The sequence below is a fragment of the Mesocricetus auratus genome, unplaced genomic scaffold, assembly GCF_017639785.1.
Source record: "Mesocricetus auratus isolate SY011 unplaced genomic scaffold, BCM_Maur_2.0 Super-Scaffold_100691, whole genome shotgun sequence".
Lineage (NCBI taxonomy): Eukaryota > Metazoa > Chordata > Mammalia > Rodentia > Cricetidae > Mesocricetus > Mesocricetus auratus.
Genome location: NW_024429267.1, coordinates 48,751,044 through 48,823,132, shown reverse-complemented (window position 1 = coordinate 48,823,132; position 72,089 = coordinate 48,751,044). Strand labels below are relative to the sequence as shown.

Genomic DNA, 72,089 nt, shown 5'->3' with positions numbered 1-72,089 from the left:
TAAATCGCTGGATTTATGACAGGACAAAGAGATGGCTGGCTTCTCAGAGAAGCTGGGTGGCCAGCAAATGACTCTTCCATGTCATCATCAGTGAAGGGCAAGCTAAAACAACAGTGAGATTCCAGATCTTTATATGGGTGTGTGTATAGATAATATAATATAATAATATATACCCATCCCTTTGTGATATAAGGTCAGGTACAACCCTAAAAATACCAGACCCATATGCTATTTCCCGTGGATATATTTGTTTTCTTCCCATAGAAAACAAAAATCCAGTATTTATTTGAACCAAAACATTTTATCAGAATCCTGTAGAAGGATTGAAGTGATCGTTATGTTTCTAAATTTTTCTAACCCTGTCTTGAAAACCCAGGGTGGGGGGACTACACACCACAACCTGGTATCTCCCCCAAATAATTAACTTGAGGAAAACTCAGTGTAGGTAGAGGAAGGCTAGCATGTTTCTATTTATTTTTATGTATTTATTTATTATGTTAACATTATTCAGCATACATAAGATTTCTTTTTAAATTTTGTATTTACTTACTTTGTGTGTGGGAATATGTGCGTACACACACACACACACACACACACACACACACACACAGAGGGAGGCATCACAAGACACTTGTGGAGGCCAGAGGATTACTTGTAGGAATCCGTTCTCTCCTTCTACTGCATGGGTCCTGGGAACTGAACTCTAGACCCTGGCCTTGGTAGAAAGCACCCCCTGAGCTAGGTACCAGCCCACTTGTAAAACTGTATTCTACCTGACTACTACACAAGACAGATGCCTATGGCTTTGATCCACCACACCATGTTTGTTATCCTCATCACCCAACACATATTTGTGTCTTTATCCTGCTCCTAAACCGTCTGTCCTGGGTACTCTGACTTGCGACTCTCCAGCTCTTGGAGAACTCTCCTCTGCCCTGCTCCGGGCTGCAGAGGGCTCTTTATGGAGCTGTTTGGCCTGTGGTTTCTGCTTGGTGTTGGCAGATGACGTCACTGGTGTAACACCAAAGGGAAGTGGAAAGGCGGGGAGACATGTTCATTCCCTGGTTCCCTACCTGCCACCCAAGGCCACATTTGGATGAGGACAGCCACTCCCCAACAGCTATAGCTCTTGGCCCATTCTCACAGCCACTGTCACCTCTGAGCTATTCTGGGAGGCAGAAGCCATCGTGTCTATTGATTTTGGTACCTGTCATGTCTCACTACTCCTTGTAGGAGCTCTTCATCTGCCTACATCTTTGCCCAGCCAACTCTTTAACTGAACCGACGCCGTCATTTGCATACTCACTGCTTCCTGACAAGCTCACCCAAGAGCTGTATATGGGTGGCATGAGGTCTATTTTAACTACAAAACCAGGATCTGCACTGCAAAATGAACTTTCCCATTGGTCTAGCACTTTATTTGCCGTTTGCATCATGGAGGCCAGAAGAAAAGAATGGCTTGTGCTGTGAGGTGCTGCCAAAATGCAGAGTCGATGGGGAGGAGGTAGCTGGGAGTCAAGCAGAATGCAGAATGAAGCAGGCACTGTCAGAGCCGGCCAGAACCACACGTAAGAGGTTAATGTGGGCCTCTCTGAAAGGCTGGCCCCAAGAACATAGGCAGGCACTGTTAGAGCAATTGGCAGAAGAGAGGCTCTCGTGGTGATCAATGGGTCTTAACCTCTGATGCTCACAAACTCCCAAGGAAAATTAAAATTCCCAACAGATCTTTCCTAAGCCTAAGACCAAAGAGATACTGTTGCTCAGCCTTTGGGGGATGCAGGTTAAAGAGGTGTCCCTAAAAGTAGTAGTAGTGATGATCATGATGATGGTGATGATGATGATGATGGTGATGATGGTGGTGGTGATGGTGATGATGATGATGGTTATGCTGGTGGTGGTGGTGGTGGTGGTGGTGGTGGTGGTGGTGGTGCACTCACTGGGGGCCTGAAGAGATAGCCCTGGGGTTAAGAGCACCAGTGGCCTACTCCTGCAAAGGATCTGGGTTCAATTCCCAGTACTTATATTGTGGCACACAAATGTCTGTAACTCCAGTTTCAGGAAATCCAGTGCCTTTCTCGGGCAATAGACACTCGTGTGATACACAGACATACACAAAGCCAAAACACACACAACATGACATGACATAACGTAACATAACTGTTTTTAAAGACCATGTGCTGGGGAAGTAGTTCAAACAGTAGGGTACTTGTCTGGAATGCACAAAGTCCCAGCATAGCAGAAGACAAGCATTGCTGGTGCTTGGAATCCCAGCACTAGGAAGGTTTGGGATCAAGTTTAGGATTATTATTGGAGTTCAAGCCTTCCTCAGCTATATAGCAAGTTCTGGATCAGATAGACAGACAGACAGACAGAGGTAAAGAAAAGAAAAACTGCAATCACCTAGGTTTCCAGGGCTACCTCATCCTTCTCCAACTGCCCACCCACAGAGGAGGCAAAGGGAAAGATCCCATCCGCCCTGAGCCTCCTGCCGCATGCCTTTGTGCCCTAGGAGAAGGCCCCACTTTCCTGAGAGTACTACAGTACTACTGTGGGATGCTCCGTAGTTGTGTCTGGTGTCTGAACCACTGAGGGAGAACCACACAGGTGCATGTCAGTACCCATCCAGCAGAAGAAGGAAAGGGTCCAGGACTCACAGTGGACTCTGGTGGCTCCTTGGCCTGAGAGCTGCCCTTGGCGCTCAGCCCTCTACTCCCTTGGACTGTGTTTACATGAGGCCTAGTGACCTTATACAGATTCAAAGGACTCTAGGGACAGCAGAGCAGAGGGATTGCTTGAGTGGTGCTCTGGGGAGCAAACTTCGGTTATCTGGGTACCAAGACAACTGCCATTTCAAAGGTGCAGAAGCAGAAGCTCAATAAGGCCAGGGGTGTCGGCCTTCAGTCACCTTGAGAATTCTCGGGGTTAAAAAAGAAAAAAATGCCGGGAGTTTTCTTCCAGGTGTGTTTCCGTGGTTTGGGAAACAAGAAGGAATGTGGGTTTATTATATTTTTGTTTTACTATGGTTGTGTGTGCACATGGCATGGGGGAGGGGATAAGTGTGTGCTATGGTGAATGTGTGGAGGTCAGAGGGTGCCTTATAGCAGTCGCTTCCCTCCTTCTATCATTGGAGTCCTGAGGTTTGATCTCGGGTCATCAGGCTTGGCAGCAATTGTCTCTACCCACTAAGCCATCTTGCTAGTTTGGGAAGGAATGTGGTAAGCCCTACCTCCTCACCCTGCCACAGAGCAGAAAGGGGTGTGCGAATTACCTGTAGTTACAGACCATTTTAAAGGCTGTGCAGAAACTCATAGAGAGATGCTTTGCAGACTAATTTTTGGTAGTGAAATCTTATGGGAACACAGAGGAGAGACATCAGTTCGAGAGCTCAAATGGGGCCTTGGTCCACTCAGAAGCTCTTCTCCACAGCACAGGAGCAAGTCCCTCACTAAAGAAAGACGGTCAGATGCCATGGTGTCTGCACCAGACTGACATCTGTCAGCTTGTCACACTGAGTGAGCCATGTCACCTGGCGGCGTCTCATGGGCTCCTCTCGGACCTATGATTCCTCTGGCTCTGGTTTTACAGTTTCTCTCACACAGGGGCAGCCGTTCCCTTTGCTGACGTGCAGCTGAGGTTGAAGGGGACTGTAATGCAACCTCACCTGTTCTTGTTCATCCTCCAAGTGCAAGCCCCACCATCTGGGCCCACACCATGTGTCAGTGTGGTAGCACACTCCTTTATTGTTGATTTGCTGGCACACTTCATGCTATGCCTCCTGATCTGTCACAATAGCTATTAGCTGAACATGGGGACAAGGCTCAACAAACCTCTTATCACTTGTTTGCAATTTCCCTGGAGAAACAAAGGGAAAACATGGCGGTAAAAAACAAAAACCATGATTAGATGCCCAATGTACTGAACAGAAACCAGAGAACAGCCCCAGAGACTCGGGATGCTGGAGAACACTGGTCAGAACATCTGTCAATTGTCTGAGTATTCAAGAGTGAAAGAGCCTGGCGTATGTGATTTCTTTTAAAATTGACAAGCATCTGGGAAGATGGCTCAGCACTGGAGATCAGAGCTCCGCTCCCCAGATCCTATGCATATGTCTAATTCCAGCCTCAGAAGGCAGAGACAGGGATCACCACAAGCAAGATGGCTAACAGGGCTTGCCATATCAGTGAGATCCGGTTCTGATTGAGAGGCCTTGCCTTGATGACTAAGGTAGAAGAGTAAAGGAGGATGGTTCCAGACATCAACGTGAAGCCTCACATGCAGGTGTGGACATGTACATATGTATGTATCTATATTTGCATGTACTCACACACATGCAAAAACATGTATGTATACACATGGGCACACCAAATGCATACACACACATGAAAAAAACAGGAATCTGGGCGTTGGTGGAGCATGCCTTTAATCCCAGCACTCGGGAGGCAGAGGCAGGTGGATCTCTGTGAGTTCGAGACCAGCCTGGTCTACCAAGAGAGTTCCAGGACAGGCTCCAAAACAATACAGAGAAACCCTGTCTCAAAAAAATAGGAAATGGAATATAATAATAAAAATTAAATTTGCCCAACAAAATAAAAGGTAGGAGGAACAATAAGACAAGAAATGGGAAATGTTAGCAACTGTCAGCTCTAGGTGGATACAGGGATGCTTACTGCTCTATTTGGAGTGCGTCTGAAGTGTTCCATTACTGAAGGCTGTCTGTTGTCAGTGCACATGTATGAAACCCACCTTAGACCCTTGGCATATTCCCCCATTTAAGCTTTTTATTAAAGCTAAGGGTCATAGCAACTGTCAGTTACCAAAGGGTGATGGAGACGGCTCTCATCCCTGACTCTGAGAAAGGCCTGTGGAGAGGTGGGGTTAGAACAGGGTCTGACTTCTCCCGGGCACCTGAAAGCTCTCCAGGGGTGAGAGCCGCAGGTGACAACACCCCGAGAGAGGCCACTCTGAGGGGGCAGACTCTTGACTCATAAACACACATTTCATTATCCAGTTACTACGAACCAATTATCGTGCCTTTTAATCAGCTCTGGCTAAAGCAATAAGAGGGAGATCGATGGGGCTTGGAATCAGGTATTGACCAGAGCCACGAGGCAAACGAGGAGCAGGGCTGCGACCCAGGACTTGGGAACCTCCAGTGACTTGCTCCTCAGGGAGGTCCAGACATGAGCAGGAGAATGCCGAGGACAGGACGGGCTGTGCGGTGATGAAGGACCTGGAGCTCTGGCTCCCCAGCTCTGTGTCCCCAGAGCCACCGCCCTTTCCTTCCGCTTCTCTCGGTTCCTGGGCACAAAGAGTGCTTGCTGGGCATTGACTGGCGAGCTAGCTGCTGGGCCAGAGCCTGGGGTTCAAAGCTGCCCTAGACTCGTAGAGTTCTCAGCGCTCTCAGCCAAGATGAGTGACCACAATAGATGATCAATATGCAATTTCAGAACTCTGCACCAAGTTGGGATGGCTCGGAGGAAGCAAGGGTAAGGTCCAGGCAACCAAGGGAGGGCTACCTGGAGAAAGGTGGGCACTGTAAGCTGCATCTGTCTAGAAGGCAGGGTGGAGGGCTTTTCTGGAAGAGAAGAAGGTTCTAGAAGATGGTAAAAGAGACTGACTTTAGGTGTGAGGGGCTGAGAATATCATAGGGAGTGATTTTCTGGTCTACGCACAGGGTCTCCTTCATACACACTAGTGTATTTTGGGAGCCAATTTTCTACCCTCTTTTCGCAGTCTTTGAAGTCCCTGCTAGGTGGGCAGCAGTAGAGTATATATTCCCTGCTCTGTGGCTTTGAGGCCAGCCAGAAACTTGCTTTGACCAGTGAGAGCTGGGCATACAGCTAAGGCTGGAGATGCGGGTTTGCATTGAGGCCTCACGTCTGTAAGTCATCACTGCCATGACAGAGGCTATGATCCATGGAGGATGCAGACCCTGCCCAAGAGACCCTGCGTCTTGATGAGAATTTGCTCCAGTCACAGCAACCAAGGCTGGACTGCACAGCCCTGCCCGGCTTTGATCAGCTAATCTCTAGCCACAACACATTCAGAGATTAATCTGTACATCCTGATGTCCTATCAATGCTTGAGCTCAATAAAGTTGCATGTATGCTCACATGTGAGGATATGTGTGTGTGTGTGCGCATATGCACATGAAGGCCAGAGGTCAATGTCAGGTGTTAATCAGGTCACATGCTAAGAGGACAAATGGATTCACAAAAGTTGTTGCCTAGCTTCTACATGTGTTGTGGCACACATATGTCCACAAGGTCATATACCCTTCCACATCACATACATGTAATAAATACAATTTAAAATTGTATTTTTGCAGCAAGATCTCTGTGACTTCAAGACCAACATGGTCTACAAAGTGAGTTCCAAGACAGCCAAGGCTGTTACACAGAATAACCCTGCCTCAAAAAAATTTTTTTAGAAAATAAATATTCTAAGTGCCCAAACTGTGTGACACCTTAGACAACACATGAACACAGCATCCAAATCTAAACATTTGGAGTTTTTGATTTTTATTTTATGTACAAGGGTGTTTGTCATGTATGTGTGTCTGTGCAGCATGCATGTGCAGTGCCTAAGGAGGCCAGGCTTCTGGAAGTTACAGACGGATGTGAGCAGACATTATCAAAATGCAAATCGTATTCTTGTACCTTTCTGTGAAGGTGTGCTCCTAAGCCCCTTCCACAGCGCCACTCCGGTCTGAAGCATCATTTCAACTATGAGCCTTTGCTCATGACAGCCCCCACCTCTAAAGTCCTGCCCTGAGTCCCTTAACCTCTAAAGTCCTGCCCTGCGTCCCTGACCCCAGCACAGCCCACCCTGGGCCTTGCTCCACCCACCCTTGCTTCCACCCTGCCCGAGGAGAGAATCAGACTACACCAGGGCTGAGCACCATAGAGACTTTTTATCGCCACAAGCAAGAACATCTTGTTCTGATGGCACAGTCCTTATCTGTCAGACGGAAATATTCCGGTTTGAGACGTTAAAGCCAGCAAGGCAGAAAATGAGAAAGATGCTAAGCCAGATTGCCAGAAAAGCATTTGTCAGAAACCAATATAGCTACAGTCCCTGGGGGGCAGGGTCAGGAGCAAGAGCAGCTAGGCATTGTTGTGCACAAGCAAAACTCCCGCCCTCCCTGACCTAAGCCACTTCCACAAGCCAGATACGTCTCAGCTACTCACCTGGGAAAGGCGGCCCGCAATGCTGCGTGCAGCGCCACCTGGTGGCTGTTAGTGATCTGCCAGGCCACCTAACCTGAAGTTCACAGCAGTCTGAAGCAAACTTATTCCTTCCCACACCCGCTCTCCCTTGCTCATTTGTCAAGATGTCACAGATCCTAGTAGTGAGGAAAAACAAAAAAAAACCTAATTCAATTTCAAGTAAAGCAATGTACTCACTTTCTTTGCCATGTGCAGGTCACAAGAACTCAAGTGAAAATAGGGCAAAAATAGCTAAGGACCCAATAATGCAAAAATGTCAGGGCTTCTGGCTTCACTGGATCCTGAGGTGCTCTAGAGACGGACAGTGGCGGGTCTCAGCAGTGACCTGTCCCTAGAGACAGAGGTGCCCACGGGTGAATACGCAATAGAGACGGAGGCCAGAGCCCCTGGAGTAAGGCACTGAAATCAAGCATCCAAGCTCCTCTTTGTCCTTTAGCTGGGACAGAACCCACCAGGTGTCTAAATACTACCAGGGAAACTGAGGTTCCCTTTGGGGGTTCTTAGTCTCATTAATAAAAGAATGTAGGTAGCACTGCCCTGGGGTCCCGGACTGAACCAAAAGGAGAATTCCTCCTAAGCACCACGTACCTCTCTGCTTCCTGACTAAGAAAGCAATATGGCAGCTGCCTCATGATCCTGCCACTGCTAAACTGGGAGCCAAAAGAAACCTTCCTTCCTTTAAGTTGATGTCTTCAGGTATTTAGTCACAGCGATGGAAATAGTGAGGGAGAAGGGGAGGGGCTGCCTGCTGGAGTACTCACAGTTTCCTCTCTCTCCTAGCTGTAACGGGTGGGCATAGCGATCCCTCCGCTTCCAGTTTTACAATTCTGTTTCATCTCTCCGGAAAAACACAGGGTGCTCGCCCTAAGCCACGCAGGGTTTTCGTCTCAAACCACGCAGCGTGCTTACCCTAAACCACACAGGGCGTTTGCCCTAAGCCATGCAGGACGCTCGCCCTGAACCGTACAAGCAGTTATGTCCTGTGAATGGATCTCTCAAAGAAGAAACTGCTGTCCCCGAGTCCTAAAGCAAAACCCAGTTGAGGCTGCACAGCCAACCCATGACCTCCCCGTCACTACACGGAAATGCTGGGATTCCCATACTTGCTCAGGCTGCAGTCACCACATGTCAAATTCACAGGGCCCTTCACCTGGCCACAGACCTCCTCAGCCTCACCCTGGCACCTGAGCTGCCCACCAGCCTCCAAATGGCAAGTCTGAGGTAGATTGGCATTAAAGCCCTGCCTGCTTGTATCCAGGAGGGTTTAAAGATCTCCCCCACTAAAGCACCCACCACCAGGCTGGATCCAGAACTACTTTACACTATAAAAAGAAAAAAATGCATAACATCGTCCAAAAGCGTAACAGCAGCCCAGATTCCTGCCTGGAACAAGTGTGGCTGACCCAATAAGCCAAGGGGACAGTGGTGGTACACCTATTACCCCAGGACTGGTGTGGTTGAGACTGGAGAATCACAAATTTGACACCGACCTGTCTACACAACAAGACGTTTCTCAAACAAGACGTGAAGTTAACAAATGCATTGCCTCCTGCCCACTGCAAGGCACCACCAGCAAACTGTATCCTCCACCGGCGAGCTCGACTGCTGTGCCAGTGTGATTCCAAATGCTAAGAGCGCCACCTGCTGCTCAGCACATGCAAAGTCTGGTTTGTCCTTTCTCCTCAAAACAATAAAATCGGGTTCTCTGCAACTTTTAAGTGGTTTGAGGGTGTTTGCTGTCATGGTAACCCAAAAGTAAGTTAACACAAATACACACCAGGTTATCAGACTGATAATGATATAGAACTAGACTCCACTATCAGGTTTATTATGCATTTCAGGGAGAGTCTGCCAGAGGTAAGATAACATCTTAAGGAAGCACTTACATCAACCAAAGTCCACTGTTAGAATGGAGCTAAAGTGTCCCACCCATGACACACAGATCTAATTTAGAAGAACCTGGGACAGGATAGTCAGGGGCATGCTCACCATGCAAGAGACAATCGGAAGAACACAAAACATCAACCCAGTCTGCTGAGCTGGCTCGATCACAGGAGTGGCTTTATGTGCAGCTAATTTGTGATTTTCTTTTGTCTGTGTGATGGCCCATGGTGACAGGGATAAGAAATGTGCACCTGATGCTAGGCTGTTGTGGCACACACCTTTAATCCCATCACTTGGGAGGCAGAGGCAAGTGAATCTCTGTGAGTTCAAGGTCAATCTGATCTACATAGTGAGTTCCAGGACAGCCAGTGCTATTCTATGAAACTGTCTCAAAACATTGAAATAAGGCAAAGAAATGTGCACCTGGTGTTGTCTGTAATATTTAATGCTGCAGTTTAACATGCATTTATGATGTATGAAATCATTTCATTCTTTCTAGCTTGTTCCCCTGTTTCTCTGGTTCTGAGTGTATCTGTGTTTCTGTCTCTCTGAGGGCTGTGCAGCCATTCCCTCTGCATTGAAACAATCCTCCCAGAGGTGGGTTCAAAATGAAGACTCAAACTAGTAAAACTTCCAAGGCTCAGAAAGTTACTAAAGTTAAAAGACTCCAGAGTGCAACTGTCTAAAATGTAAGATTATGTATACAGCGGTAGACAATAGAGGTTGGAGGTAAACTCTTCAGGGGAGCCGCCTGCAACTTTAGCAGGGAACTCCAGTCATACAGCTTATCGCTCATGCTGGGGTGGGCTCCTCAGTGATGCAGCAGCCCAAGCCACCCATGCTCTTGTAAATAACCCTTCATCCTTGTTCCTGTAAAGAGCCCCAACACGCTAACCGATCGCCAAGCTCACCTTGGATAGAGTCGTTTCTCTGGTTCACCATTGGTGCTGCTCATGTCTCTCTGGAAATCCTACAACATCTGTCTCTCCATTCCTTTGTCTCTGTCTCTCCCTCTATTTCTGTGTGTTTCACTCTCTCTGTCTCTCTGTCTCTCTGTCGCTCTCTCTCTCTCTCTCTCACACACACACACACACACACACACACATGCACTGCTATTTGGTGGGTAGATGGATAAATGAAGTACATATAGAGAAAGTCTTGGTTCCTTTTCCTGTTACGTCATAAAATAATTACCCTAACAAAAGCAACTTAAGTGGAAACAGGTTCTTTTTCACTACCATTTCAAGGCACAGGCCACTATGGAGGGAAAGTTAAATCAGCAGCAGCCCAAAGCACATGCTCACCCCACACCCACAGTCAGGACAGAGGGATGGGTGCCGCCTCTCAGGTCTCTTTTTCCCTCTTTTACATCCCAGGATCCCAACCAGGAAAGTAGTGCAGCCCACAGTGGACAGATCTATCCACTTCAATCAACATAGAGACAATCCACCCACAGAAACGCCCAGAGATCCGTCTCCAGATGAGTCCAGATTCTGGTCATCGGCAACCAACATTGATCATCATAAACAGGCCACGAGACCTTTCTTCCCCTAAAGGGAGTGCATACATGACTCACCATTGGTGTGGTTTGGGTTGGTTATGATGTGTCTCATGACAAACAACTCCCAAGTTTCCACAGCTCCCAATTACAACCATCTGTTGTTCTCCGTGGTTCGGAAGGTCAGACAGGGCCACTCTATTCCTGCGTATGGGCCAGCTTCCAGTCTCTTCCATGGGTCTGTCTTCTTTAACCAGGAATTCCCTGGGAATGCTCTTAGTGTGACAGGTCGCAGAAGCCCTGGGGCCAAGCTGAACAGACAAATAAACCCACAACCGTGGGTCACTGGCTTAGATACTCGAACGCCATCAGCTAAGGCAAATCACATGACTACCTAATTATGGCATGAAGGAGAGGTCTCCTCTCCCAGAAGCTAGAGGAATCTGGAGCAAGGATAGGAAGGTGGGCAGAGATGCAGATAAACCATACACTCTTCTACAGACTCAAATTGGTTGGTTGGTAGGTGGGTGGTAAGGGAGAAGTTCTGTGTATATGTCAATAAAGCACTGTTGACCAATAGGGAAGCAAGATAGGTGGGACTAGGAGTCCAGGAGGACTCTGGGTAGGAGAAACACAGGGAGTCAAGATGTAACCGCCATAGGGGTAAGGAGCCCAGACCCTTTTCTCCGGTAAGAGAAATACTTAGATTAACAATTATGGGATAAATACTTAAATCAGAGATAGACAGTAAGAAACAAGCAAGGCCAACAGCTTCATAATTAATACAGTGTCTTGTGTGCTATTTGGGTACTACAACACAGCAGAGCCCAGGTGACTGGCAGGGGGGAAAAAACCAAAGTGGCTGGCAAGGAAAAGGCTTCTCTCTACAAATGGTGATCAGGAGTGAGATCATTGAATTTCCACGTAGAACGACAAAAGCTTTAAAGGAGTTTTAGAAACAAAAGAACGGAGAAAAGCATGGGTACTTGGTGGCAGCATTATCTCAGGTGGGCTCTGTTTTGCTAGCAACAAGCAGAGACTCACGTGGTTTTGCTTAAGGGAGTCTTCCTGACTCAGCATAAGCAAAAAAAAAAAAAAAAGCAATGTTCTTTTAAGAGGCTCTGCTAACAATTAAAAGGTGTGTAAGTACAGCTGGAAATGGTAGAGACTACATCTCTAAGCTGGCAGCCTTTGCTGGATGTCACCATAGACTGAGACAGTGAGCTGGAATCACGCTTACGCCCGCCATCTTGGAAAAACTGCAGTTTAAACAGCCACGGTTTTATCAGATAAGACACACACATGGCCAGAAAAACATAAAGATTTACAGTAAAGTCAGACTTGGATGAAGAAAAGCCTCTAAAGGTTTACAGTGTGTTTAAAAATATACGCAAGATTGAGAGAGAAAAAGAAACGGCATAGTGGTAAATAAATAGAGAAGCCAGCTGTGGTGGCACAAGCTGGTAGTATTCACAGCAGAGGCCGAGGCAGGCAGATTTCCAGAGAAACCCTGTCTCAGAAAAATAAATAAAGAAATAAATGTAAAAGAAATAAAGTAATAATAATATATAAATAAGGCACATAAAGATGGAAAATATACAGAAAGTCTGGATACTGTATGCTATTGTGTTTTTCAGTTTTTTGATTGCTAAGGAAGAAACAACTACTAAAGTACACTTGATTATAAATGCCACTGAATTAATTCAACTTATATCTTTTGAAAATGCCTTGACTTCAAAATTTAAGTATAAGGATATGTTACTTGGGAAAAGAGTTTTTGTTTATGTTTCCACAGAAAATGAAAAGCTGAGGATTCCTTCCAGGCTTCTGTGGTTTGATGAACCAAGACCCCCAGAAGCAGTGGGCCAGGTGTTCCCACAATTGAGACAGCTAAGATGATACACCCTTACAGACCCCGAAAATAAGGACTTATAGTAGTTTCTGAGTCATGATCCCCATAGTATGAACAGTGCCCCCTTCCAGCACAAAGCAGTTTGGAATGAGCGACAGATGTCCAAATCCCCATATTGTTTATAAATCTTTGTTTTCGTTTGAATGGGGTTGCTTATAATTGGTTAATGATTACAACCAATCTCCTTTTAAAGGAAAAATGGGATTATGGTATGGAAATGAGTACTTTGTATTGGTACGGTTTTTCATTTATTGATACAAATTCAAGGTCAATTTTGTGATATGTATATTTCTCCTCTTGATTAAGTATTGTGCTTACACTGATCTTTTAAAAAATAATACATAATTAAATACAGACTATAGATAGTTACTTATAATAATCAGATCTTATAGTTAGGTAAGTTAGGTTTTCTAGATATACAAAGATATATTTGAGATAGATAGTCTTCAAACCTTTCAAAGACCTTCAGAAAATGGCATTTAAAAATTTCAGGGTTTTTCTTGACAATGAGATATGTCTGCTCCTGGCATCATCAATTACATCTGAGAGAAAGATGGGCATCGAAGAAACTCATTATGGAGTTTGCTTTCAACATGGCAAGATTAGCCATTTGGGCAAGAAACTGTTCTCGCCTAGACTGCTGGACTGTTGCTGTATAAACTGGATATACAGGACCCACAGGAAAGTGACTGCTGAACTCAAATAGTTCTTCAGGGTTCCTGCTTCATGGAAGAGTCTACGAGACTTTCTGCAGGACACAGAAAAATGACTGACAGACTGCCAATGCAAATGGACAGTTTGAGACTTCCTGCTTTGCTGAGAAGTCTTCCAGACACACTGTGGCCTATGGGCTGAAGATGGATGCCCCAACATTACAGAGAAACTTTGGGTGACTGTCCAGGCAGCAAGATGTCTCTGTCAATCCTAGTGTTTTTGTATTATCCATCTGTGGTCTTTGATGGAGTTGAAGACAGATAGTTATCATCATAGTTTTCCTTAGTTATGATAAAAGATAAGCTGCATATAGAACTTTGAACTCACAAGGATGGAATGGATGATAGTTTCTTTAAATCTTGCTAAATTTTGATAGACAAGTTATTGTAACTGTGTTCTTACTTGATAACTGTTCTGTTATATATAATTTGACTATGTTAAAGTTAAGACCTTTCTCTTTGTTTAGACAGAAAAGAGATGATGGAGAAGTTCTGTGTACATGTCAATAAAGCACTGTTGACCAATAGGGAAGCAAGATAGGTGGGACTAGGAGTCCAGGAGGACTCTGGGTAGGAGAAACACAGGGAGTCAAGATGTAACCGCCATAGGGGTAAGAAGCCCAGACCCTTTTCTCCGGTAAGAGAAATACTTAGATTGGCAGTTATGGGGTAAATACTTAAGTCAGAGATAGCCAGTAAGAAACAAGCAAGGCCAACAGCTTCATAATTAATACAGCGTCTTGTGTGTTATTTGGGGACTACAACACAGCAAAGCCCAGGTGACTGGCGAGGTTAAAAACCAAAGTGGCTGGCAAGGAGAAGTCTTCTCTCTACAGGTGGGTGGGTTGGTTGAGACTGAGTCATATGGATGTCCTTGAGCCACCAGTTCCAGGTTCCCCAATGTTTACGTGGTTTCCACAGAGATAGAGGCTAGGACCTCTGCTGATAAATTCTGGGAAAGAACCTTCACCTAGCTGGATATGTCAAATGCCCACCTTCAGTGCAGCTAGCCGGGTCTGGTGCGAACAGCAGTTCACAAGGCATGGACACTCTCCATCAGGGGAGGGAGATGGGGGGATGCGGTGGGAAGGAAATGACTGGTATTCCTACTTCCACACCCCAAATTTTACCCTGGTTTCTGTTACTCATTCTGGGTCACACCCTACAAACTGCCATTTCAAGGTGACACTCAAGTGAGGATGTCCTGGATGAAGTCTGTCCTGCGGTGTAAGGGGAGGGAGGGTTATGGGTGCCCACCCAAAGCAGTTGGCCACTAGGCTCAGAAAGCTGCTATTCCCAGAGAGAAGCAGCATACCTGGACACATGGTCAGACAAGCACCTTGAAAAGCAAGTATGGGGGGATGCGTGTCCAAGAGGATACCTGCAGGTCCTGCTTTTGCGAGGAGAGGACCCGGTGCCTGTAATCCCAGCATGGAGAAACTGAGACACTAGGGTCATCGTGTGTGGTAGGCCAGCCTGGGCTATATAGTAAGTTCCAAGCCAGCATGGGATACAGAGTAGGGACCTTGTCTCTAAAGGACAGGAAGAAAGACAGAGACACTGAAGGAAGAAAGGTGACAAGAAAAGGGGAGGAAGAGGAGGAGATATGAAGAGAAAGGCGGCAGGAGAGAAAGAAAAGAGGGGAGAAGGAAGAGGAGGAGGTAGAGGAAGAGGAGAGGAAAGGAGGGGAGAGGAGGGGAAGAAAGAGAAGAGAAGGAGGGGAGAGGTGAGGAGGGGAGAGGAGACAAGGAGAGGGGAGGGGAGAGGAGGGGAAGGGAGAGGAGAGCAGAGGAGAGAAGGGGAGGAGAGGGGGAGGGGAAAGGAGGGAAGGCCTGAAGCCAGGGACACAGCAACAAGAATCCCCCTCTTGAGGCCGAGGTTTGGCTTTGGTGTCTGCTAATAGAACCAGGCTCACTGATCAATTCGAGGGAAGGATGCTCCTCTAGTTTTGTATTGTTTTTAAAAAAATTTTTTTGCTTCTCGTCTTCATGAGTACAAGAGTGGGGACCAGCCAGGGGCCACAGCTGGAAAGTGAAGAACGGAGCCCCACAGAGCTACAGAAACAATAGTGCAAGATATCTGTGCTGTATGCCAGTGGTAATTCTGTTGTGGTTTTTCAAGTCTTTTGACCATGCCTCCTTCACCACAGAGTTCAATGTATTTCCTACGGAGGGCCTAAGATGATTTGGTCTGTAAAGCTCTTACCTTACAAGCATGAGATCCTAAATACAAAGCCCAGAGCCCATGCAGAAGCTGGGCATGATGGAGTGTTGTAATCCCCGTGCTAGGGAGGCAGTGACAGGTGGATATCTGGGGCTCACTAACTAGCCAGCCTAGGCTATTTGGTGACATCCACATCAGTGGCTCAAAACACGGGATGGATGGTGCCTAAGGGACAGCACCCAAGGGTGTCCTCAGGCCCCCACATACCTGTGCACCTGTGCGTACACAGGAATACATACCACCTGCTACATTTGACTGTGGTGAGCAAGAGAACAATTATCTTCCTCTACATGCATCTGCCCATGTCACAGACCACAGCCCAGCCATCTCCATGACATAAGAAGCATGGGTACTAGAACTATCAAAAGCCCTTCAGTGGGAGCCCGCACCTCTTGGTAATGGGACAGTACCTCTCTCAATTTCTCGCTTCTCTACCTAGCGGGAATCAATGCTTCAACTCCACAGTGAAAGTATTGCAACAAGAACAGAAGCTAGGAACAAGAACAGCTCAGATTTTTTGTGAACGAAATAATGTTGAACAAATCAGGCCCCTCCTAAATTTTTTCATCTGTCAAGTGGGATGAGAATTGACAAACAAAACACACAGCTCTTGCTCCAAAAAGAATAATAAATTATTTATTCTAAGCCAGTGTGAGTGATCATGGCCTGGCAACATGCATTCATGTTGTCCTAAATGACACATCCCATCCTGGAAATGGTTACATGATTTTTTATTATTATCACCAAATAAAACAAGTCACAAATCAATGAATTTACCAACTATCCTGGCGATGGAATTAGGTAGGTGGCTTATGGCAAAGCAGGGACATCTTTCTGTAGGCTCTGAATGCTTAGCTTTAGGGTTAGTAGAAGCTAGCAGCTGGCTGAGTTAATGCATTCTAACAGCTGTATCTGTTAGGTTGGATACACAATTTGGTGATACATGACTATTAAGAGGACTAAAGATAACCCAAGATAATTTTTTGGCTTTCAATCTATACATTCCAATTCTCCATAATCATGAAGTTCTAACCAGTCAGCTGCAGACACTTCCCCCCAAAAAAGTGGTTTTTTTCATGGAATTTCAGCTCATAGAAGCATACTTATTGGTCTCTTTGCTGTTCTGAGATGAAACAAGATTTTACCACAACTGTCAAAGGTTAAAACACAGCTGTGTTGAACTGTGCTCACCATCTCTCCCCACCCCTGAACAGGGCAACTCTTCCTCTGTTGCTCACAGTATGTTTGGTGAGCAAGAAAAGCCAGGATTCACCCCATTCATTGTACGGGAAGCTCAAGCAAGGGAGAGCATATATGCGTGCAGCCCACTGTGAACTTGACTACCAGGAGGAAACGGAATTCCTTGTTATTATCAAAATTCCTCATTCATGGAAATTCTTACCCAAAAAGTATTAAAGACTTTAAATATACAAATCTAAAAAATATCATAGAGCATTTAGCATTAGTGCTTGTTTTTCAAACACTCTTTAAAATGTTCCAGGTGTCTCTTCTCTTCCTCTGGTCATGGAGAAGCGCCTTGCATGGTCTTCCTGCAGACTCCCACCTTTTCTGTGTCCTCGGGGAAAGCAGGCTGGCTAGATCACCCAGAGAGATTATGACACCTGCTCTGCAACCTTCTTGTGCTGGCTCTGGGATCGACTGTCGCTGCTGGAGGATCCATCCTTCTGTGAGTTCACCGTGCTGGGATGCCCAGCCATCTCAATCCAGGGATGCTGAAGGACCTGGTGGGCTGTGTACCGTTTCTTGGGGTCCACCACCAGCAAATGTCTCACCAGATCTTTGGCAGCTGTGGGAGGGGAGAAATTGGGGAGAGAGTGGTGAATCCAGGTGGCTTTACAGTGTTCTTTCCTTCTGAGCCATGAAGTGGCAGCCCGCAATCCACATCAGTGTGTGGGAATGCTAACAAGCTTTCCTTGTTCAGAACAGAAAGACAGGAGATGGAAACATCCCAGACCTGTTCCAACCACACATAACCTCGAGCATTAGAGACCAGGTTAAGCTAAAGCAGGAGGGTTATTTTAACCTCTTAGCCAGACTCAATGCTGCCACTTCATTTTCAAACCCGGTGAGTGACAATGGCAGTGAGTGACACAGCCTGACAATGGCAGCCTTGTGACTGTGTCCAGTTTGGGCTCCTTATCTTATCAATACACAGTCTACTTACATTTCTATCTGCCGCTTCTGGAACCTCTTGAAATTCTGCTGCAACCCTTTTTAACCTTTTGTATGTATTCGGTAGAATGTGTGTATGCATGCATGTGTGTGTGTGTGTGTGTACATGTGTGTGTACATGTGTGTATGTATGTTTATCCTGTAATATATGATATGAGAGTTAATATTAGTAATCAAAACTGGAATAAAAGAACCTGTGTTAACCTTGGCCCAAATACCAATCTGGCAAATTGCTACCATTAAAATTGTTTTGTGAGTTTCTTGTTACTCAGTAAATTCTGCCTTTGTGGAAGGAGACAGCATGCTCAGGACAACATCTTTCCCAGGAAAAGTTAACATAACACACCCCTTCCAGATCCCAGGAGGATCCACACACTGGAAGGTCACATCTAAACTGAGAATCCTCTGAGTCTCATCTGTGTATGCAGACAGTTAACACACCACTCCATGTTTCACCAACACCTCTGAGCACCACTCCAGGCCACTCTCTGAAAGAGCAGGAAGAGGCCCACAACCATCCTTCCCATCACAGGGAACCCCAAATCTCACCATCAGAGATGTTGTCCCAGTAAGGGGCAAGGAACTCGAACTGGCCCAGTTGGATGATGTTGAAGAGCTCATCCTGGTCCCTCTCGGGGCTTCTGAAAGGGGGGAAGCCACACAGGAGGATGTAGAGAATCACGCCTGCAGCCCACATGTCCACCTCCAGGCCGTAACCTGCCAGAACACACAGACAGGAAACCCAGTCAGGCAGGTCAAACGTGATAAACTCTCTCTCTTGAGCTGTGCAACCACAACAACAACAAACCCTGCTGCCCTTAAGTGGCCTTTGTCGTATATTTTGTCATAGCAAAAAGAAAAATAACAAATATGGTAGTTGATTATTGTTAAGAGAAGCTTTTTCTTTTGCTAGCCGCTTTGGTTTATCCCCCGCCAGTCGCCTGGGCTCTGCAGCGCCAGCCTGGTTCTAGATCCACATGAGTCCCAAATAAGCACACAGGAGGCTATATTAATTATGAAGCTGTTGGCCTTGCTTGTCCCTTACTGGCTAGCTCTGCCTTAAGTAATTACCCCATAATTGTTAATCTAATGTTTCTTACCGGAGAATAGTTCCCGGCGTCCTACCCCCATGGCGTCACATGTTGACTCTCTTGTGTTTCCCCTTCCCAGAATCCTCCTCGACTCCTAGTCCCTCCTATCTAGGTTTTCTATTGGCCAGACAGTACTTTATTGACAAATGCACAGGCAAATAACAGGATTTCCCCAACAGATTATAATGTAAGGTAACTTACTGGAAACAAGATATACAAAGTAATTGTCCTAGTTAGCACTAACTGTCAACTTTTACATAGCCTTGAATCCCCTGGGAAGGGAGTCCCGGCTGAATGGGAGCCTGTGAGTAATAGAGAATGGTCTTGTTTATTAGTTGATGTAGGTAAAAGGGCCGCTATGGGCAGCACCATCCCTATGCTTGAGCTGAATAAGAAAGCTAGTTAAACGTGAGCCTGTGAACAAGCCATCAAGCGTCATTCTTCCTTTGTTTCTACTGTATTCCCTGATTGGAATATGATCCCTGGTTGGAATAGCAAGAAGCCTGCCTTCAGGTTCCTGCCATGTGGGCCCACCCCGACTTCCCTAAGTGACTGACTGTGACCTGGAAGTGCAAGATGAAATAAGCCTGCTCCTTGCCTAAGTGGCTTCTTTGGTCATGGTGTTTGTCACAGGAACAGAATGGAACTAGAACAGCTGAGGCTTTTATGCCCCTCACCTAGCATCCTCCCACAAATGGGCGTGTACATATTTTTCAAGCACTTTCTGACTTCTCACCTTTAGGAAATGAACACAACTGGTAGCTTTAAATGGACATTAGAAGTTCATTACTAGGCCTCAGAGTAGGCTTAACAAGACACAAATCAATAAGGAACTAAAGTGAATAAAAAGTCCCTGATGCCCCTTTGGGGCGAGCTCAACGATGTTCAGTTCTCAAGCACTATTAATGATCCAGAACGGATTCTTCTACCCCACGCTCTCTTCAAACTTCCCCTTGCCTCTCAAACTTGTTTTATCGTAATCCGGTTCCATCTTTCATGTATCCCGGCCTTCTACTGACTGTGTTCCCTCCTGCAAGCAGGACCCACAGCTTGTCTGAGATTACCTGTCCTTGTCCTGGGCATTGCTGCAGAGCCACCAGATCACCAGTTCAGCCATCAGATTAAAGAGTCCCAACGTGACACATTTATCTAGGACTTCCCATCCTTGCCAATGGGACAACAGTATGGGTCTATACTGATATCTCTATATATACTAATGTCTCTACACCGATGTCTCTATGCTGATATCTCTATACTAATGTGTCTACGTTGATGTCTCCATTCTGACATCTCTATACTAATGTCTCATTCTGATGTCTCTACACTAATGTCTCTATTTTGATGTCTCTATACTGATAGCTCTATTCTGATGTCTCTACACTGATGTCTCTATTATGGTATCTCTATACTGAAGTAGTCTATACTGATGTCTCTACACTGATGTCTCTATACTGAAGTAGTCTATACTGATGTATCTACACTGATGTCTCTATACTGATGTAGTCTATACTGATGTCTCTACACTGATGTCTCTATACTGATGTATCTACACTGATGTGTCTACACTGATGTGGATCTATGTTGGTATGCTTTCCCCATAAGCTTATGATAATTTGCTTTGTCTCCCATCTGATTCGTCTTTTCCTCCATTAAAATGTCCTGTGTCTTTTGGTGCTCTCTTGTACCACTGTAATCACAGTACAGTGGCCATGACACCTGTCATTTAACTCTCTGTATTCCATAAGACTAGTCTTCTCAAGTATCCACCCACTAGCCTCACACATGCTCTGTCTCCTCATCACAGCTTCCAGGTGCCTGTGTTGATGAGGAACTACCCATGCCTTCCACTCTGTCTCCTCATCACAGCTTCCGGTGCCTGTGTTGATGAGGAACTACCCATGCCTTCCACCTATGGCCAAGCTGTCAGCCCTCCCAGAGCCTCTCTCAGGCAGCAGGTACATTCACCACAGTGCAGCAACTGCTGAGCTATCTTCCATATATTTTCTGTTTATATGCTTTATAAAGCACGTTGCCAAAGTAGTTCCTCTGATCCTCACAAATGAGGAATAAATATTCATGAAGTTTGAAATGAGATCTCTTTCGCCTTTACATGGAAGCTAGCCAAGAAATTTTTAAACTTTCAGCACAAGAAATGTTTCCATTTTCTCCCCTAGCGGTAGACCTGGGTATAAATGGCCTTCTCTGGGCAGATTTCCTTTCCTCTCCCAGTTCTCTGTCTTTTATCTCAATGTCCTGCCTACACACACACACACACACACGCACGCACGCACGCACACACACACGCACATGCACACACACACCACACACGCACACACACACGCACACGCACACACACCACACACGCACACACACACACATACACACACACACCACACACATACCACACACACACACACACACACACGCACATGCACACACACACCACACACACACACACATGCACACACACATGCACACACACACCACACACACACACACACGCACATGCACACACACACACACACACACACACACAGTTTTTTTAGCAAGGATGAGTTCCAGTCAACTTCCTGAGATTTTTTTTAAGCAAGGCATTTGTTGGTTGCTGAGCTTGAGTACCAAAGAGCAAAGGGAAACATTTACCTTTCTCAGAAAGAATTTCAGGAGCTACATATGTGGGCGTCCCACACACAGTAAATATAGGCCTCACCACATGTTTGGCCAGGCCAAAATCAGCCAGCTTCAAGGTGGTAGACTTGTCTTCATTTCGCTGAACCTAGAAGGAATCAAAACATCCAAACCATCAAAACTATGATAGAAACAAAGAAGGGATATTGAGACTGTGTGTATGTGCAGCCAGGTCAAAGCAGCCACAACCCAAAGAAACTTCCAGGGTATCCCGGTACAGCCACACCCAGGCGAACCTCAGTGCAACCGCTCACAACCATTTGTTTATTTAAAGTGGGGCGGAGTGTGTGCCACATCATATGTGTAGGCTGGAGTCCAGCACTCTCCATGTGTGTCCTGGGAATTGAACTCAGGTTATTGGTTTGCATGGCAAGCACCTTTACCCACTGAGCCATCTCATTATCCCTCAAGACATTTTCTTGTTCTTATATGTTAGTTTATGCTCAAAGCACCACTGATCCTTGTTATAATGCAGAGGTGCCCAATAGAAATAGTTTCCATCTGTACTGTCCAGCATGGTGCCCAACTCACAGGGGCCTACTGGACACATCTGTGCTACATGGCACAAATGATGAGTGTTCAAACCCAGTACTATCTTCCTACAAGTTTAAGATGCATGGTACTCCCATACAATAGAAGCTGATTCCGTTTGGGGGAAATTTAAGGTAACCAGACACAAAATCAAACTCTGGCCTCCTTCAATATTAGTAAGCATACACCTATGTAAAACCAAAGGTCAACTGTTGTAGAATATTATTTTAACTAGGCAAAGGTGTGTTACATTTGCTTATGCTGCAGAATATTACTTTAACTGTGTAAAGGTGTGTAGCTTTTTTGTTTATGATGCATTTGTTTAACTATGTAAAGCCTGTTGCATTCATTTCACCTTGACTGCCTAAGGCACCTGATTGGTCTAATAAAGAGCTGAACAGCCAATCGCTGGGCAGAGAGATGATTAGGCGTGACTGCCAAGCAGAAAGAATAAACAGGAGGAGAAATCTAGGCCCAAGAGAAGAACAAGAAGAATGAGGTAAGGAGGAGAGCAGGAGGGCCACATCTAGGACAAGAAGCCAGGCATGCACCAACCAGACAGACACAGAGAAGCAGTGAAAGACACACAGAAAAAAGGTAATAAGCCCTGAGGCAAAGGTAGATAAAGAGAAACAGGTTAAGTTTATAAGAGCTAGCAAGAAAAGAGCTAAGGCTGAGCATTCAAAACTAGTAAGTCTCTGTGCCATGATTTGAGAGCTGGTTGGTGGCCCAAAAGGAAAAGTCTGGCACAATCAACTGCCCATAGCACACCACAGAAGCCAGTGGACAAGGTCAGATGACAAGCATAACTGTTATTCAAGCCATGGATAAAAATCTTACTGGGTAAAACACGGTAGTTTTATCCAAGAAACTCACTGTTGCTACCACATCCACAAGAACGCCCAGTTTATCTGCAGCTCACACTCACCCCTCCCTTGTAGAAACTCCCGTTAGACGTGAAACTAAAATAGCAGAATTGTGACTACAGATGGAAAGAATGGACTCTGAGTGCACTCTCTAGCCTCAGGTAGAGGCATGACTTTCTGGACTACCCAGAAGATTGTAAAATCACTGTCTAGATGCAAGCTTCCTGATAAAGGATAAGAAAATACTATTATGACCTCCCAGAATTCATCCATGGGCCTGTCAATCACCTGGACAGGAAAACCCTCCATGGAAAGCTGCCTACTCTAGAGAATTTAGAAACAGGATAAAGCCTGCCTAAGATGTAGGTAACACAGGTCCTCACAGTAGTCTGTTTGGCCATTGTCTGTCTACTCTGCTCACTTGGAAGTGTCTAACACAGAGCGCTCCCTTTGTGCACTGTCCCCTGAAAGTGTTCCACCCTCACTGTAATACACACTACCATCTCCACACTGTACTCTGAATAGTGTAACAGAACAATAAAAGCCCAGAGACAAACATCGGGGTTCAAGCTGAAGATCAGAGAAGCAAAGCAGCCAGCCACTAGAGAGTTCTCACCTCTACCGATGTTCAGACCAAAGGGGCGATTCACTGAACCTCAGATTGTGTCTCCAGGCTGCACTGCTCTCCACCAGTCTCAGAATCCTAGACTGCCCTCTGAGACTGCACCCAGCTCCTTATATACTCTCTAGTGCTGGGATTAAAGCCGTGAGCTCTGTTAATCTTTCAGACTGATTCACTCTTGTGTAGCCCTGGGTGGCCTTGAACTCATTGAGATCCATCTGCCTCTGTCTCCTGAGTCCTGGGATTAAAGCTGTGTGCCACCACTGGCTAGCTTCCATGGCTGTGGCTGGCTTTGCATTGTGATCCTTCAGGCAAGCTTTAGTAAGTCATAAATAATATATCACCACAGCACAGCCTCAAAATTCTTTCATTGGAGGCTCCAAAGGAGACGGTAGAGGGAGATCCTGGTGATGTCATGTTTTCACACGTGTGGTTCCACCAGTGAACTGACATCTCTACAACTTGCAAGTGTCTTAGTTGCTGAGTCTGGGTCAAGACTGACATAAGAATGGAAACAATGAGGGATGGAAAGCCTGGGAATCCCCCCCCACAACGCGCCTACCATCTGGGGAAGAGCACCAACCAGAAGGTCCCTAACTGCCTGTCACGGGAGCCAGGGACCTTGTGACCCTTACCCAATGTGGGCATTTCCATCCTCTAACGTGCTTTTTTCCCTTAGTATAAATTCTGTTTCTGTCACTACCATGTGTTCCGGGCCCAGTTTCTTGTCCTGAGGTCCTGTAAATCCCAGTGGGTGTCCTGCAGGCCCCCATCCTAGATGCTAAAAATCATGGTCTCCTAAACTAACCTGGCCAGGAAGAAACCACGGTTTCAGACCCCCAACGCAGCTCTGCCCACCCTACACACAAGAGACAGATGCAGCCTGAAAGAAACAACAGAATAATTTAGGCTACAAATTCTAGTTGGGAAGGAAAGGAAAACAAAATATTGTCAGAGCTTGGAATCGCCAGATGGAGTATCTACAGTCATCATATTTACTAGGTAATTGTTGAGAAAAAAATGTTCCCTTCAAAAATATTTGCAAATATTTCCTGACAAATGATTGGCATTAAAAATATCTGGCCAATTAAATACATCAAAATAAAATTGATATTCCTGTCAAAAATTAGATGTGAACTTCCAATTCCAAAGTGTAGCCCCACTGGGCCAGTAGAGACCAGATTAAGTGTTCGGGACACTCAGACTTTTATTTGATATTGTATTATGTTTGATGTCCTGGATATGTTCTCAGAACATCACATCATTTTTAAATGGTTGCATGGGCCAGTCTAAAACATAATATGCTGCTCTTTTCTCTTCATAGCTCAGCTTTTCCCACCTGCAACTCCAACCGTTGCTGAGAAGGACCAGTGTGTTGAAGATTCCAGCTTCTACACTCAGGGTTTCCTTAGTAATCATTTTATTATCTATCTATCTATCTATCTATCTATCTATTTTGTGAGAAGTGGTACACAGGTACATATGTGTGTGATACCCATGCACACATGAGGACACTGATTCATTCCCCTCCCTCCCTCCCTCTCCCCCTCCACCTTACTTAATGAAGCAGGATCTCTCACTGAACCTGAAGTTTCAGCCAGGGGTTGGCTAGCTGGTACCCACCTGCCTTCATTCTCCAACACAGCAATTATAGGTGCGCAGTCATGCTCAGATTTTATGTGGGTGCCAGGGATTTGAACTCAGGTCCTCTCAGACCTCTTCAAAGCTGCCCTTCACTTTACCATATAAACAGCTTTGTTCCACTCAAGGGTACGCAGTGTGTGGTTTGGTTTGTTTGTTTGTTTGTTTAATTTCAACAGGTACTTAATTCTTTGCTTTGGAACACTTCCTGCCTCACCATCAAGTCAGACCTCCACCACACACTTCTTCACGTTAAACACACGTGTGCTGACCCAGAAGTCCATCCTCACCTGCCTTGTGAACACCCCCTCTGGAGTGACAGTGAATAAGGACACACTGCTTCCAAAGATGGGAAACAAGGAGAAAGACCCCACCCCAGCCCAGCTCCAACCCACATCTCCAAGTTTATCTAAGCTCACTGTTCTGGGCCATGTTCTTGCTGGGCCGGTCCAGGCCCTCTGCTCGATAGGATGCTGAGAGATAGCCACACACCGCGTGATTAACTGACTGGTTTGTTTGTGTCTATGTCCCCCTTTCCAGCCATACCAGAGTGTCCTGCTTTTAACCCAGAGGGTCTGTACTAGATGTATAAACATCAAATGACCACACTTGTGCCGCCAAAGCCTCACAACCAAAACCTCAGTAGCTTGGGATGACTTTGAACTTCTGACCCTCCCACTTCCAGATCCCAAATGTTAGGATTACAAGTATGTACCAGCATGCCTGATTAACACAGGGCTGGGGACCAAAGCCAGGGCTTCATGCAGTCGCTACTCTGTCAACTGAGCTGCATACCTCGCCCTCAAGAGATATCTTTGTTTTTGTATCAATTAGCCTCCACTCTGCACTACCATAGTTATGCAATCTGTCGTGAGTTACATAAATGACTGTAATCCCAGCACTCAGGAGGATAGGACATTCCAGCAACCTTCTACTGTACTGTACAGCAAGGAAGACCCCAGCTCAAAAAAAACACAAAAATAAAACAAACCAAACAAGCATACAAACAACTTAATAGATAAATAAAATAAAGTAAAAAACGTTGAGATACCATCTTGCTCATGTAAGAATGACTAAAATCAAAAGCACCAATGACAGTCTATGCTGGAGAGGATGTGGAGAAAGGGGAACACTCCTCCACTGCTTGTGGGAGTGCAAAGTCAGTACAGCCACTTTGGAAATCAGTATGGTGGTTCCTCAGGGAAATGGGAATCAGTCTGCCACAAGATCCAGCTTTTCCACTCTTAGGCATATACACAAAGGATGTACATTCTTACAACAAGGACATCTGTTCAACTATGTTCATAGCAGCATTACTAGTAATAGGCAGAACCTGGAAGTGACCTAGATGCCCTCAACTGGAGAATGGATAAAGTAAATGTGGTACATTTACACAATGGAGTACTACTCAGTGGGGAAAAAAAACAATGGAATCTTGAAATTTGCAGGTAAATGAATGTAACTAAAAGAAACCATCCTGAATGGGTCAGTCACAAAACAATGAACACGGTATGTACTCACTCATATATGGACTTTAGACATAGAGCAAATGATTACCAGTCTACAATCCAAACCGCCAGAGAAGTTAGGAAACAAGGAGGGTCCTAAGAGAGACATAGATGGTCCCCCAGAGAAGGGGAAAGGGACAAGATCTTCTGAGCTAATTAGGAGCATGCAGGGAGGGGATAGGAAGTTAGGAAAAAGTGGGGAGAGGAGGACATGAGGGAGCAGGAAGATTGAGTCAGGGGAAGAATAGAGGAGAACAAGGTAAAAGATAGCATAATAGAGGGAGCCATTATAGGTTTGAAGAGAAATCTGGCACTAGGGAAATGTCCAGAGATCTACAAGGTTGACACCAATTAACAATCTAAGCAATAGTGGAGAGGCTACCTTAAATGCCCTTCCCCAATAATGAGATTGATGACTACCTTATATATCATCCTAGAGCCTTCATCCTGTAGCTGATGGAAGCAGAGGAAGACACCTGCAGCTAAAGACTGTGCTGAACTCCTGGAATCCAGTGACAGAGAGGGAGGAGTGAAAAGCAAAGGGGTCAAGACCAGGCTGGAGAAACCCAGAGAAACAGCTGATCTGAACAAAGGGTAGTTCATGGACCCCAGACTGATAGCTGGAAACCAACATAGGACTTTTCCAGATCCCCTGAACGTGGGTGTCAGTTTGGAGGTCTGGGAAATCTATAAAGCCTCTGATAGTGGATCAGTATTTATCCCCAGTAAACAAATGGATTTTGGGAGCCCACTCCACATGGAGGGATGCTCTCTCAGCCTAGACACACGGGGGAGGGCCTAGGATCTGCTCCAAATGATATGATATACTTTGAAGATCCCCCATGGAAGGTCTCACCCTCCCTGGGGAGCAGAAAGGGGGTGGGATAGGGGGTCGGTGGGAGGCAGGGAAGGAGGGGAGGGAGGGGGAACTGGGATAGACGTGTAAAACAAGATTGTTCTAATTTAAACACACTATGGTAATATATCATTTATGATTTATTAAAGCTTGCCTGAGGACTCAGAAAGCAAAGTTAGCCTCATGCTATAGCAATCAGGCAGTGGTGACGCACACCTTTAGTCCCAGCAGCTACAGAAGCTATGCACTGGTAGCACACACCTTTAAATCCAGGACTCGAGATTAAGAGGTAGACGGATCTCTGTCAGTTCAAGGCCACCCAGGGCTACCCCAGATTGAATCAGTCTAAAAGAGTGAATCAGAGCTCATGCTTTAATCCCAGGATTTTAGAGGTATAAAAGGTAGAGGCATTCATCTGAGAATTAGTCTCCAGCCATGTTGAGGAGAGCACAGCAGTCTGAGTGAATCTGAGGAGCAGTGACGTCAGGAGCAGTCTGAGGATCGCCCCTTTGGTCTGAGCTGAGGTAGAGGTAGTGGTCGGCTGCTTTGCTTTTCTGATTTTCAGCTTGAATCCTGAACCCCACCAATAGGTGTCTCTGGGTCATGCATTTATTGTGCTACCACGCACTTTTAGACTCTGAGCAGAAGAGGGCAGCAGAGTACAGACCAACAGCAAGGTGCCCTAAAGCACTAGGATTGGCGGTCACTCTGTTAAATTCCTGCTTGAATCTTCACGGTCCTTTGGATCATGTCCCTCCAACGTACATTTCCAACTAATAAGGACTGAAACAATCTTAGAAACCACATCATATCAAAACGCCCATGCCACAAACTAATTTGCGTTTGAACAGAAACGGTGCTGTAATCCTTGGCCATCATATTTACAGTCACACTGTTCACAACAGCCAGGAAATGGAACCAGCCTGAATGTCTATCAACAGAAGAACGGGTAAGAAAATGTGGCACAGATACCCAATGCAACTTTATACAGCCATATAGAAGAATATCATGGTGACTGCAGAGGAAAAATGGGTAGAACTGGGAATTATTATATTAGGCAAAGCAACCTGGACTCAGAAAAACAAATGCCACATGTTTCCTCAAATATAGATCCTAAACTTTATTTTTCATATGTGTGTATAGAGAGAGTGAGTATGGGTCATACTAGAAAAGAGACCCCTGAGAGGAGGAGGAGGAGAGGCTTCGTGGGATGAGGGAAGATGAAGAGTAATAAAATACCCAAGAGGAGGGGGCCAGAAAGAGGCAGGCAGAGGGTAGGGAGGGAGGGGTGTGGGGAAGGAAGATCAGCAAAAACAAAGAGTTATGAAAATGCCCTAATTAACTCACCACCCTGTCCACTAATTTAATTTTTAGCAACTTCTATCCAAAGAAACAAACTCGGATTTCATCTGAATATGCCAGGGAGCACTAATGCACAGAGCACAGCAGCCTGGAGCACAGCAGCCCGGAGCACTGTAGCCCGGAGCACAGCAGCCCGGAGCACAGCAGCCCGGAGCACAGCAGCCCGGAGCACAGCCCGGAGCACAGCAGCCCCAGGTTGCTTTGACTTTTGGGCCCAGCACCTGGCTCAGAGGGACAGCCTGTTGAGGGAGCATCATCAGACACTGGGGATTCTTGCGTTGGATCTGATAGCTTTGTGCATGTCATATCACCACTGCATCATCTGAGAGGATGAGAATCAAATTCAAGATGAGGAACATGGCTTCTTCCTCACTCTGCTCCTCTCTCAGAGATTAGAACCCCAGTCCATAGAATGGCTCCATTATCACATATGATCAAACCTCCCACCTTAAAAAACACACAGCCTATTTCTACACATCCCTTCAGCTACTGTCCCTGTTCCATTTGTGGCCACACACACACACACACACACACACACACACACACACACACCTTGGAATAGATGTCCGTATATACTATATGCAGCTTTTCACCACCCATGATACCCTGAACTCAGTCAAGCTCACATTCCTGCAGTCTCCTTCCTCTGTCAAAAAGATGACTCTTACACTAACTAGCTACGGATTGGAAACACCAGAGTCCCCTCTCTTCACCCACCATCCTGACCCACTAACTGGTCAGGGCATCACCCGTAGGATGACTACCAGTCCCTATTCACTTCTACTGAATGTCCAAAACCAACCTTAGTGTCTCCCACCGGCACCCAACAAGGAGTTTACCATGGCCCCAGCCGCATAACCATACATGACCTCTAGCAGACAGGACTTCCAGCAGAAGATGAAACAGAGACAGAGTCTAGGGAGAGTGTGATCTTGGAAACTCAGGGAAGAGATTTTCTGAGCTGCTTTCTCCAACTAAAAGAATTTTGAGAAATTTAATCTTAGAACCTCAAAGGGCCCACAAGAACACGTTTTCCTAGGAAGGTGACAAAAAGATATTTCCAGTATTCACCCTAACAAAATGACCTGAACTAAAGGCCTGTTGTGTTTCCCTCCCCCTTTATTCCACATTTTCAATAATATATAATATTATTATAATACACTATAACATTAATAATATATAATGTTCCATATTATTGCTGAAATCCGTGTTACTTGACTTAATGAAGTCTAGCCTAATGGGATATGCTGCCTAGTTACTAACAAATTTTAAATTGCTAATACTTGGAGCATTAATAAGAAATCAGGGCATACATTTAGCTTCTAGATAAGGAGAAAAGAGTTAGAGCTGGCAGAAGAACTGCCTTGTGGATCAAGGAGAATCACCATGGAGCTCTTACTGTATCACAGCAGAAGTGAGAGAAAAAAAGAATCCAGGGAACTGAGGTCAATAAAATTGCAGAAGAGGCCTGCTCTAGGGGAAGAATGGGCTAAGGGTGTGGTGGGCCATTTTCATTCCAGGCTTTCATTGTCACCCTAAGGACACATGCCAGTGCACAATCCCAGCTGTATCCAGCGTCAGACAGTTAGACAAATCTACTTCATCCCAAGACCAATGAGACACCAGAAAGAGGACCCACCTTTGTCTTCACCAAGCTGTGACAACACCACAATTTCTCCTGCTCCAGGCACTCGGGTCTGTAGCCCCTGGACTGGGGAACACTGATAAGATCCAGGAAAAGCAAAGCTTCGCTTCCTGTTTGCTAGAGTAGCAACTGGTCACCCACCATCTCATTCCTCCAGCGCCTTTCCAGAACAAGAGTCCACTCTTCTCTCCCCTTCCCACTGGAAGAGAGGCTTCTAGAATGACTCTGTTCCAGCCTAGCATCTCTTCCATCACTCCCCTGCTCACCCAGCTGTCTTGGCTGACTCTACCCAGCCTGGACGACTGCACTCCCCATCCTGAGTGAGTTGGCCTAGTGTCTTCTTCCTTCCTTCCCTGGGACTCAGTCAACACTATCCCGACCCCTCCAGGGATCACATACTGGCAGAAGAAGCAATTAACATGGATATTTCTGCAAGCTGGAAATTCTAATAATTAAAGCTTTGTTTGCAAGATCTCAGGAGTCTAAATAACCCTAAGGGAAGAAGAATTGTAATATCAGGAAATGAGATCAGTGGGGTCAGATGAACTTGGCAATACAGGCCCAAAACGTTACTCCAGGGCCTAATTAGCAGATGTAAATATTTCTGTTGATTAAAACATCATGATAAGCAGCTACATTCATTAAGAGCTCTTAGTGTACTCAGAAAATGTCTGTAAAAGCAGCTGCAGTTACAATCCATTGCTCAGTCAGAAGTTGGTGCTGACATAATCATGTTCTCAGGGTTAGCAAGAACAAGCCTAACAGAGACCCAGCAACCATCCCTTAAAGGAAGGAAGCATTCATTTGACAACACGTTTAGGTAAGTGAAGAACACCAACTGATGGTGATCACCATGGCAACAATGATGAATACTGAATCTTGGAAAACCAAAAAAAAAAAAAACTGAAACATAATTATCAGCAAGCTTGGAAATGGTACCCAGACAACCAGCAGTTGTCAAGTTCAGCATAAGCCTCATCTTTGTCTAGAAAATAAAAGGTCAATGTTTAGACTCTGGACATGATATGCCAAACTTTACTTAGTTAGAAAAAGGGCAAACATGTTTTGTGAATGTGGTGGGCATACCTGTTTCTATAAGTACATACTGACAAATCACACAGAAAGAGCAGTGCATGTCTCTTCCACAAAAGATGCCTCACTTGCACATAGCGTTCTTCTGATTTTGAAGTCATACATGTGCACATACACACACACTCACATGCACACTCTCTCTCTCACACACACACACTTTTATTTAGAAAAAAATAAAATAGACTTTTTCAAAATCAGAAAAAGTTCAGAATGCCAACTGGATTGATAGCAATGAACAAATCATGTGTTTGAGCTGAAAAATTGTAGCTATTCATCTGTTTACAGGCTTGTACACACACACACACACACACACACACACACACACACACACGGCAGGGAGAGAGACCGGTTGGGAAGAACTGAATGAACAGCATCAGGAGAAGACAAGACACATATGTGAGATGAATATGCTCATAATATGTTGTGCAGATGTATGTAACTGATGAAAATTTTAAAAAGAAAAATTACAGCTAATCTGCGGTTTGTCATCACACACACACACACACACACACACACACACAACACACACACACTCCACTGCCTCAGAGCACTAAAAGATGTCAGCTGTGACATCTAATTCCATGAAGAACTGTGCCTGCGTGAACCTTCACAGACATTTGTCCGCACTGAGCATACTAACTTCACTGTTTTTACTGCCCAGAGCAACTTCCCATGCTCAACCAGCCATGGAACTCATTCCCCAGTGAGACATGGCTGGCAAATCCATCCCCTCACTGTGAGAACAGGCTGAGCCCCAGACTGATTCCAGTACATTGTTAGGAAATGCAAGGTAAGCCAATTGTCCCCAAGGGGGACACCTGATCTCACATGTGGAAACTGTGGGCATGTATACCTGGTAGAACGCATTAGTGGGCATGTGTAGAAAACACCCAGCTCACAGGACCCACCCAGAGCTCTCATATGCATCTCTCTGGCTTAAAGGATTCGGTGAAGGCAGCATATGAAAGAGCAGGGCTTTGGACATCACATGTGGAAAATGCCTCAGCTCAGACTCAAAAGGCAGACAATAAAAATGGGTTTGTAGATGTTTGCCTTGCACACGTGAAATCCTGGGTTAGATCCCCAGAACCCCATAAACCAGATGTGGCATAGGCCTGTGACCTCAGTACTTGGGCAATGTAGACAGGAGACTCAGATGTTCAAAGTCATCCTCAGGCTGCACAGCAAATTGAAGGCAAGTCTGGGTTACATCAGTGAACACATTACCCATAAAGTGTTGATACCGATAATAAAGAATTTCTAAAAGCAGTAGAGAAGGGACAAATATAAAAATTCAATTTCCCCAATGAAGACTAATTCAGACCACGCAGGCAACCAGCCAAGCCATTCTTGCAATTCTATTAAGTTGGCAAAAACAGGAGTTTTTGAGTTTGCCTGAGTTATGGTCAACATAACCCTCATTTCACCGGACAATGGGCTGCCTCAGTCTGCCGCAGCCTGCTCATGGTGGCAGTTCACGGACACAGCTATGCAGCCATGCAAATGAAAGGAAACATGCTAAATTCCTGACCCCGTCAAAAAAAAAAAAAAAACAAAGCCAGTGACTTACTGGCTTAGCTGTCACCATCTGCTATTGCTTTGTCCGCAGCAACTTGTCTCTAAGTGCACATTCATGGCACCTGCCAGGCATCACAGTCCTTTCAATGTGCGGATCTCAATGTTATCAGTAACCAAAGGAATGCTTGCTGCTCCCCGGGCAGCATGCAGTGATGGTGTCCAACTAATAATGTTCCTAAAAATGAGATGTGGAACATATCAGGTGGTGATCACAGCTATGAAGAAGAAAATGAGACAAAGAATACAGATGGTGACAGTGTGAGATCTGTTGTTCTGAACAAAACTCCCAGGGGCGCACTTATAAGACATGTTCAGTTCATTAGCTCACTGCAGCAAGAGAGAACGCTCTCTGCTGGCATCTTCGCCTAACGCAGAGAGCATCCAAAACACTTGAAATATTGCAACTGCGTTGGGTAATTGGGGACAGTGCAAAAGAGCAGGGGCTGCCTTTGGGTTGAGCAGGGTCAGGAGTGTAGTTCCATGGTGTCTCTCTATTGAGATAGGGCATTAGCCTGCAGGTGGTTGTACACACCTTTAATCCAGCACTCAGGAGGCAGAGGCAGGAAGATCTCTGAGTCCATGGCCAGGTTAGTCTACAGAGTGAGTTTGAGGTTGGCCAGGACTACACAGAGAAACCCTGTCTCAAAAAGAAAACAAACAAAAAGAACAAACAACACCAACAAAAAGATAGGGCATTAAAAAGACCAGGCTGGTCCTTGAAATACCAACGATGACCTTCAAGTCTTGATCATCCTGACTCTACCTCCCACGTGCTAGGGTTACAGGTGTGTACCACATCTGGCTATCTATGACTGGTTGTCTTGATTCCACTTGAAGGTGGGAGAAGGAAGCAACCGTCTTCATAGCCATCATAGAGACATGTAGCCACGTGCACAGCTTAAACAATGCATTCTGACAGTGTCGCAAAGAGATTTGTTTTTGTCTTGATCCACCCAAGATACAGAGTGGCCTTATGGAAAGCAGGTATACTGTGACATTTTTATGTTAAACAGGAGAGCGCCACTGCCAAGCTGGGAATGCTGTGCTGACTCCTTCATATCAGGAGGCTGCTGCTTTTTCTCAGGTCGATTCTCACTCAAGCTCCCAAGATACTACTGATAGTGCTCTTTTCTTATTAGATCAGGAAACTAGAGCTAAAAAGATGGCCCATTGAGTAAAGACCTTGACAGATTAACCTTGACACCTCAGCCCCATCCCTGGAAATGAAGTGAAGGTGGAAAGTGAGAACTGGGTCTATAAGGCTGGCCTCTGCCTCTGCACACGGCACCATTGCAAGTCTGCTCCATCCCCACATCTCTCTCTCTCTCCTTCCCTCTCTCTCAGCACACACGTGCACATGCACACATGCGTACACATATGCATACACATGCACTTGATTTATTTGGTTGCTTACTAATACATATATATGTGTGTGTGCGCACGTGTGTGTGTGTGTGTGAGAGAGAGAGAGAGAGAGAGAGAGAGAGAGAGAGAGAGAGAGAGAGAGAGTATACTATCTATGCGTGCATGATGTGTTCAATTCAAAAGAGTGTTGGATCCCCTGGAGCCGCAGTTACATGCAGTTGTGAGGCTCCAAACAAGTGTGCTGGATCCTCTAACAACAAGTATCCTTAATCAGTGAACCATCATCCCTCCAGCACCAGTAAAAAAATAAATAAAAATAATACAGTAAAAATAAAATAAATCAGGAAACTACATGTTATGTAGCTATTTCCTTCTAATAAAAACCTTCACTCTTAGAGAGGTCACAGAGGAAGATTCATAAGACTATTGAAGTGTAGAAAGTTACAAGATACAGGAAGTACACACACACACACACACACACACACACACACACACACACACACACACACACACACACACAGTTTTATACAAACAACTGCTGGAGGAGAGGCTGCCCCAGGCTGAGCAGAGCTCCAGGGACGTAGCGTAGGAAAGTCATCACCACCCATCCATCCATGCTGAAATGAGCTGGGATGTAGCTGCCTTTGAGTTACCCACACTCCTCTAAGTAACTGTAACAAAATCATTGGTTCACCAAGCTAAAGTTGGTTGGAATACTTTCTTTGTCGCTTGTGCCTGTCTGAACTGCACAGGATTCTGTTCATGTCTCCCTAGGAAAAGTCATACAACATTACGGTCCAGGAAGGATAAAGACTTCTTCTAGAGAAAAAACAAAAAAGAAAAAGAAAAAAGAAAACCAGGAAGTGAATTCAGGAATTCAGGGGACCTACCTTCCTTTTCTGTGTCTACTTGACACAGCTAAAGTCATCTTAGCAGAGGGAATCTCAATTAAGAAAGTGTCTCCATAAGACCAGGCCGTAGGCAAGCCTGTAAGGCATTCTCTTAATTAGTGATTGATATGGGAGGGCACAGTCTATTGGGGATGGTGCCATCACTGGACTGGTGGCCTTGGGTTTTATAAGAAAGCAGGTTGAAGTTCCAGGCCAGCCTGGTCTACAGAGTGAGTTCCAGGACAGCCAGGACTGTTTTACAGAGAAACCCTGTCTCAAAAGAAACAGAGAGAGAGAGGGAGAGAGAGAGAGAGAGAGAGAGAGAGAGAGAGAGAGAGAGAGAGAGAGAGAGAGAGAGAGAGAGAGAGAGAGAGAGAGAGAGAGAGAGAGAGAGAGAGAGAGAGAGAGAGAGAGAGAGAGCAGGTTGAGGTTGAGCAAGCCATGGAGAGCAGTCTGTGGCCTCTGCATTAGCTCCTGCCTCCAGGTTCCTGCCCTGATGAGTGCCTGTCCTGACTGCCTTCCATGATGAGATGAGTTGTGATGCGGAAGCAGAAGCCAAATAAAGCCCTGCCCTCCCCAATTGGCTTTTGACAGTGATGTTTCATCACACCATAGAAACCAATTTTGTGCATGCCTTTAATCCCAGCACTCGGGAGGCAGAGGCAGGCGGATCTCTGTGAGTTGGAGGTCAGCCTGGTCTACTGAGCGAGTTCCAGGAGAGTCTCCAAAGCTACAGAGAAACCCTGTCTCAACACACAGATCCACACACAGATCTCTCCATCTCTGTCTGCAGATTGGAAACTCCTTGGCAAAGCCTTGTCCTCAAAGAGGACGCAGGGAGGGTCAGATGGTACCTGCAAAGCTTGAGGAAGAAGCCATCACCAGCAGACACTCATTGCCTATGCCAGAGGATATGTAAATGTTCAAGAAATTAAGTCACATGGTCACCATCAAAGCAAACATATTTATCTCCTAGGGGAGAGGAAACATTTTCTGACTTATTTAAATCAAAAGGCTTATATTTCTAGAACAATCAAAACAAGTTGATTCAGCAATTTAGGAACTATAACCAAGGTTTTAAATACTGAAAAAAGCACATTAAAATAGCATAATTCTCTCAAACATAAAGGTAACAGCATGAAGTAGCTGCTATTCATTCTATCCTGCATTTTATAACCCCTCTCCTGCAACAGCAAAACTCCCGGCTTACCAGAAGGTTTTCCGGTTTCAGATCCCGGTGCACGATCTTCTTGTCGTGCATGTGGACGAGGGCCTTGCACAAGTCTGTGATCATGAGTGCGGCATCGGGCTCTGGAAACTTCACACTCTCTATGATGGCATCAAAGAGGTCTCCTCCCTGAACGTACTCCATGATCAGGTAGATCTCTGCTTGGGTTTCGTAGACCTCGTGCAGTTTCACTATGTTGGGATGACTGAGACTCTGAATGATTAAAATCTCGCTGTCCACTATGTCCTCCTTACCCTTCAGCTTGGACTTGTCGATAATCTTCATGGCGAAGGCCTGCTTGGTCTCGCGGTGCTTGCACTCTTTCACGATGGCAAAGTTCCCGTCCCCAATGACGCGGCCGATTTCATAGTGCTTCCCCACATCCGCTGAGATGATGCCCAGCGGCCGCAGCTTCCGGCCACTGGGCCGTTCTGGCTTGCTCTCTTCCAGCTTCGTCCTTGGCTCCTTTTCTAGCCCCATCCTCCTTCCTCCTGACCCCCCTGGCTTCTTCTCATGCTCCGCTTCCTTCTCGTCCCCTCGGGTCCTGGGAAACTGCGGGGGTTCGGCCTGGTGCTCCCTCAGCAGCCAGGCTCCGCCATGCTTGTTCCTGCATGTGTGCCTGGTGTCTTTCCCCTCCGGTACGGCTGGGGGACCTTCCGCGAGGTCCTTCTGGCCCTTGGCTGCTCCTTGGGGGTGGCTTTCCTGAGGTTCCGAGCCTCTGTTCTCTTTCTTGTCTGAGCTGTGGCTGGGTCTCCTCAGCTCCTGAGGGGGCTCCCTGGGGCTGCTCCGATGGCTGTCGGCCTTCCAGGCCTCCTCTCCATCCGTGGAGTTCGCCTCTGAAGCCCTCCTGCAGCTCTTGGTCCTCACCAGCTTCTCTGAATCCCACTTGTGACCCCTCCCCAGGTCCAGCTCACTGATCCCCAGAGGACGCTGCTCCCTCTGCAGGCCCAGCTGCAGCTCCCGCTCTCCCTTACACTTCTCACACCTGACCATCTCCCCCGAGGTCTTTTCAATCTCCACCCCCAGGTGCTTCTCCCCACCGGCAGGAGTCTCCTCCGGAGTGGCCTCCCTGGGTGGTGGCAGGGCACCAGGTTCTGGCTCCTGCTTGGCTCTGACCCACGTCTTCGGGGCCCTCACCTTGTCTTCCAGAGCCAGCTCTGCAGAGGTCTTGCCCTGAGGCCTAGTGACTGCCCTGCTCCTCACAGCCTCACTACAGCTCCCGGCCTCCCCACAGCGGTGGCCTCCTCTCTGAAGTTTGCTGGGAAGTCTGCTTCTCAGCCTTGGGGAGGGGGCTCGGCTGTGTGGGGCCAGGGCAAGGGCCCGGTTCTTGGGATACAGCTCCTCCACAGCCAGCTGGATGCTCTTCAGGGTCAGAGGCTCTTTGCCCATGGCTATGAAGGCATCACCCTCCCTGAAGAAGTCAGACACACTCTTGACTTCCCTGCCCTTGAGGGTGAACAGCTTGCGCACGCGGTCATTCTTCCACCGGGGAAGGCCCAAGGCTTCAGAGATGTCCGCTAGTAGCTGCTCAAAGGTCTGCACCGACCGCCTGTTGAGGAGCAGGGTGGCCTTGCGGAGGGGCTGTCCCCCCAGCTTCACCACCGTCACCACCCTGGGCTTCAGAGGGCTGTGCTCAGCGCGGACTGCGTGAAGACCACTCTGAGGACTGAACAAGGGCATGACGACACCGCGGGTCCCCAGGCCTGGTTTCTCCAGAGGTCCTCGCCCCGCGGGCAGCCAGGAGGCTTGCAGCTTTCGCTCAGAAATCCTCGAGCTTAAGCATTTTAGAGACTGGTCACTCGGGCCTCGGTGGCCTGCAACAGAAAAAGGACAAAGGAGGTTAGTCAGGGTGGGGTTTGAACCCTTTGGACTTCATCAGGCTTGGCTGGTGACGGCAATGGAGATGTAGCTCAGTCACAGAGCAGTTGCCCAGCACATGAGCGCACCTGGGCTTCACGTCCCGGCTGCAAAACATGTGTTTATCTCTTCATTTAAAAAATAAGATGTATCTGAGTGTAATAAAAGTGTAATTAGCATGTACAATGTACAAATCCCTGGATTATTCTATCCCAGCACACACACACACACACACACACACACACACACACACACACACACACACACACAAAGGCCAGTACAGCACCACAAGCTTGTAACCCCAGCACTGGCGATGCTAAGGCAGGAAAATTTCTGTGAGACAAAGGCTAGAGCCTGACTTCCAGGCTAGCAGGATACAAAATGAGACCTTGTCTCCAGTCAGTCAGGCCCATCAGCACAGGCTTCTCATCATAGCACTTGGGAGGCAGAGGCAGGTGGATTTCGTTGAGTTAAAGCCAGCCTGATCTACAGAGTGAGTTCCAGGCCAGGTAAGAGATACATAGTGAGATGCTGTCTCAAAAAAGGAAAAAAAAAGTGTGGTTAGAGAGATGGCTCAGTGGTTAAGAGTGCTGGCTGCCCTTCCAGGAGATTCTTGGCGCTGGAGTGACAGCATTCCTATAGTGGCTCACAACATATTGTTCTAGAGGATCCAATATATGTACCTCCTTGGCCACCAGGCATGCATATGGTGTACATATTTTCACAAAGGAAAAAAACCCATACATATAAAATAATAATAAAATTAGTTTTAAAAGGCTAAAAGCAAGGGGACAGGAGAACTGGCCCAGTGATTAAGAGCTCAAACTGGTCTTGCCGAGGACCAGAGTTCAGTTCCCAGCACCCACGTCTGGCAGCTCACAACCACCTGTGACTCCGGCTCCAGGGGATCCAGTTCCTTCTTCTGGCTCTTGGATACCGAGAATCACATTTGCACAACCCCACATACACACACACACAAATATTTTGAAATGAAACAAAACTATTCTTAAAGTAACTATACTGTTCAAGCTTTCAGAGTGATCACCTGTAAATGTACTTGGATCAGCCGCAGCAGAAACCTCACTCATGTGGGGATGGACAGCTTGGCCCACAAGTCCACACAGAATGTGTTTTGTTTTTTAATTATAACACACAATCTGTTCTGAGACAATTTCTATCCAGGCACATTGTCGATCAGATGACAAGTAGTAACTGGCACCGATCTTCCCACATGCCTCGAATTTATGAGCTTGACAATCACAGTTACAGTTGAGGGATCTATTTACGGACACCTGTTATACTTCCCACAGTCACCCTGCCCCCCATCGGAGGCAGCAGGAGCACTGACCTGAACTCCCTGCATTGCGGACCTGAAGAAGGTTTATGAGGGTTGGTGACTGTGAAATGCATGTGTCTGTTTGAAGGGCCAGTGAAGAGCAGAAGAAAATAAAGACATTTGTTTTCTTATGCTTTTCATATAGGGTAGGACCTTGATTCAGACCTATCAGATTCTTGGTTGAGAAGTCAAAGTCTACGAACAGAGAATGGTTATTGCAGCCAATATCCCAGACAAGGGCTTTACCAGGTAGGAGTAGAGAAAGGGCAGGGTAGCTCAAAGGACCAAATATTGGCTAGGATCAGACACCACCCCCAGAAAGCCAAGAGGCAGACCAAAGGCAAATATCAGAAGGAGAGGAGTTGACTTGAGCCCTCAGAAGTAAATGGGGTGGGGCCCCCAGTAGAGGGGCCCAGGACCCTGTCATGAAGTTGGGCAAGTTGTCCATGTGGTCCTGGGGTTACCACAAATAAAGGCAAAACTCAAGGTGGGGCAGAAAATTCCAGTCATTTGGAGAAATGATCAGTCTCTACATGACAGTGTCAAACCAAGGGATGACACAAGCCTCGACTGGGGAAAAACTGTGTTGGAAGTGGGAAAATAGCAAACTCTGAAACAGCCCTGAGAAGCTAAATTCCCAGCCCTGCCTTCAAGATCCATGGGCTTTGCAGAAGTGTCCTTGAGGACAATCAGGCAGACAAAATCCATAAGCACACTGGTGAAGGTGGACATTCATCATGGAAGGAGGCTTAGAAAGACCCCACCCCAGAGAGAGGTCTTAGATGGTGCATCAGGGTGGTGTAAAGTGGTACCCATGAAACAGGACAAGCACTGGATGGCCTCCACACTGGAGAGCAACTTCTTAGGATAATGGAGATGTGCACCATAATGGGACCTGCATTCTCAAGCGCCCAAACATTAGAAGTGCGTAATGTGGGTCTTCTGATGGGCAGCTTGAACCCAGACCTGGATGGAAGAGGATGGAATGTCAGGATAGCTGTATTTAAACATTTTCAGAAGACTCTGCCCAAAGCTTTCATGGATCCTAGGACGTGAGGAGAGCAAGCTGATGGTACCACACCTCTGAGCCAAGAAGACAACCCAGGACACAGTCAAACAGAATGTAAAGACAGAGCAGTTCAGTTTCTACAGCAGAGCATCATTATGCCGGGTTCACTACCTAGACACCCAGATCACTGGAAGTCTGAAGGAAGATAGAGAACTCTGTCCCTCACCCTCCCAGCAACACCAGAGCCTCCAGAGTTCTGGGTTCAGCAAGGAACTAGGGAGCCCCAGGGAAAACGCAGCTGTGTTAGTGACTGTATTGTTGCTTTTCCTGTAACTGTGACAGAATACAAGTCAGGATGACTTAAGGAAGGGAAGGTTTACTTGGGCTGGGGATACAGTCCACCATGCTGGGGAAAACCATGGAAGATGGAGGATGAGGAAGCTGGTTACATTCTTCCTATAGTCAGAAAACAGGAAGAGATGAAGGCTGGTGTCCAGTCTGTTCTGCTTTTCAGTCATGACCGCAGCCCATGGAGCGGTACTGTCACAGTCCCTGCAGATCACAACCCCCACCCCACCTCAATTAGCCTGACCATGTCCTCGAGAACACGGGAATAGATTTGTCTCCTAGGCGACTCTAGACCCTCTCAGGCTGACAATCAAGACCAACCATTGAGCCCTTTTTTGCCACAAATAAGAGTGTCACTGTTTTGAGCACCAAGCATCATCACCTAGCAGACCTGCTGAATGGATTGCAACTGGAGGGAAAAGAATTTGTGACCAGACGTTCATCTTCCACAAGGAAAAACCATCAAGGAAAGTGTGTTAAGGACAACTAGGCATCGCATGTGAAGTCAGAAGACCTCCACTAAATACCGAATCCTGAGTCTCATTAGCTGAGTGCATTCAGGAACATCCTACAATCCCTCCGAGTTTCAGCTTTTCTGCCTGCCTGTCATTCTGTCAGTTTGGAAGACAAAAGTTCACTGAGGAAATGCCTTCATCAGACTGGCCCATAAGCATGTCTGGGTGACATTTTCTTAATTGACTAACATGGGAGGGCCCAAGCCTGCTGTGGAAGGTGCCACCCCTAGGCAGATAGGCTGTGTAAGAAAACCAGCTAAATGTGAGCCTGGGAGCAAGCCAATGAGCAATGTTCCCCCGTGGTCCCTGCCTCTGCTCCTGTTTGCATCCCTGCCCCAACTTCCTTCAGTGAAGGACTGTAGTCAGGACCTGTGAGCCAAATAAACCCTCTCCTCCTCAAATTGCTTTTGGCCATGGTGTGTACCACAGCACTGGAAAGCAAAGTAGGAAGTGCCAAACAGCCATAATGTCTCATTCACCCCGAGGGAGCTGGCGCCCTGCTCTGCCTGCATGTGTTTTCCAGTGGTTTTCCACATTCTGAAAGAAAATGTGTCCTGCAAGCTTGAGTTTCCCTCAGATACACAAAAACCTCGGGGTCAAAGAGAAGAGATGCTAAGTGTGGTCCAGTAGGATAAATTTGCCATTCATGTATAACTGAAAGAGAGATCCAACAAATGTAAGTTCATAAGCCTTCTTGTAGGATAACCCAGTATCCTGCTCACAGCCCCTAGGATGCCCCAGTACTGGTATGAACAAGGACGCCCAGTACCTAAACCAGCTTGGTGTGACATTATGCTCTGGGATTGGTTTGACTTCAAACTCCATGTCTATCACCTGCTGATGCCACTCAGATGAGTTCACATAACATGATTCCGTGGCGACTAGCTCTGGCAATCACACTGAGTTTCCTCTCTAATTATTTGTCACTACTTATATTTAGAAGACAAGCTGCCAATCACCAAGTATATAATCAAGACAAAACTAACATGAGCCTAATGTTTTTACACTGTCTTTTATTTTTTAATCACAAGGGGAGTTTACTTTTGTCTGGCCATTTTTTAGTCATAACCCATATATCTAATTCAAACAAGCAAAAGGACCCAGGTTTGATTCCCAGCACCCATATGGTGGCCTACAACCTCCTGTAACTCCAGTTCTAGGGGGTCAGTCTCTTCCCACACCAGGCACTATGTGGTGCACAGACATAGACTCAGGGGAGACAACCACACACATAAAACTTGAATTACTTTTAAGAAGGAGGAGAATTACGCCCAGTTGCTGGAGGACATAGATTAGAGGCACACGGGAGAGTTTGGTGTGTCACCAGTGACGACAGTGTGTAAAACACAGTGCGGCACTTTGGTTTTCTTTGTCAGTGTTTCCAGCTTCCATCATTTGGGTGCTGGCTAGGTTTCCCACCTACAGAATGGTAGCGTTTCCACAGCTTACTGTGAGGCCATGTTCCAGCTTTTAAAATTCATTTAGGAAACTCTCCTTGGGGTGTTTGCATTATCAAATGTGACTTCACAGATGTTTCTCTGATTGGATATCCACAAGTGAGTAGAACGAGTTTGTTCCCAAATGGTGTCTGGAAAATGCCCAGAACAAACGACTCAGTAAGAAGGAAAATTTCTTCCAGTCCCCTCCGTCTCTGCCTGCTAAGTGAATGGTCTCAGTACCGAATCTGGAGCCTACAGTGATTAATCTGGGGAAATCACCAAGAACTGAAAAGCAGATAACGGGAAAGTACTCTAAGGGGAATTTCCCTGCTAGGGACAGCGAGTTAATAATTCTCTATCAGATGCAGTTACTTTTTATTTATTTATTTTGTGTTGGCTATTACAGGGTTATTTTAAAACAGCAAATTCATTTTTTGTGTATTTTGTATTTTTTTCAGAGGCAGGGTTTCTCTGTATAATGTCTCTATTTGTAGACCCGGCTGGCCTCAAACTCACAGAGATCTGCCTGCCTCTGCCTCCCCAAGTGCTGGGATTACAGATGTGGGCCACCATTCCTGGCTTCTGGAGTATCTCTAAGTGAGCACCTTTCTTCACTTTAAAGGTCTGTCCCTGGCACCTTTCAAAATGCCTGTCCCTTCTCCCTAGACTAACTCACTCACTCTCAGCTGGTCCCCCCCCCACCCCATACACACTGCCTCCTTTAGTGCCTATGTTAATGATTAAACCAACAGCTTGCTGGTTAATTTCCAATTTGCTGCATTCTATGTAGTCCAGGCCTTCCTGAATGTCAGGGCGCAAAGAGATCACCTGAAGCTTGTTAACCACACGCTGGCAGCCCCAGAATCTTCATTTCTCATAGCCGATATTACTGCTCCCTGCTCTGAGTAGCAAGGATATAGAGTCAAAGTCCAGGGTCTCCTAGGAGTGCTGCTCATCTGCAAGTGTTTAATTTTAGAGTGAGGACCTGGTGATATTGTCAAAACATGCCGCCAAGTGTTTAATTTTAGAGTGAGAAACTGGTGATATTATCAAAACATGCCGCCAAGAACAATGACATGGGACATCCAGCATGCTTACCTTCCACAGGGACAGCAAATAGGCCCAGACTTGGTTGTACACCTAAGAGCAAGAAGGCAAGGGAATAGTGGAGAAGGCATTTTTGGGCACAGGCTCCAGAGATCCCGGGAGAAGATAGCAGGTTCTGTGCCTGAAGAGAGGACAGAAATTGGGGTGTAGCTGACTGGTAGTGTACTAGCATTCATGAGGCCCTGGGTTCCGTCCCCTCACTGCATAAGCTGGATGTGGGGTGCACATCTGGAATACCAGCACTTGGGGAAAAGGGACAGGAGAATCCAAAGTTTAGTCATAGCAAGTTTAAGGACAGCTTGAGACCCTGACTCAAAGAAGAAGAAGAGGAGGAGGAGAAGGAGGAGGAGGAGGAGGAGGAGGCAGGGCAGGGGAGTGGAGGGGGAGGGCAGGGGGACACCCTGGCACTTAACCCTGTTCACCAATCCTAGAAGCTGGTTCAAGAACCTCTGAGAACGGAACGGGGAGGGGCTAAATTTCCAAGCTTGTGTGAGCGCTGGACCTCAGTGACCAGGTACATGTGAGAAGAGCCACCCTGCCTGCCGCCTGCACAGGCCCAGCAGAAGCCACAGGAGAGATGGTGGCAGCAGGAGGGCCACAGAGGGAGGGGTCAGAAGTTGCATAGCAACTGGGGGAAGAGGAGGAGTCACAGTCCACCTAAGTGAGTCAGGGCTCTGGGGACTGAGGCTGCAGGAGGAGGAAAGGCCTGTGTGCTTGTGAGCAGAAGCTTCTGGGATTCACTCAGCACCCTGGGTATTACTAGTAACATGGCCCGTTTGTTCCCAGAGGCGGCAGTAATGGTGACCCTTCTCGGCTCCCTTCCCTCCAGATCTGCATTCCAGCCATTGCCTGGTGTGTACTCCCCAGCTTCGCTCTCCTCTCGCTGGTTCTGAAGCCACCTGAACTCTATCGGAACAGCCTCCTCTCCAGCGTTCCTCATGCCAATCCACCCCGCCCCTCCAGTCCCTCACATTGTCTTTCTCGAGGACACTTGAGGAGGCTGGCCTGCTTTGAGCCTCCAGGGTCTCTCCGGGGACAGCTGCTCTTTCCTTCCTGCCCCTGGGTTTAATGTTTCTTCCCAGTTATCCTACAACTGCATCCACAAGGCTCCGCCACCCACTCCATGAATCCCCAAAGGGTGCAGCTTCCGGGCCGGCTGCTTCTTTCTTTGACCTGAATTGTTACACCTAACTCTGGAGGAGGAGATTCTCAGTAGCTCTGCCTTGGGCTGAGCGCAACATAAAGAGGACTTTTGGTGTGTCCTTCAGAGTACTATATTCCCACACACACACATCTTGTGCCCACTCCTCCTCCAACCATCTAGGAGCTAAGACCCCCACCCCTGGCTTGTTTCATCTGGTTACTGCAGATTCCCCAGGCTGGAGGGAGATTCAACACACTCTCTCCCTGTTAGGGTTTAATGGGAAGATGCACCCCACAGATTCCTGGGTTTGAACAGTGGGTTCCCCGGAGATATGCTCTTCTGGGAAATTGCAGAACCTTTAGGAGGTGGAGCCCACTGCAGGAAGTGGGCCCTTGAGAGGCCCTGACCTCCCTCCATGATCTGGGAGATAAGAGCAAGTGCCTGCCTCACGCCCCTGCCAAGGAGCCTTCCGCTGCCACGCCTTCTCTGCGGCTGTGGACTGCATCTGCTCAGACCGTGAGCCAAAACAAACTTTTGCTTCCCCCAAGATGCTCGGATCTAGCTCTGTACACCAGGCTGGCTTCAAACTCAGAGATCTGTCTGTTTCCATCTACCAAGTTGAAATTAAAGGCATGCGCTACCACTGCCCAGATACAATTAAAAAAAAAAAAAAAGCAAACTCACATGTCTTTTTTTTACACACTTCTGTATCTTCACAATTCTGTTTGTACCTGCAGCTGGGACTTGCTCGTTTGTTGTGTGGGGATCTGAACAGGGAGCGCCCCTCTCTGTTACTGTACAGGACACAGAGTAACACAGCCTGCAGATTATTTAACCGGTCATTTTTTGGAATGGACTGTGGTGGTTCACACCCGTAATCCCAGTACTCAAGATGTTGGGGCAGGGGACTACTCTGAGTTGGATGCCAGTCTGAACTACATGGTGAGTTCAAACCTTTGCCCCCACCCCCACCCCAGTCCTCTTTTAAGTGATGTTGACTTCCTAGTAAGACCACCTCAGTGAGCTTCAGGGAGATGCAAGACTGCTCAGTGGTTAGGAACATCTGATGCTCTTGGAGAGGACCAGAGTTCAGAGCCAAGCACCCACAACTGCTGCTCACAAACACCCTAACTCCAGTTCCAGGAGAACCAGTGTCCTCTTCTGGCCTCTATCTACAGAGGCCTGCACTCATGTGTCCATACCCTCACACACACATAATTCTAAGAAATAAATATTTTTAAATACATGTTTTATTCACATCATGAGAAATGGTACACTTGGGAAATAGTGGGGTTGGTTGTAAAATAAATAATAGGGAAATATTTTGAATGATTTTATAATAAATAATGCACATGAAATTTATTAATGTGAAACAAATATTGACTGACTTCACTGTGCTATTACCTGAGTCTTGGGTACACCTGACTGGCAAGACATGACTCAAAAATATTTAATAACATGGTGGCTTATGTGATCCACTTGACTTCCTGGTAAAAATTCCTAAGAACAGCTGTGTTGAAATAGAAATCCTTTGTCAACAAGAGTAAAGTCATAAGTCTCAGGAGGGCTGTATTGGGTGCAAAGACTGCCTCAACACAAATATTTGTGTATGATAGGCAAGCTACCCCTGATAAATATACAACTACAGCTGCAGACAGGGAGCAGTTAGCCATCACCTCACAGGCCAGCAGCAGGCACTAAAACAATTCTCCCTGGATCTTGAGTCATTTTGAACAAGAGCTCTGGCGCATGTAGGTTGGCTTTTGTAACCACAGCATTAAAGCAAACTTTCACGGTCTGCAGAGAACAGACACAAGACTCAGCAGTGGGCATCAACTCTTCAGCAAAACAGCCTGAGCTCAGATTTGCCCTAGTTGTGAAGCCAGCCAGCATCCCACTGGGCAACACACAGCCACACCCTGTTCCCAGAGCTGGGGATAAACAGGTGAGCTTCCCGGATGTCCCTGCAGACAGAGTGTTCTAAAAAAGACACTCTCTAAAGTGCATGAAGAGTCCAAACAAAGGAGGATGTTGGCATAAAGTGGTCTATGGGGGCAAACAATTGTTTCTACTCGGGATTCAGATTGGGTTTGGTTTTCTCCTAACTTGAAGAAGGAAAGGGGTGGTGGACACTTGCCACAGCAGCGGGTGTCCACAGAGCTTGGGCAGCAATCCCAGTACCCACTCAGAGAAGCAGAGGCCAGGAGAGCATCACAGATGCTGGCCTCTGTAGCACACCCTGTAAAGAGGGGAACAGGTGCCAGCCATAAGCTCTGGCGTGTGCAGCAAGCACACTGTGACCGACCACGGTGCCACCGGGGCAGGCCGTTTACCTACAAGAAGAACAGCTCCCCCACAGAGCCCACCACACTCTCTGGGGGCATCAAGCACAGATGGCCCCGGGACCTCCAGTTGCCCTGGCAGCTCCTGGCTCTCCTGGGGAGCAATGGTTAGGTTTCTTTGGGAGACATTTCAATACTGTCTCTTGCCATGTGGCAAAGAAGAAGAAGAAGAAGAAGAAGAAGAAGAAGAAGAAGAAGAAGAAGAAGAAGAAGAAGAAGAAGAAGAAGAAGAAGAAGAAGAAGAAGAAGAAGAAGAAGAAGAAGAAGAAGAAGAAGAAGAAGAAGAAGAAGAAGAAGGAAGAAGAAGAAGAAGAAGAAGAAGAAGAAGAAGAAGAAGAAGAAGAAGAAGAAGAAGAAGGAAGAAGAAGAAGAGGAGGAGGAGGAGGAAAAAGGAGGAGGAGGAAAAGAGGAGGAGGAGGAGGAGGAAGAAACGTGGCTTGCAAGAGTGGTGCCTACTAAATAAATGGATTTACTTGGGAAAATTCTAAGCATACCAAGCTATCGCCAGGACTGAGGTAGGCTAGCAGTGAGTGGGCATCATATGAGGGAAGCCATGGGTGGTATTAGTGAAAACAGCCTGTAGCCTGAGTCTGTAACCATCAGAATGTGCTGGGCAAGCACGTCAACCATATCTATGAGTTTTCGATCTTTTTGTCTCCCCTGACTCCCTCGTGTGTGTGTGTGTGTGTGTGTGTGTGTGTGTGTGTGTGTGTGTGTGTGTAGCCCTGGCCATCCTAGATCTTGCTATATAGACCAAGCTGACCTCAAACTCAGAGAGATCAACCTGCCTCAGCCTCCTCAGTGCTGGGATTAAAGGTGTGAGCCACCATGCCCAGCTATTCTGCCCCACATTTTATCTAAAACTTCTCAGTCAGCTTTCTGCAGGTCCAGCATTCCTCTGGCTGGTGACAGTGCCCCCTGTGCCCAGGCAGCAGCTGCCTCTAACCGCTGTCCCCGCTGTGTTAGGACTGAGGTCCCGTCTATGCCCAATTCTCCCACGCATTACCTTCTGCTGCCTGAACTTGCTCTACTCACCCGTGAGTTACACACACACACACACACACACACACACACACACACACACAATTCACACCAGGCCTGATCAGTGGTGACTGACAGAGAGGCAGGAGAAGACAGGAAAGCTGCCCAAAATGACAGGCATGTACTAGAGGTCTCCAGAGACTCACTCTGAGACGTGACCCCACATGTAAGTGTTTCCCTCACATACGTGTGCACCCTATAAAGACGTGTGTGTAGACATTCCAGTGAGTAATCTCCCAGAGCTCACTGGAGTGCCTTCCAACTGTTTCCTTCATGTTCCCTTCCTTCGCTCAGGTCTGCCAGAGACCCCATGGCCTACTCTGAGTCATCCACTGAAGACACACATCTGCTCCAGCACCAACCTTCTGTACAGTCCCATCGGAAAAACTGGGATGCTCTGGGCCTCTGCCCCTGGCCCCTCCAGCTCTGATATCACAGCACTATAAAGTTGCTGTGTCTACCACAGTGGCATACAGTAGACTCTCAATAAATACATGTGAGTGAGTGAGTGAGTGAGTGAGTGAGTGAGTGAATGAATGAATGAATGAATGAATAATAAATGAATGGCTAGTTCATGACAATTATCAATGATTATCCTGGTAACCTAACTTTAAAATTATTACGCTAAAAACAGATACTGTCAAGAAAATGGAAAGAATGAACATGTAAGAAAAAAATTGCTAATCCAAGAAAGGATATACCTATTACTGGCTGTGTTACAGAAGAAGGTAGTTAATTGTAGGTTAAAGAAACACAGTGCCAACCTCCAGCTGGAGACAGCTCATGCATCAGGAAGGACTAGTTTGTGTCAGCTACTCACGGCAACATGGAAAATGTAAAACTCTCCTTTTTCCCTGTGCAATGAGCAGATACTTAACACTCTACTCCACCCTGCAAAGTAAAAATCCACTGTTCAATATTTGTGTGTGTCTGTGTGTGTGCAAGTGTATGTGTACCTGTGCATGCATGTGTGTGTCACTGTACATGTGTATGTGTGCCTGAGAGAGAGAGATCCATCATCCTTCACTGTTGGGGAACTCCTGTGTATATGTCAATAAAGCACTGTCTGGCCAATAGGAATCTAGATATGTGGGGCTAGGAGTCCAGGAGGATTCTGTGAAGGAGAAACACAAGAGAGTCAACATGTAACCGCCATGGGGTAGGAGCCCGGAACTTTTCTCCGGTAAGAGACATACTTAGATTAACAATTATGGGGTAATTACTTAAGTCAGAGCTAGCCAGTAAGAGACAAGCAAGGCCAACAGCTTCATAATTAATATAGCCTCCTGTGTGTTTATTTGGGACTGATGCGGATCTAGAACCAGGCGGGCGGGAAGGCTCCTCTCAAGGAAAGCTTCTCTTAACACTTCACTTTACATTTTATTTGTAATTATTATTATGTGTGTTCACTCACACACACAATAGTGTACATTCACATGAGTATGGAGGTCAGAAAATGTTGTGAAATTGGCCCTCTCCCTTACTTTTACATGGATTCCAGGGGTCGAACTCAGGCCACCAGGCTCAAGACAAAAGTGCCTCCCAGATGACCCTTCTCATCTGTCCCTTCACCTTACTTTTTGGGACACCATTTCTCACTCCATGAGAGTTCACTGCCTGGCCAGACTAGCTGGCCAGCAAGGTCCAGTGTTCCTCCTGCTGTCTCCCCAAAATGGGTTTAAAAGCCTGTGTTGTCTCAAATGACTTTTTGCATGGGTACTGGAGATCTGAACTTAGATCCTCAGGCATGGCAAACACTTCGCCAACTGAGCCTTCTTTCTCTCCCCGATTGTTACCACACTTCTAAGAGCACTTAGGAATCCACACACTATGTCTGTGTTCCAGCCAGCATCCTGGAGTCCAGGGTAGGAGGCCCAGTCTGCTTCTATGCCCAACCCCCGCTCCTCTGCCAACATGCTTCACTGCTCGGCACTGGCCATCAAGAAAGTGTAAGTAACTAAACAGAGAAAGGCTGGGCAGACATGCTGTTTTTGCTTTGTAACAGACCAAATGGTTTAGAAAACAGGAAGTAACCACCACAGATGCCAGGAACACAGGACCCTGAACTGTGAGCGGCTCCCAGACTCCCTCCTTCTTGTGAACATGGCAACTGTCTTCCTTTCACAGAGTCAATATCTTTGGAAAACACCCTCTGCAAGAGCAGGGAAACCTCTTCAGCCATCTGTGAATAAAATGATCGAAACATCAAATATCTAACTTAACAAAGCAATACTCAAGCACAAAATGGCTTCCACAGTCAATGCACAGCCAATTATCACCCACAAACTGGAGCTGTCTCTTAAGTCAGTTGCAGGGGGGCTCTGCAAGCCTGGAACTTCAAGTGACCCCAAATCCCACAATATAAAGGGGGCTGGTGCTACTATACTCAACTTCTTTCTGTTTTCTTTGTATTTTTGAAGTAGAACCTATTGTTTAGTTTTCTCAACATGTACACAGGTTAAGAACATGACTTGGGACATGATGTCCTTACACTTGCTTTAATGTTAACCAGTCTGGCCTGCCAGGCCTGTCTTTAGCATCAATGGAGAGGCTGCTACCTCTGGCACCATCTGCTGTTACACAGGCTCTATTAACTGACAAGTGCCAATTGTCTGCAAGAAGCTTTTGATGTGTAGACTACTGGAGTCTCTGACCAGACACAGGTGGGTTTTATACATGGGAGGGATTATGTCTCAAAGAGAAAATGCATGCTAAATCCAAGCCACTTGTCTTCACAGCATCTGTGACTCTGGACTTGGCTATGAGAACAGACCTTGTGATGCCCACAGCCTCTGTGACATCAGGACCTGTGATGTCCACAGTCTCTCTGACATCAGGACCTGTGATGCCCACAGTGTCTGTGACATCAGGACCTGTGATGTCCACAGTCTCTGTGACATCAGGACCTTGTGATGCCCACAGCCTGTGTGACATCAGGACCTGTCATGTCCACAGCTGCTGTGACATCAGGACCTGTGATGCCCACAGTCTCTGTGACATCAGGACCTTGTGATGCCCACAGTCTCTGTGACATCAGGACCTTGTGATGCCCACAGTCTCTGTGACATCAGGACCTGTGATGTCCACAGCCTGTGTGACATCAGGACCTGTGATGTCCAGTCTCTGTAAGTCTCCTTGCTCTCTCTCTCCCTCCATAAATTCACTTCAATTTTAGGACATGCCTACTTATTTATTCTGAGCCACCTGGAAAAAGCAAACTGAGCTCATGAAATCATTTTATATGTTTTCTTCCTGCAAAATGTAAGGTAAAAATACTTAATGTCATATTTTTATACCTTAATTTCAATGTACAATGGAAAGTTTATACACACACCAGCTTTCCCACAGAAACTTCAATACATTGGGTTGTTTTTCTTTTTAAATCAACTTTGGAAAATTCCTGGGGATAGCTTGAACTGGAAATGTGTCGACTGATGTAAGGACTAGTGTAAAACTGTGAGAAGAGGAGAAGGGAGGGGCTTGGTTCTGAACATGTATGAGGACCTGCGTTTGATCCCATGTAAAACATGGATGCCGTGGTACCTGCCTGAAATCCAGCACTGGGGAGACAGAGGAAGGCAGATCCACAGCCACCACCCTAGTAATTGGCAAGTCCCAAGCCAAACAGGAAACACTGTCTCAAAAAGAAATTGCTGAGCTAGTGAGGAACAACACTCAAGGTTGCCCCCTGATATGAGCATACACACACACACACACACACACACACACACACACACACACACACACACACACCGTGAGAGTTATTGGAGTAACCATGTGAACTGCAGTCCATGGAAGAAGGTAAATCCATAAGAACTCACACCCACCCTAAACAGTTCCCAGATCTTCCCCACTGTAATTGGTAGGTTCGAGGCTATATAAATACCAGTGTAAGTTTCGGGAGAGAACAAGGAGGTAGCGAGTGAGGCTCGTAAAACACAGTGGGGTTTCCTAAACTTTCCCACTCTTCCTGTGGGAGCTGCTTCTTTGGAGATGTTCCAAGAGAGAAATGTAGATAAGGGACAAGGTGCCTGTCCTCAGGGAGGGTACAATCTCACAGGAGGTAGGTGTGCATTTGATCACGGGACGTGTGTGTGTGTGTGTGTGTGTGTGTGTGTGTGTGTGTGTGTGGTGTGTGTGTGTGTGGTGTGTGTATGTGTGTGTGTGGTGTGTGTGTGTGTGTGTTGTGTGTATGTGTGTTGGGGGAAGTCCTGTGCATTTGTCAATAAAGTACTGTTGAGCCTATAGGAAACCTAGATAGGAGGGACTAGGAGTCCAGGAGAACTCTGGGAAGGAGAAAGACAAGAGAGTCGACATGTGACGCCATAGGGGTAAGAAGCCGGGAACTATTCTCCGGTAAGAAACATACTTAGATTAACAATTATGGGGTAATTACTTAAGGCAGAGCTAGCCAGTAAGGGACAATCAAGGCCAACAGCTTCATAATTAATACAGCCTCCTGTGTGTTTATTTGGGACTCAAGCGGATCTAGAACCAGGCTGGCGCGGCAGAGCCCAGGTGACTGGCGGGGGATAAACCAAAGCGGCTAGCAAAGGAAAAAGCTTCTCTTAACATATGTGCATGCATTCAGGTGAGAGGAGGGTAGGTGTGTGTTGGTGTGGAAGCCAGAAGTTGATACCAGGTGTTTTTCTCAATCATTTTCCACCTTATTTTCTCTTTGAAACATTCGCTCACTGAAGCTTGAAGTCACTTTTAGCTAAACTGTCTGGCCAATGGCCCCAGGGATCTTTCTGTGACCATCTCCCCAGAGCTAGGATTGCTGGCCTGTGCTACCACGCACAGCTTCTTACATGGCTGCCAACTACCCAAACTCAGGTCCTCATACTTTCACAGCAAGCATTTTTCCAACTGAGCCATCTCTCTGGTCCAGCCACAGGAATCCTATGGCCAGTCCCAACAGCACTGATTCTGTAGGATACAGACATCTTCAGTATCTCGCAAGAGATGACAGATGTTTTGATTTTATAATCATCAGTACCAAGAATACCATTTTGCATAAATACATAGTAAAAATGGCAACATTGTGTTTGGGGCCATTTCAGTAACTTAGAAATTCTGTCCTAATCCCAAGTCAAAATTCATTGAATTATTCTTTATGAAACTCAAGCCAGAAATTCAAACAACTATTCTTAAAGTCAATAATTCTGAAACATTACAAATATTACTAATTTTATACTTGCATGCTATGAACGGCAACATGAAAACATAAAAAAGCCTTTGAAAGTCTTTTGTAATTGAACCATTGTGCTTTTACAAGAGCAGAAACTTTGTATGTGCAGAAAAACTATGACAATTCATAAAATGTAATAATCTTGAATCAGAACCAAGGTGTTTTAGCCAAGGTCCCTTGGAGTTAAAGGGCTCAGCAGCAGGCACAGGGCACAGTGCCTGTGTTTACATTACGAGGAAACAGCCACGAATGCCGCCAGAAACACCTTGGGTTCATCACGTGTTTGCCTTTGAATTAATTTTTGGTTGTACATTCAGAAACCTTTCTGTTGCCCAGTGTTTCGTGACCCCCACGTTCAGTTAGTTTATAGAAGTCTGTGTGGGTCGCAACCCAGTGTTTAGGAATCTGTAGCCACGCACTACAGAGATCTGATCTCAATGGCACTTTTTCAGAAACTCAAGCAAATAACAAAACCCGAGCCTCCAAATAGCTGCCACGTCACACTATAATTTAATATAGAATCAAAGATGATTGCCACCCAAACAGGCAAGCTGTAATCATTTTTATTCAATATTGGGACAATGGAATAATGATTTAGAAATAGAGTGGCTTTGGGTAAATTTCATAAATAACACCAAGGTGTCTTCTGGAGGAATGAAAGGTGACACAGAAAGTCATTCATTTATACTTTTAATCTTAACACCACCACCACCACCGCCTCACCCCTCTCCTCCCCCACCCCCAGCCCAGGAGAGCAGTTCAGAAGTGAGAATCAGCCAGGTATGGGGGTGTAATTCAGTTGGTAGAGGCTTGCCTAGAGCATGCAAAGCACCGGGTGTGGTGGCCCCTCCTGTAACCCCAGCACTCAGGAGGCAGAGGCAAGAGGATCAGAAGTTCAAAGTCACACTTGATTTATAGCTTGTTGGAAGCCAGGCTGGGCTGTATAACCAAATAGATAAAAAGTAAACAATTTTAAAAGGCGAAAGTGTGGGTCAAGAGTCCTCACAGAGGATGGGGAGGCGGAAAGTGGGCAGACTTTGGCTGAGGCCCCTTAGAGGGTCCCTCTGATGTTCAGAGTCAGGCAAGCAGTGGCTCAGCTAATAAATGACAAGAAGTCGAGGGGTCACCACAGTAGTTTTTTGCTCTAGCGAGTTCCAGTGTGACAAGGCTTCTTCTACCTCAGCTCCTGCATCCGAGGAACTCGGTTCCTGGATCACCAGAGCCACAGAGCAGAGGAAGTACCCAACTTTTAACTGAGAAGCATGGGAGATGGCAAACAGTACATCCATCCACCTACAGTCAACTTCCAGGTGCTGGTCACACAACCCCAAACAAGCCCCAAGCGGTGGCCTCCCCAAAGCAGAAGCTGGGAAAGGATTTGAATGGATTTGAGTTTATTCTGCTGAACTCTGGAAACGGGCAGACATGTCTCCCATCCATGGCTGTCCTGGCTGGGGACACAGACTATCTGCGTCAGTCCGGCACTTGAGGATGGCTCCAGTGCTCAGGAACTGCCCGGGGCTTCTGGACTGCAGTAAAAATGGACCAACCATGCCCCTGCTACCAGAGAAAGCCCTCTAACAGGGAGGACCAAGGTGGCTCCCAAAGGACAAAGTTGCTTGCATCAGGACAAGAGAGGTGGTGTGCTTGGGGACCACGGACAGAGACAATGGCATCAGCTGACAAGGGGGAACGTGTGGGTATCCGGCAAGACCAACTGTCTCTGCCACACAGAAACTGAACCTCAGAGAGCTCTATCTGCAGACATGAGAAAACACCCTCAAGAAGCTGGACCAGCTTCACCTAAGTCATCCTGGCACAGTCTCCTAAAATCTGCGTCAACCTTGAGACCCAAAGACACTTCCTATAGAGTCCAGCAGGAGCAATGCTTCGGGCTCTACTCCATTGGAGAGGTACACGTTCTTGTGAGCAAAGGACCATGTGTGTAGATCTGGAAGCCAGAGGTTGATGTCGGGTGATTCCCCCAATCGCTTCCCTCCTTCTTTTCTTTTCCTTTCTTTTTTTCCATCTAAACTGGCTGGCCAGAGGACCCCAGGGATCCTCTTGTGACCGTCTCCCTAGAACTGGGATTGCTGGCATGTGCTACCACACACAGCTTCTTACATGGCTGCCAGGGACCCAAACTCAGGTCCTCATACTTTCACAGCAAGCATTTTTCCGACTGAGTCATCTCTCTGGCCCAGTCACAAGAACTGTATGGCCAGTCCCAACAGAAGCAGAAGAAAGAGGCTCCATGCCTCTCTGGAAATTCTGGAGGCTCTGCTTTGATTCTTCTCCCCAAGGCAGGGAGGCTGAAAGGTCAACACTGATTAAAAAAAAAAAGAGGAGAGAAAAAGCCACCTGAGGATGCTGGCTCAAGATACTTCTGTCTACTGGTATATTCAGTTAATCACTATACAGAAAGAAGACGTGAATAACAGAAAGTATTTTTGTTTCTACTTTTTAATGTATTATCCTGTGTGTGTGTGTGTGTGTGTGTGTGTGTGTGTGTGTGTGTGTGTGAAGTCAGAGGACAGCTTGCTCCAGTTGATCCTCTCCTTCCACCACGTGGGTTCCACCGACTGAGCCAAATTCATAAGATTTGGTGGCAGGTGTTTTACCCACTGAGTCACCTCACCAGTCCTAAAAATACATTATCCTGAACATTACAGTGAACATAAGACTTCACTCTGGAAACCACACACACACTTATTTTATGACATTTTGTATGTTTCCGGTTCTCTCTCATCCCCTCCTCAAAGTGAAGAGTTTCCATTGCCCTTGTCACATTAATTGCCTAGAGATCATTTAACCTCAACTGTGTTGCTCTTCACAAGCACGCTAAGCATCTCTGCTTTTAGAAACAGTGGAAAGTTTACAGGGCTCATAAAAGTTGAAGCCCTTTGAAGGAAGAAACAAAAAGATACAGTTTCCTAGTGTTGGCTTAAATTGCTGTCACGATAATGCATCCCACACACAGTGACACTCAGTAGTTCTGAAGCCTTGATGCTCAGTGCTCTCCTGTGACCAGAAACCAAGGACAGGCAGCTAAATACACTCCCATCATAGCTGTGAGTTGGATATGTTCAGCACCTGATGGGGTGGTGCTATTTTTGCTAAAGCGGCATCTTTGGCTCAGTCTCTGAAGACTCCGGTGTGCTGTGTGTCCTGCCCTATGGGCTGTGATGACTCAGTTCATTCATCAGGTTGATATCTCCACATTTCAATTTGTTAATTTCTTATTAGAAAATTAAAGTAATATTTAGTGAGCTTTGGGGAGAAGGCTTGTCAAACAATCATAGGACCTAAATTCAATTTTCAGCACTCACTTTAAACAAAACAAAAAACTGGGAGGGTGGTAGCACCTGTGGTCCCTGGGTTGGGCAGGCATAGGCAGTAGAATACGTGGAACGTGCTGGCTAGCCAGCCTAGAAGGCAAGCTCTGGATTCAGTGAGAGAGTGACTGAGAAAAATATCTAATGCTGACCTCTGACCTCCACACTAAAGTGCAAACAATTGAACACAAACATAAATACACATACACACAAATAAATCAAAATTAAAACTAGTATTTCCCCTTGGAAGTCAGAAGCAAGAGGAGGTGGATCTCTATGAGTTCAAAGCCAGGCCACTCTACATAATGAACTCCAGGAAAGTCAGAGCTACACAGTGAGATCATGTCTCAAAAAACATACATTTCCTTATGTAAACTGTATTGCCAACTCAAGGATAAATATGGGGAACATATATGTGGCAAAACTTGACCAGAACACAGTCATGTAAGAGATTCGGCATCATGAAAATAAAAATACAAAGTAAGAACAATGTTTGAGACCCTTTGGTCCCCTAGAGTATGTCAGGCTTTCCCAGGGTACCTTGCACACTCTAAACTAGAGGATAAATCAACACTGGTTAAGAGACATCACTTTGTCCAGGGTGTATGGGATGGAGCTTGTGGAAGCAGGAAGCAGGTCTGAAGACAGCAGACACTGGGTGAGGTCAGATGTGACAGGGGTGAGTGCTAAGGCATAGTTAAGGGCGCTTACAGCCGTCTGTGACTCCAGTATCAGAGTCGCTAACATCCTCTATGACCACCAGTGCACCAGGCACATAGTACACAGACATACATGCAAGAAGAACACCCAAACACATAAAATAAAAATAAACAATTACTTAGTAGAGAGAGAGGGAGAAACTCCATGTACGAAATGACATGACATATTTGTCTTGTTTTAAACATTTCTTTCTTTGCTTATGTGTATGTGTGTGTATACATGATCACACATGTGTGAGCTGCTTATGTGTATTTACAGGATCACAAGTTGGTTCTCTTCTTCAGTCATAAGGGTTCTAGGGATTGGTCTCAGGTTATCAACCTTGGTGGCAAGTCTCTTCACCCACTGAGCCATCACACCACCCAGTGTTCTGTTTTATTTTCTGAGCCTGACCTATTTTGCCGAGCATGACAATCCCCAGTTTAATTAGTTTTGATTTCATCTTTCTTCATGGTGAATTCATTATACACATATCCTGTTTCCTTTACCTGTTCTTCTGTTGGTAGGCAGCCCGATTCCATACCCTGACTATTGTGAATATTGCTGCAATAAACACAGGTATCAAATATTTCTACTGGGTGCTTATTTTGATTACTGACTTCAGTTTTATATGTAGGAGTGGTATAGCTGGATCATGTGGTTGTTGTATTTTCAGGATTTTTTTGACATCTCATGTTGATTTCCACTGCGCCTGGATGAATTTATATTCCCACCTTCAGTGTATATGGTTTCTTCCCCACCCCTATCCTCACCAACATTCTGTTATTTGTTTTCTTGAAGATGGACATTCTGACTGGAGTGGCCTAGAATCTCAGTACACCTTCTAATTGCCCATCAGCTCTATAAAATGCTTTTGTCCCTATGCTATAATTATCTATTTCAATGCCAGAGCCTACCAGACCCACCACACTGTGATGGGACCAATGGCCTGGGGACTCCTGAATCCTCAAGGCCAGCATAAAAAAGAAGCTGTATTGGCCATTTAGTCAGGAGGGACTGTCTCAAGAGAGTTGATCCCAGGGCATCTGAAAGCTGCTGGTTTAGAATCAATGACCACCAAGGACAACATCTCACTTAACAACAATGTCCCTCAGCAGTTTTCAGCCAGCTCCAAGCCAGACCCTCCCAAGAGTCCTGAATCTGCCCGCTGTCGAATTGGCCCATGTCTCTCGAACACTGCTCAGTCCCCATTAGGAATCAGATTTTCCCTGGGAAGGAATGACTACAGACCTGGTATTAAAAGTGTGGTCCCTAGTTTATGCTGGAGAGGATGTGAAGGATCACTCCTCCACTGCTGGTGGGAGTGCAAACTCAGTACAGTCACTTTGAAAATCAGTTTGGCAGATCATCAGGAAAATAGGAATCAGTCTACCACAAGATCCAGCAATTCCACTCTTAGGCATATACTCAAAGGATGCACATTCATGCAACAAGGACATCTGTTCAGCTATGTTCATAGCAGTATTATTTGTAATAGCCAGAACCTGGAAGCAACTTAGATGCCCCTCAACTGAAGAATGAATAAAGAAAATATGATACATTTACACAGTGAAGTACTACTCAGGGGAAAAAATGGAATTTTGAAATTCACAGGCAAATGATGGAACTAGAAGAAACCATCCTGAGTGAGGTAACCCAGTCACAAAAAGACAAACATGGTATGTATTCACTCATATATGGATTTTAGATATAGAGCAAATGATTACCAGTCTACATTACACACCTCCGGAGAAGCTAGGAAACAAGGAGAACCCTAAGAGAGACATACATGGTCCCCCAGAGAAGGGGAAAGGGACAAGATCTCCTGAGCTAATTGGGAGTATGGGGGAAGGAAGAAAGAGTTAGGAGAAAGAGAAAGGTAGAAGAGGAGGGGAGAGGAGGATATGAGGGAGCAGGAAGACCGAGTCAGAGGAAGAATAGAGGAGAGCAAGAAAAGAGATGCCATAATAGAGGGAAACATTAAAGGTTTAAAGAGAAAGCTGACACTAGGGAAATGTCCAGAGATCTACAAGGATGACTCCAACTAAGAATCTAAGCAATAGTGGAGAGGCTACCTTAAATGCCCTTCCCCGATATTGAGATTGATGGCTACCTTATATGCCATCCTAGAACCTTCATCCAGTAGCTGATGGAAGCAGAAGCAGACACCCACAGCTAAACACTGAACTGAACTCCAGGAATCCAGTTGCACAGAGGAAGGAGTGATGAGCGAAGGGGCCAAGACCGGGCTGATGAAACCCAGAGAAACAGCTGACCTGAGCAAGGGGGAGCTCATGGACCCCAGACTGATATTTGGGAAACCAGCATAGGACCAACCCAGACCCCCTGAACGTGGGTGTCAGTTAGGAGGTCTGGGAAATCTATTGGACTTCTGTCAGTGGATCAGTATTTATCACTAGTATACGAATGGACTTTGGGAGCCCATTCCACATAGAGGGATACTCTCTCAGTCTAAACACATGGGGGAGGGACTAGGTCCTGCTCCAAATGATATAACAGACACTGAAGATCCCCCATGGAAGGCCTCACCCTCTCTAGGTAGCAGAAAGGGGATGAGATGGGGGCCCGTGGGGTCAGGGGAGGAGGGGAGAGAGAGGAAACTGGGATTGACATGTAAAACAAGCTTGTTTCTAATTTAAAATTTTAAAACAAGGAAAAGAAAGTGTGGTCTCCACACAAGAAATGCCTACAAGAATTTAGGAGCTAGTAAGAAAAGCAGAATCTCAGACTCCAAGACATTCTGAATCCAAATCTCCATTTTTACCTACACCACCAGATGGTTCAAATGCCCAACGCTGTTTAAAAGTTTGGTAGTCAAACAATCTCTTCTGCCTAAACATGTCAATCACTTCAGTCGTTTTCAGTTATAGCATCTGGTAGGCATTGTGCATCACCGTCTCTTCAGAACAGTTGGAACACAGCCACCTTACCAATAAAGGACACAAGCTCAGAGTGGATTGGTCACAGGGTCATGTGGCCTTGAAGTTTCCGAGCCAGGATTTCCAGGCAGATCTGAAAGACTCAAGAGGGCTCACATACAGATAATACTGTGCTTTTGAGGGCAATGCAGGCAGCTCTAGAGACTTCTTGACCCTTCGTGCCACCTCTGACCCAGGATTTCTCTCTCTTCTCTCTCTTTTACTACCCATAGAATGAGGCCTCAACACAGACCACTGTCCCCAGGAGACAAGCCTCTGATCCCCAAGTAAGTACTTTATAGGCTTGCTCAATAACTTTTTGATGAGTTCATGAACATACTTCCCTTTAATCATCAAACACTACTGAAGTAAGCTGAATGGCTATCATTAAGGAAAAGAAGGCGAAGACTCTGGATTCCCAGAGAAGTTCAAAGTCTTGCCTGAGATCTCCAGGAAGCCTTGGACAACTAGAAATGAGACCCAAAGCCTCTCCCCAGTTCTCAGGACAGATGTCTTTGTCCTCTTCCTCTACTTTCCTGAATTTCTGACCTACACTACCAGATAGTTCACAGAAATATCCCTTTCAAATTACGCCCCCACAGACACTTTAAAAAGTGCTCTGACAGCTGGGTGTAGTGTCCTATGCCTCTAATCCCCAGCACTCTGGAGGCAGAGAAAGGTGGACCTCTGTGAGTTCAAGGCCAGCCTGGTCTACAAATTGAGTTCTAGGACAACTAAGGCTGCTACACAGAGATAATCTGTCTTGAAAAAAAAACAGGGTGGGGGATGGGGATGTGTGCTCTGCCTCCAGACAGGATGGAATTAAATGTTAACAGGCAGTCACCTGGGAAAATGGGGAAACTTGGGACATGAATACACACAGGAACCTGAACCCCAAAGAAGGAACATTCTCCCTCCGAGGGAAGCAGTCCTCAAAGCCAAGTGACAGAGACCCTGCCCCCAAGGGGCCCCCAAGGAGCTCCAAGAGCAAGCTGGAAGAAGCCAGCCACTCACCCTGTACTCTGTAAGCACAGCTGTGAGACTGAGGTTCACACAGCACTTTCCCTTCCCTTTGTCACATTTAGAAAGACACCGAGGCCTTTAATTGCACAGCTTGTCCAGTGAAAACAAAATATTTGCCTGAAATGTTAAGGGAAACATGAGAGGGAAATTTCTCTTGAGCTAGGAAATGGGAGGATTTCACACACACACACACACACAGAAACATGCAAACATGCACATATACACATACATTCACACCACACACACATACAATCACTAGAGAGAGAGAGAGAGAGAGAGAGAGAGAGAGAGAGAGAGAGAGAGAGAGAGAACAGACACACACACACACAGAGCTTAGGACAGCAGAACAACTCTTGACTTTTTTTTTTTTTTGCTTCTTTGCACCCCAAGGCCAAAGTCTGTGGCACCGGGAACACTAAGCATCGTGTACACTGCCAGAGACACTGATGAGAGCCATGGCACTACGGATTGACAGTCCTGGTCTGAGCACCAAGACTCATGGGCCTAGACAGGATATTTTCTGTGAATTCACCCAAAGGCACCCTAGAGGACTCAGGCTGTCCATTGCTGTTTGAGGGAGACAGGGGACACATTGTCTGAGGAGGCTGTCAGATATGGAGATGGAAGGAAGTACATTGTCTGAGAAGGCTGTCAGATATGGGGACATATATTTGTAAACCCAGCACTCAAGAGATGGAGGCAGAAGGATCATGAGTTCAAGACCAATCTGGAGTACATAGATAGTTCAAGACCAGGCTGGTGTTCATGAGATCCTGCCCCCAAAAGTAAACATAGGAAGAAAGGATTGGAGGGGAGAGTAAAAGAGGGAAGGGAAAGAAACAGAAGCGAAGGGAACAGGAAGGGGTACCGATTAGTTTTTGTTGAGTTGGCACAAGCCATGCCATTTGGGAAGAGGGAACCTCAATTGGAAATGCTTCCATGAGGCCAGCCTATGGCAAGTCTACACATGTTTTCTTGATTAATGATTGATGTGGGAGGGTCCAGCTCACTGTGGGCGGTGCCACCCCTGAGCAAGTCAACCTGGATTGTATAAAAAGGAAGCTGACCAAGCCATGGGCAGCAAACCCACTAAGCAGCATTTCTCCACGGCCTCTGCTTCAGTTCCCGCCTCCAGGTTCCTGCCTGACTTGCCTTCATGGTGGACTGCAACCTGCAAGCTGAAATAAACCCTCTTCTCCCCAAGGTGCTTTTGGTTATGGTGTTCACAAGAGCGACGGAAAGCAAACTAGGACATGAGGAAAATGACTCCATGTTTTCAGATTTGGTTTTTCTCTTTGGTTGGTTGGTTTGTTGTTGGTCCTTGGAGTCAGATACTGAGAAAGAATTCCTAGACAGCAAGTTCATATGTTAGTGTTTTTCATAGGAAAGGATGGTTGGAGAATGATGAACTGAGCTAAGAAAAAACCAAAGCAAGCCAAGCACAGAAGCAAGGCCAGCAAAGACACTCGGGGGTCAACTTGATGGAATGCCACAGGAACTTTCGGTAGACAAAGGACATCACACCTCGCTCAGTGTCCTAGTGAAGAACCTGAGAACTGGCTGATGTTCTCTTGAAGACCGACCAGCTCCTTGTCAGGGGCTGCCCCAGAGAGATGTGCAAATCCACCCAGTCCTTGCTCTGAGCTTGTATGAGCAAATTCGTGCAAAGATCCCTCCAACAAAGGCAGAGGGACTTGCTCCCGGGAGTGAGGTACTCAGGGCACCAACGACAGCAGGCAGGCGTAGCAGAGCTCGCTGTAAAAGGACTGTGGTAGAAGCAGAGGCAAACACCCGCAGCTAAACACTGAACTGAACCCATGGAACCCAGCGACAGAGAGAGAGGAGCGATAAGCAAATGGGCAAAGAATGGGCTGTCGAAACCAGCAGAGACAGCTGATCTGAACCACGGGGAGCTCTTGGACCCCAGACCGACAGCTGGGAGGCCAGCATGGGACTGATCCAGACCCCCTGAGTGTGAGAGTCAGTGAGGAGGCCTGGGCAACCTATGGGGCCCTGGGCAGTAGATCAGTGTTTATCCCTGGCATACAAATGGACTTCGTGTATCCATAGCACAAAGAGGGATGCTCTCTCAGCCTGGACTCTTAGGGGAGTGCCTGGACCCTGCCCTGAGTGACATGACAGACTCTGGATATCCCCTATGTGGAAGGAAGTGAGGATAGGGTGGGAGACTGGTGGGTATAGTGAGGGGGATGCGGGAGGAGAGGAGGGAGATGGAACTGGGATTGACATGTGAAACAAGCTACTTAAAATTAAAGTAATAAAAAAAGGAAAAAAAAAAGGACTGTGGTCAAAGCCTTTAATGGTAAATGGAAAGAGAGTTGAAGCGGAGAACTCAGAAGTCACATCTGCCTCTGTCTGCTCTTTCTCCTGTTAGGCATCCCCCTAACAATGCTATTACATGCTTCACAGAAGTTGGGCTGTAGACAAACCAGACTCCAGCTCTGCTTTCCTCCCAGGGGCTCCGCTTTCTGCTGCCTGCCCCAGGGACAATGTGTGCCTGCCTATAGCTGTGTGTACTTCATTTCCTTGTGATCCTTAGCCCAACAGCAACCCAGCAGATCACCCTTAAGAAGCAGCAGCCCCCACTCCGCAGCCTCCAACACACACATCACAGTGCAGATCTTCCCAGTGCCACCATGTGTTTATAAGAGCTGCTGACAATGGGACCTAGATTCCACTGGACAACTGACATCAAGTAGAGGGAAGGGAATCTGGACTCAGGAGTGAGGTGGAAAAAAACGACTCACCTAATTCCCTCCAAAACGTCTCACTCCCACTGCCATCAGGCACATACTCTGGGAAGGTGTCCCCAGACGCCTCTGCCCAGCCCCGGGTGCAGCTTTATCCTTTTTCCACCACACCTCGCCCCCAGAGTCAGACATGGAAAGGAGTCAAAACGTGGCTCTGTATTTGAAACGAATTGATGGTTCTATTTCTCCCGCTCTGATTTATCGTATTAATTCCCAAATGCTCTGCCTGTAGTGTTTTTTGTTTGTTTGTTTTTCCTAATCCCCCTTTGTTCTTCTATGTCTCTCTAGCTAGAATCAGCGCTCTGGAGAGCAGGGTTCAAGAAACTACTCTACCACTCTTGGGTAATCCTAGGCAAGGCAGTGGCTCTAGAGTCTCAGAACAGATTCTTTCAGGAAAGGATGCAATGAGGGAGATCCCTAGGTGACTAGTGCCTAATGCATGAAGACAATTAATCAATGACAGCCCCCCCGCCCCCCCCCCCCGCGTGTGCCTTCCTCCTGCAGCCTTACTGCACTTGCCCGGAGTGTTTTTCCAGGAATGGCGCTCGCTCTGGCTGCTCAGATTGGGGAGCAGCTCCAGCGGCTGTCACTCCCTAGCAAGAGAGTTTCCAGTGGTGTAGAGGGGTTCCACAAGTGAATACATGCACACAACACACGCATGCATGCGCACACGCATGCACAGTGCAACCCGATGGGGTCTGCCTCTGTTGCCCCATCGCTCCAGAGTAGGGTTCCCACCGACAGTCGCCAGGGGCACTTACCCGGGATGGGAGGCGCAGGGCGGCTGGGTGCCGGAGGGGCTGGGGTCGTGGGCGGTGGCGGCGGGCGCAGGGCGGGCGCAGCTGGCATGGCTGGCGGCCTGGCTGCAGGTGGCAGCTCCGGGACGTGGCCCAACGACGGCTCGGCCGAGCGAGCACGGGAAGGCTCGGGGACTACACTCTGCGCCGAGCTGCTTGTCTCCTTTTCGCTTTGGCTGGCGCAGGCAGCAGCCACTGTGCAAAGACCAGTCTCCCCAGGCGCAAGCTTGACAACCGCGCGCCGCCCCGCCACCCTCCAGCCCCGCCCTGTCCCGCCCCGCCCCGCCCCACCTCGCCCTGGGCCGCCTGGGGGCGGGAGAGTTGGTGGTGAACTTGAGCCAGCAGGACACTCCAGAAGAGCTCTCAGGCAGACAAGACTCCACGAGACCCCTCTCTCCCATCTCCTTGCCTCTTCCTCTCTCCTTCCTCTCCTTCCTTCCTCCCTTTCCCTCCGCAAAGCTGTTCCAGTCAAGGAACTTGGGGACTGATTTTGATCTGTGACTGCACGGTGCTCTCAATGGGTGACTCCCAAGTCCTGGAAGCCTGCAGCCCAAGCAACCCTGCCTCTCCCTGCAGTACAGAGTTCAGACTGTAGGTACTCCACCAAAGTGTCCTTCCTGCACACAGAAGTCAAAGTTAGGCCACAGTGGTTCAAACGCACAAATCCAGAGACACACTGCAGAAGGTCCTCCCATCTTGGGGTTACTGATACCACCCACGGAAGGTCTCTTGTGAAACGGCCCCTTCTCAGAACCATACACATAAGCGTCAGAGTTGCAGTAACAAATACAGTGCTTCAGCATTTTTTTTCTTTAGATGCCTTTACTAGCCACTCTTTCTAGTTCTGTCATTCACATTTGGGGGAAAAGAGAATGAGAGACAAATAACCTGCGCTTGGGCGATCAGATGGTGTGTTTTCTGCCACAGCTGATGGCTGGGTGGAGAGCCATCATTTACACATGGCTTTGATGAATACGCCGAGCAGTAGGGACGAAGCTCTCAGCTCAAGACAGAACACCACAGTGAAGCGCAGTTATTCCACACTTTGCTGCATGATGTGGGGAAAACTGCATACTCACAACCCTGCTTTTCTTTTCTGACCTGTTAACAGAACCCCAATTTTAGCTGAATACATTGCAATTCACAATAAAGAATATATTTCCCAGGTATCCTGGTGCCCAAAATGACCATAAGAAAAGGTTTTGGCCAGTGAAATACATTTGGGAAGCTTTGTGTGGGACTCGCCAAATGTTTCTGAGGCTCATAGACACATTCCATTGTTCCTCCCACCCTTCTGCCTCGTTCCAATATCCAACAGTGATGTCTATGGTACATTAGATTATGAGGGCAATTCTTTGCTCCATTTTCTAATAGAATTAGAAAATCTACCTATACAGACAGTCTTCAATTACTGTGATGAAACACCCAAGCTAACCAATCACCAAATTGTAAAGATCTTTTTTTATTATTTTAAATCATGTGCACAATGTGTGGGTGGGTATGTGCTCATGAGTGTAGGTGTCCACAGTGTCCAGAGAGGGTGTCAGATCCCTTGGAGCTCACACTATAAGCATTTGTGAGACATATCATGTGGTGTTGGGAACCAAATTCAAGTCCCTTACAAGAGAAGCACCCAGCCATCTCTCTAGCTTCCTGAGTTAGCCACTTTAAATGGAGGAGATATTTGGTTTGACTCACAGTCTCAGAGATTTCAATTCATACTTGTTTGGTCCGGGTGGTGGCACAGCTTGTCACAACAAGAACACAAGGAGGAAGAAACCTATGTATATCATAATAGCCAGGAAGCAAAGACAAGAAGGTGTGGGACCCCTGTGTCCTCTAAGGATGTGATGCCCATGACCTAACTCCCTCCTACTAATTACCACACCCAATTGTCACCACCTCCTAATAGCACAACAAACTAAGGAACAAGCAAGCCTTCAACTCCTAGACTTTTGAGGAAGATCCCAGATCCAAATAATAACACCCCTTGTCCCTTCAAGCTACAACATTCCTCTGCATCTTGTCTTTAATTGTGGCCATCCTACTTACATGACCAATAGGATGCTATTGGATGTGTACCCTCCCAGATTAAATCCCTAGCATCTGCTCCTGCCAATCTTTGAGTAGCCACTGCCCAAGGAGAACATACAGAAACAGGAGTCAGACCTCAGTATCAGCTGGCAGCTAACATTCGACCTGATATGAGGCCACCACATAGGACTGTAGACCCAAAAGTGACACAGATAAATAAATGCCTACAGTTATAAACAACTAAGTCCTGAGCTACTTTGTCCCTCAAGACTTTTGCTGCAAAAGCTAGCTAATATGATGACCGGAGCTCCAGCAGCCTTTTTGAATTACATGGTAGCCTTAAAATTTTAAGACAAATCCCAAAAAAGTTACAAGAGCAATAAAATAGAGGCCTGGATCCCTTATGATAGCATGAAACTATGTCACCTTTAAATTTACCCTTTAAGAGAAAAGACACCCTTGTATATTTAAGCCTCTTCGGTCTTATTACCTGAGAAATGGTATTTGTGTCCATCCTTCAACAAAAGAAAACATTTCCTTTCACACAAACAGAAACACTGAATACAGGCATAGGCAGTCATTTAAATGCAAAATAGAGGCCTAGGGAAGGAACACCATGCTCATGGTGAGCCACTGAACTAGAAATTATTTGGTGTAGCTTAAGGGAGTGGAACAGTAGCCATGGAGCCTGGCCAAGGCATAGGACTATTTTGGTCATAGGTGAACAAAATCACTCACAGAGCTCAAATTAAGTGACATTTTGAGGATGTCTGAGGAAACCTCCAAGGGGTGGAGAGATGGATCAGTGGTTACAGCGCTTGCCACACACGGCTGAGGGATAGAGTTGGGATCTCCAGAACCTACGTAAGTGCCAGGCTAGTACTGCAGCTGAACTGTTACTCCAGCTTCAGAGGCAGAGATGGGGCGGGGCGGGTCCTCAGAGGAAGCTAGATAACAAGACCAGCTATATTGTCAAGCTAAGTTCTGGGTTCAAAAGACTCTGCCCCAATCAATAATATGAAAGAGTGATCAACAATGATTTATAAATCAACATCGGGCCTCTACATGCTTTTGAACGCCCCCCAACATACATACACACACCAACACACACATAACTCATGTGCCCCCCCTCACACACACACAAATGAAAAAAGAAAGTAAAAAGAAATGTCCAAGTCATTCTAAAGCAGCATGGCAGGACTCCATGACCTCACTCCGAAAGGCCCTTCACAGTTGCAGCTTCCCGATGCGCCTTCTCCAGAGAAAGAATGCACTCGCCCCAGTTGATTTATTCTAACTAGCCAGACTCTGGCTCACCTCCTTTGGAACAGAGAGGTCCCTCTGTGTCCGAAGCATCCATAGAACAGTGGAAAGAAGAGAGGAATACAGGGCAGCTGTCATACTGAACTGTGTGGTTTATTCTGGGGCCCCGCCCCTTGGGGCTTTGCCACCGTGTTTAAGATGATGAAAAGAATAGGCCATTTCCTGCCATTTGGACACAGAGTTTCAAGACAGAGGGTCAGGTCCGGTAGACTGTTATGTGCTGAAGTTCCCAGAAGAAAGTTGGTTAGGATTTCATGGTAGTGGAGCTCTGGAATGTTGCAGCTCCAGAACCAAATCTTCTTGGGTTCTCTTCAGCCCCCTTTACAGTCATCACTGTCCACCGCTGCGACTGACCGGTAGTGCTTTACATGCATTAACTTAGCAGACCATAACTCCCACCAAGCCCAAAGCTAAGAATGTCGTCAGACAGCACCTGACACCTGCAACAGAGCCCCTGTGCTTTGTGAGGACTGCCTGCCTGATGCTCTTACTAATACGTCTGGGAAACGCCTTGGTTTATGACTTTGGTCCTGTGACTATAAAAATGTCATGAACCTGTTCTCCTGTTGACACACATCATTTGGAACCACCTGAATCTGTGTCCCCAGGTTCTGGCAATTCATATTTGACTCAGAATAAATTACCTTTTATTCCCTTTGACGTGAAAGCAGTAGTTTGAGTTGACATTGCTGACCTAGAGGTTGCCAGATTTTTACAATTTCCCTCGTGAATCTATTGTTTTCCTTAAAAAAACAAACAAATAAATAAATCCAAAGGAAGACAAGAACAAAAACAATAAAAATCACTTAAAGATCCCAGCATCATTCTCTTGTGCACCGTCAGCTCTATTTTGCTACATCTAATTTTCTTCACAGTTTACATGTAGAGCATTTAAATTGCCAGTGTTTATAATCTGTTTTCTTTACATCACATAGCCATAGAGATTCCATGGAGAAATACAGGGGGAAAAATCCTCCCTTAAATAACCAGAGCCGCCCTGGAAAATTCAGAGGCTTTATCAACTTTACAGAGTTAGCGTCTGCATTTTAAACGTTGGCAGGATGCTTTATTTTGAGAGTAGCATCCAATTAGAACCTATTGCTTTAATCCCAGACTGTGTGGGACTGAGGCAGGAGGATGGAGAGATGGAGGATGCCTGGACTATGCAGTGAGTGTTAAAAAAAATGAATTGGACTGGAGTGAAGGCTCAGTGGGTGAAAGTGCTTGCTGCACAAGCTTGACGACCGAGTTTACATCCCCTGAATACACGTGAGAACATGAGTGTCACAGCATACATCTAGAATCCCAACATGCCTTCCATGAGATGGGAGTCAGAGACAGGAGAATCGCCTCGAAGCTCCTGGGTCTACTAACCTGGAAACCACAGAATGGCAGAAACAAGAGGGGAAAAAAATAAAGGCAGATGTCAAGAACTGAATCCTGATGTTATCTCTGTATGTGCACTCTGTGATACAAAGAATCATACATACTTCATACACACACCACAACCATCAAAACAAATAACAAGCCCGCAGTAGGTCAGGCTCCACTTCAAGGTCTAGGCAGTTTTCAGATCCCAAACCTAGCACAGCAAGCCTCTTCAGCTACGTGATGGGCAGGAAAGCCTGTCCTCTCTCTTTATATTTGAGCACAGCACAGGTAGCTGGGGTGATGCAGCTATGCTTCGACATTGAGATGAACATGAATAGTTTATCAAAAGCCAACCGAATTGTGGATAAATGTGTTAATAGAGCTGGGGGACTTCTAGCATTTGCAGATCAGTGGATCTCATTGGTGAGGCGAATTGGATATAAACATCTTCAGCGCGCGTGCATGAACGTCTGGCTTTGCATGCCTTACCGTGGGATATGGGACTGGAAGCTGTTTTCTTATCATCTCTTCACTTTGTGAGGATAGGCTTGGTAGTTCAGTAGGAGAAAATAAAAAAAGATTATTGTACTAGCCCAGCATTTTCAGGTTTAAATCTAGTTGGTTTTTCAGCCACGATGTTCAACTGTAAGCAGTGTGTTTGTTTTTAGATGTGCAAACTAAGTTTTAAAAGTATGCCAGGAGCCTGAAATACCCCAAACCTTACCATGAATCTGTCACTACATGATAAGGACTTGAGACTGTTTTTACTTTGCCGTCGTCACTCTACGTCTCAATATTGGTCAATATTGGTTACTGGTTGTGAAAGCCACTTTTGTTTTTATTGCTATAACACAATAGTGTTGTAGCAAGTAGTGGTCTGTACCTTGAGTCCAGCACTGAGGAATTATTCGTGTCTCTGTGTGTGTGTGTGTGTGTGTGTGTGTGTAAAATTGAAGTTAATTGCACTTATATTTGGTGAGAAGCCTGCAAAGTATGACCCAGCTCTTATCACATGAAACACATGAATGAGGAACCATGCTTACGTGACCCTACAAAAAAAGATAGTATGGAGGATATGCAGAATAAACTGGAGAACGATGCTGGGGACAAAGTCAATAGAGCATCTGCCACACACCAAACAAAGAATATTCCCACCCAGCTAAGGGCCTGCTTCTACAGGCTAATTTATATGAAAGGAGCCATATTGGCAGAGAACTGAAATGGGAGCCAGTGTGCCCTGTGGTCACTGTACCATGCCTGAGGACCTATGAAAACCATGATGTTCATCAAATTGCAGCAACTAATGTCTCCTTTCCCAGCATGCTACAAGGAGAGACAGGCAGTAAGAACAACTCTGCTTTTCCCACAGTCACACAGTTACAGTAAGAGGTACACTTACATAAGTTCAGAGATGAAGATGCTTCCAGGGTGTGCACGAGGTTTAAACCAGTCACATAGACATTGTTTTATGTGTGTATCTTTAATAACTAAAAAGTACCAATAAAAAGACAGGACTCCAATAAACAAGAATTCATTGCTAAACTGCAATACTCACCATCTTGGCTCTGAGACCATGTGACTATCAACCCGTTCTGTGTGGTCTTCAGAAAGAGGTTGCCCTGTAAGTTCTAGAGAGTGCCATGGTGCCAGTATCTAAACCAATAACTGCACTAGCTGACACCTGCTGGCATCGTGAGGGCCCAGAATTGAGATTTAGTAGCAATAAGCATGAAAGGGATGGGAGGAGGCATCAGAAAGAGAGAGCGCGCCTGCTCCACTGCCTACACCAACAGACAGAGAAGCCTGGGCACCCTCTCCCTCTCCACACCTGAAGCTGCTGTTGTTACTAATGT

At 46.4% G+C, this 72,089-nt stretch overlaps 1 protein-coding gene across 1 annotated transcript; it reads right to left on the bottom strand.

Annotated features, from left to right (window-relative positions):
* Positions 1 to 16,069: 16,069 nt before the first annotated feature.
* On the bottom strand, positions 16,070 to 65,746 carry Dclk3 (doublecortin like kinase 3). Its single transcript, XM_040740074.1, has 5 exons — positions 65,473 to 65,746; positions 36,598 to 38,429; positions 21,387 to 21,519; positions 18,202 to 18,369; positions 16,070 to 17,266 (listed from the first exon to the last, which is right to left on the bottom strand). Exons 1-5 carry the CDS (start codon positions 65,558 to 65,560, stop codon positions 17,073 to 17,075), a joined length of 2,415 nt encoding a protein of 804 aa, XP_040596008.1. The 5' UTR covers positions 65,561 to 65,746; the 3' UTR covers positions 16,070 to 17,072.
* Between the last annotated feature and the right edge of the window lie 6,343 nt (positions 65,747 to 72,089).

Bases quoted from the DNA above. Each gene is read 5' to 3' on its own strand.
- Dclk3 (XM_040740074.1), bottom strand. From the start codon at position 65,560: ATGCCAGCTGCGCCCGCCCTGCGCCCGCCGCCACCGCCCACGACCCCA. The intron at 18,370-21,386 runs GTAAATGTTTCC...GTGTTCTGGCAG, and splicing joins TGAAATTCTTTCTGAGAAAG to GTTACGGCCTGGAGGTGGAC. The intron at 17,267-18,201 runs GTGAGATTTGGG...CCCCTCCCACAG, and splicing joins CTGGGACAACATCTCTGATG to CTGCCAAAGATCTGGTGAGA.